Genomic DNA, 60,948 nt, shown 5'->3' with positions numbered 1-60,948 from the left:
CATCAATTTGCCAATGTGTGTAGGTAGAGTAGTGTGAATATAAACACTAACTCTTTTTTTAATAGTGTGAGGGTATGTGTTTATGTGTTCGTGTTTGTAAGAGCTCAGGTATGTTTGTGTGAATAGTAGATTATGGGTTTCTTAAATGTTTCTTAGAGTATGTGAAGAGTATAGTTTGGGTTTTATTATATGAAATGAGAAAGTAGGGGGATGTTTTCCTTCACGTCCGCGCGTTGTTTGGTCATTAGTTAGTTAGTTGGATTATAGTGGTTTTCGTTCTTTTGAACATGTACCACTTTTTTATTCACGCACTGCGTGATTTTTAATTACTCCTGGGGGAAGGAAAAGGAGCCTCATCCCCCAGGCTTTTATGTACTCAAAGAGTACTTTTTAATTTAGCCACTCAGGTGTAGGACTTAACTAGTCCTGAACAACCTGACTGAAAGGCTAATAGACATGAGTGGGAATAGTCACACCACACACTCGTGTTTCTTAGTTGGATTGAAATGCCCCAGGTGTCAAACCAAGCAGTATGTGACTCCCGCCACGATTGGTCGGCAGCAATGAGGTCACATTAGGACACCCGGTCTTGTGGCATTGACGAAGTGGCCCGCTTTTTTGATATCATCAATTGCCTTTCCCAGTCCGATATTCCGGTAGACAGAGCCTTCCTTTTTTCCACTCTGTTTAGGTGGTGCAGGTTCATCAGCTTCATCGCCGCTGGATGATGATGCTTCCAGGGCCGCTGCCAGCGTGGAAGTTTCAAATTCTTCAGTGTCGTCTGCCAACATTGCCTGGATTTGGCTGAGTATGTTAGTAGAAATAGCTGTGGAAGCTTGATTTAAAAGTTCAGCCAGATGTTGTTTAAGAGACAAGGAGACGGTTAGGAGTATTTTTTTTTTTTTTTTTTTTTTTTTTTTTTATTTTGTTTTCTTTTTTTTTTTTTATTCATCAATTCCTTATTTATTTTGATTCCCTATCTTATTGGTTTGGAATGAAAACTTGTTTTTATGGTTGTTTGTATGTTATTATGGAGTCCTGTTTTAATTAATTCCTATTTTCCTATTTTAATTTTTTGTGGCCTTAATTGGTTTTTATTATTCGGGGTTGTTGTTGTTGTGGGGTTTAACGCCATTTTTCAGCACGATAGGCTATACATGGCGGCCAGTATTAATGGTGGAGGAAGAACCCGGAAAACCCCGGAAAGAACCACCGACCCACGAGAAGCTACTGGCAGGCTTTCTAACATGCCCACATTGGCTGAATCTTAGACTCGAACCGCCGCAGACAGAGGTGAGATGGCAGTGATCCGTAACGAAGAGCGCTTTAGACCACTCGGCCACTCGGGGCCCCATTATTCGGGGTATGAACGGCTGTGTCAGTTTGTGAACCTACGAGACCTAGCAGGCCGTCATAATTCCCAAACAGTGATTTTGTAATATTCGTCCTTAACTGGTTTTTATTATTCGGGCTATGAACGGCTGTGTCAGTCTGTGAACCCACGAGACCGAGCCGGCCGTCATAATTCCCAAACAGTGATTTGTTATATTTTTAACTGGTCTTTGATTTACTTTCTTAGATTTTTTTGAGTAGATTGGATTCGTGTATAAAACTTATGATATTTTTGAATGTTAGATTAATATTGGGGTTTGTGTTCATCAAGAATTCTGGGTATGTTGTAGGGGATCCAATTTTATGCTGTTTAACTTTAAACTTAGCCCTTTCTTTTTCAAGTGTATGGCAGTTGTTAAAAATATGCTCTATGTCTTCTGGGACCCTGCAGTGGTAGCAGTTAGGGTTATGTGGTTGTGGTCCTATGTACTGTCCGAAGCTGTTAGCCAGCTTGGTTTTGCCCGTGAGTATTCTATTTATGAATTTTTGTTCACTGCCTTTTGTTTTGGGTGGTTTCCTATTTCTACATACTTCTTTAATGATGGTTTTTAGTTTCCTGCCTTGAGTGCTTGTGTTCCATAATTCCTGCCATTTATTATCAATGAGGGTTTTAGATATGCTATTGAGTTCGCATATGCTATAATCTAGGTTGATGTGAGTGGTTTCGTTTAGTTTTTGTTTAGCTGTTATATCTGCCATATCGTTACCTGGTATGTTAATATGGGATGGTATCCACATAAATTCTACTTGTAAGTTATTATTGTTCAGTATTTTTAACAATAAATTGGTTTGCCTAAGATAGTTTTCTCTTGATTTGGTGTTGTTATTAAGTATTGAGTTTATGACGCTTAGCGAGTCACTTATTATTACCGCTTGGGGTATTTTGTTCTCTTTGATCCATTTGAGTGCTTCAAGTATGGCCCAGAATTCAGCTGTGTATATAGAGCAGAGGTTAGGTAGTCTTCTTCCTACTTTAATGTTAAGTTCGGGGATTACGTAAGCTGCTGCTGTTCTGGGTGGTTCTGTAATTTTGGATCCATCAGTGTAAATCTTAATGTAGTTGCAATATTTTGAGTTGATTTCTTCTGTACAGATTGTGTTTAGTTTGAGTTCCTGTTCGTTTTTATTGCCATATTTCGTAATGAGGGTGTTAACTGTGGGGTTGATATTTATCCATGGTTCTTTGTCATAGTGATTTGCAATTTCTGCTTGGAGTTTGTCTATAGGAAGTTGTTCAACTAATTGATGGACTAATTTCCCTGCTGGTATGTTTTGTGATAATTTAGTTCTAAAAGGTATGTTGCATTTATTTATAGCTAGCCGGGTGGGGTGTGTGTCGGGGTGTGTTGTTAGCCTGGCTGCATATCTGAGGGTGAGTTCTTGTCTTCTAAGGTGGAGCGGCAGTTCTCCAGTTAAGATTTGAAGTTCCACTAGTGATGTGGATGGTAGTGCACCAGTGCAAATAATTAGGGCCTTTCTTTGTATGCTATCTAGTTTTTTGAGGTTATTTTGCGGTGCCGAGTTGTAAATTTGGCATCCGTAATCTAGTTTAGATCTAATTAACGATTTATATAAAGCTAGTAAGGTTTCTTGATTGGATCCCCAGGTGGTTCCTTTAAGGGTTGTAAGGAGGTTAAGGTCTTTATTACACCTTTTGACTAGTTCATTTATGTGGTGTCCCCAGTTTAGCTTGGAGTCATAATGCATTCCTAAAAATCGTGCTACATTTACGAATTTAATTTCTTGATTTTGGATGGTGAGTTTGGGAAACTGATTTTGTAATTTACGTTTGGTGGTGAATAATACTGCTATGGTTTTTTCATGGGATATTTTGAAACCCCATTTATCAGCCCATTTCCCTATTTTGTTTAAACTTGTTTGAATATCGCTGATTACTTTGTGGTTGGAAGGGTTTCCTGCTCTCCATAATCCACTATCATCAGCAAATTGTGAGAGTTCAATTAGTTTTGATCTTAAGTTGGTGTCCAAGTCATTAATCATGATGTTGAAAAGGGTTGGGCTGAGTACGCTCCCTTGTGGTGTACCGTTAAGTGTGTGTGGTTCAGAGTAGGTGTCGCCGACTCTGGTTGATATTTTACGGTCAGCGAGGAAGTTTTCAATGAATTTAAACATTCGACCTGTGATGGCGTAGTGGTTGAGTTTGGCTAATAAGCCTTTGGTCCATACAAGGTCGAATGCCTTTTCGATGTCAATAAATACTGCAATTAAATTCCTATCAGCTTTGCGTTTGGAGTTGAACGCCAATTTAATTGCGGTTTCTAATCGTATTAGTTGATCCGTGGTGGATCTTTTGTTTCTAAATCCGCATTGATTATCGGAGATTAAATTATTGCTCTCTAGGTGGTGTTTGAGTCGGTTGGTGACTATGGTTTCCATGATCTTACAAATGTTGTTTGTTAGGGAAATGGGTCTGTAGGAGCTAATATCGTTAGGGTCTTTTCCTTGCTTGGGTATTGGAATTACTATTGCGTGTTTCCATTTATCGGGTAGTTTGCCTGAGGTCCATATTTGGTTTAGTAATTTAATAATTGTTTAATGACTTAAGAAATGTTTACTTTTGGATGATGGATGGAGAATATACTATTGAAAGGATAGAAAGAGAATGGAGGTTGAGAAAAAGTCTTGACTATGTCAATGAGCTACAATTAGCGAGGAAGATGATAGAGGAGATGATAGAGGAAGAAGTTAAGAGATTGAGAGGATTGATTCAACCAGAGTATGTAAGAGTGGGGACTATAAAAGAGTCTATGGACAAGGTAAAAGCAGTGAGATGCTATTTAGAAGAGCTAGAGAAATGGTCAGAGTGGAAGTTCGTGAAAAGGGGCATTGAACAACTAAAGAAAGCGGAAGAAAAGATGAAAAAGATAATAGAGGAAGAAGTGCAGAAAATTAAGGACAGGTGGGCAAAAGATAGAAAAGAACAAGAGAATAGAAAGAAAAAAGAAGAATATGAGAGACTGAACAATAACTGGATAAAAATCCAACAGAAGTTCCGAGCCATGGGTCACCCGGACTGGATACCGGAGAATGAAAAGAAGAAGAAAAAAGGAATTTGGGGAAAGATTAGGGGCTGGATGAGGAAATGGAGGAAATAGAAGAAAGCCAAAGGCCCTTTTCAGGGCCACCCATATTTCTCGAAAAGAGAATGACTTTCAATTGCCTAGCACATATTTTTTAAATTTAAAAAAAAAAAATCCCATGTTCAATTCCCCTTGTCCCTAGACAGACCCAAACTCTATTCCCCATGTTCAATTTCCCCTTGTCCCTAGACAGTCCCAAACTCTATTCCCATGTAGTGCTAATTCCCCTTGTTCCTAGAGTGTCCCACGATTTTTCTCCATGTTAAATTTACATAGTCCCCAGAGTGTCCCAGGGGTGTCTGTAATGGTAATTCCCATTGTCCCTAGAGTATCCCACTTCACTACTTATGACTGAATAGTGGATTAATGCATTCAAACGTTTACTCTATTAACTGGCGGCTCTAAGACGTTTTAGTCCAAGATTTGTGAGTTTAGTGACTCTTCAGTGCATTAGATTCCGATCTTTACTCTGATTAATAGGTATCTATGAGACTCTGAGGTGCCATAATAGATCCAAACCTTCACTCTGATTAACAAGGAGCTTGAAACTCTTTATTACCATATTAAGTTCGAACTTTGACGCTAACACTGAGCTACTCTACTTGTACTCGCGTCTCTCAAGTAGAAGATTAGATTCACAACGTTACTCCGATCAGCATGTAGCTATAAGACTATGCTGTGGAAAATAAGACTAAAAAATTTAATTGATTAACATGTGGCGAACAATTTTTTTACTCCGATTAACTTGAACCTACCAGACACTCCAAATTTTTTGTGTTCATTGCCATTTTGTATAAACTTGGAACATGAAGCTTCTCAATTTGTGATCGAACTCGTGTCAAAATCATGTGTGTAAGAACGCTATTTAATAAAGTACATGCAATTTGTACGGGACAACGCAAAATTATAAGTGATTAAATTAAATTTTTCCAGGCTTCATAGTTGACTTTTGTCAGGCATTCACATCAAAAGGTCTTCAAACAATCACAGAAGAAATAGTACAACGATGAGTGTGTGGGACTTTAAAAGCATTTATACTCCAATAAAAACAAGCGTTTCTTCATTTATTCCGTATAAACTTGCCTCCGCCACATCTCCACACCTTCAGTCATACAATTTATATGCTAATTTAATGTATAATATAATGTACTTTGCAAAATGTTAACTATGGGAGGTAATTCAACATGTGACTGATATTTCATCATATATTACAATAAAAAATAACAACAACAAAAAACCAAAAAACAATAAAAATAAATAATGACTACCAACATCTTCCGGCTACTACATATACTGAACCTGAAAAGAATATTTGTTTCAAACAGATTTTCTGACCCACATCACCTGCCTCTTAAATATTTTAAGCAGTAGCTTTGTTTGTGTTTGCTTTCTTTAAAACCAAACATTGAATTGAAAGTAGCAGTGCTGTGCTTTAAATCTTTGTGGCAAGTTAACACTTCTTGTTAGTTATCACAGGATTCCAGCCACTGTCAACAAATAAGCTCTAAAATCCAGTAGTTTTTTTTTTTTGCATATCACCTCTAATCCTGTTACCAACTTTAATTCCATTTCATCAATACCTACATTCTCTGATCATTCAAATACATGCTTGAGTGGAAACAATGAACAGTCTCCATCATAGCAGTGGCGGGCAGGGTTATGACTTCACATCATTTCTTCAATCAGAATGTCCTTTGCCTTTAATCATCAAGTCATGAATAAAATTTCTCAACTTTACTGATATGACTCAGCAGTGTTTCAACAGAATGGATATAAAAAAGGATCAAAGTCTCTCCGACTTCATTTATTTAAACTCTGATAGAGATTCGTGCAGCATACTGAAAATGAAACTATCGCAAGCCCTGTATACTCATCCTTACCAATCGCAATGAAATACACAGTATACATTGACTTGAAGGTAATGTGGAGTGTGTGTGTGTGTGACTCGGACTTTAAACGTAGCTTTGACAATTTTTTCAGTCATATCGCTACGATGTCTGCAGTGTGGCAGTTTATAGTGTGTCTAACACTGGGGCATCATGCCGCAGACATGTAGCGTGATGTCCCGCCCAGTCATATTATCCTGACACCAAGCCGACCAGTCCTAACACTAACCTCTTAATCCTGAGCACCTAGCGAGGCAGCTGTTAGTACCATTTTTTAAAAATAAGTCTTTGGTATGACTCGGCTGGGGTTAGATCCCGCGACCTCCCGCATTTGAGGCAGACGCTCTAACCACTTGGCCACCGGAGCAGTGATGGTAAAGTGGATGGCATACAGCTGTAGATTGTTAGAGTATACTGACACAGTTATTCGGAATTTATCACCTCAGTGAAATGATTTGCAATCTTGTGAGTTATAATCCATTCTTGAGCAAAATGTCAACAATAATTCAGTCTCACTATCGCAGGTATAAGGGACCAACCATTTAACTATTCTAGATAGGTTGGGTGTGCCAAATAACAGTACCAAATATAGCCTTTTTAAGCAAGCAGATTTTAAGTCTAAACAAGTTAATTTGTTTGCCATTTGCTTCGAGCCTATCTCAGAAATATTTTCTTATTTCATCACTTCATAATAAAGGAAGGCACACTTCATATACTAATGACCACATACAAAGCTGATCAAAGGAGTAATTGGACAATGGTTGACATCAGGAACTGAAGAAAAACATTTCTTTATGTTCAATATTTTCATAGGTGAATAAACACACTAGTCAATTTAATATGATTTTATTTATTTTTTCATACTTCAAGTACAGTAATTTCCAAGTTGTGTCTAAAAAATAGTAAATAAAATATAACCCTTTAGGGCACATGGAACTAAACGTTACTGGTGTCTGAAAGTTTTTTCTATCAGCACTGTTGACCATCTCTTTAGAAGATCTCCAAACTGCAAATCCTAATATGTAACAATCCCAGAATCTCAGGCCTTTCAACCAATCAGAATATTCTTTCAATGTAATATGGTGGATTACTAGGATAAAATTTCATACCTGCTATTCGTGTTTAGCTGCTTCTTTTTCTCTTTAAAGGTTTTGTATGAGGATGTCTTACTGGCAAAAGGTTAACATTCTGGATTTACAATAGAGCACCATGAAGTTACAAAGTGTTAGCAAAATGCAAGTTATAATAAATAACGCCATAGTATGACAACAGATGGCGCTGAAGAATTTGACTGAAAACAATGACACTGGATATGGTATACTGCAGATTCTAATCATCCAGCATGGATTTATGGATCTGATATGATCTACTAGTGCCAGAGTACAGTAGTATTGATGTGTCTTCTTAACAGTATAAAATTTTATAAATAATTATAATATTCTCATTCAAATGAGATAATGTCACTGCTTGGTCTTTTGAGTGAGTTTTGACATTAATACTTCCTCTAGAGGTGAAGAAATGATTGTTCCCCTTAACCATTCGACATCAGTCCAGATTTCTGCATCTCGTGGGTTGTTTTACTTATTCTTTTTTATTTACCTCACTCTTTTTAAATCTACCATCAAATATCAACAGGTTTTATAGTTCTCTATATAGATAACTGAAATAGATAATTGAAATTTCTGAACAGAAACTGTTTCTTTCAGCCAGTGACCATGACCATTTGTTCCCAAAATCAATAAGATTATTTCATATGCTAGTGTAGATCATCTACAAAGTTTGGTTCACATTTGTGACGTAGAACAGTGAACTTGACATTTGATTTTTTTCTTAAAAGCTCAACAGGCTTCTTCTTTACCCAATGTGCAAGCAATGATGCAGAAAATTTGGTCAAGATGTGTAATGTAGAAATAATGCTATTGTGCAAAAACCAATTGTCTTTTGTCACTGCATGCTTGACCTTTGACACTAAAACTGACAGGTCTCTTATTTACTTCAAGTGCAACCATGCATTAAGTTTTATAACCATGGATAATGAAGAATTCCCCTTATTGTATGGAAACCATTTTGACCCCAAGATCAATAAGATTTTTCCTTACCAAAGTGTAAACAATTCCCAAAGTTTAGAAAATGTAGACATTGGAAAACTCAAGTTATCTTCTTTCACTCAGTAATCTTGAACTATGAGCATCCCCCCTCCCCAGAAGTGATAGGGTTGTTCCTTACACAAAGTGCAAGACATCGATAAAGTTTGGTAGCTGTTGATGGTGAACAACTCAAGTTTCTGTTATAAAATAGTGAACATAATGTGATATGTTTCTTATGGCAGATATTTAAAACAATGTCAATGCATTTGTTGTTTTTTTTATAACCTTTTTATGCTCTGTGCTCGAAAAATGTAAATGACATATTACATGTCATAAGGACAATGACCTGTAATAAAAATGTATATTTATTTACTTTGCCAATCTAAATCTTACTTAAATTTGGGCTCAAGTTTCAACGATCCTCTCGGATTTTTTTTGAATGTTCATAACAGAAGAAAACATCTATGATCCCTACACTGAGCACCTAGAAACTGGAAACTAGAAACTGGAAACTAGAAACAATCAACTGGAATGAACATTATTGAATCTTGACAATGGGAAAAGCATAATGACTCAATAATAACTGAATTATTATTGAATGCAGAATTTGAAATGACATTGATCATAAATGGCATGTATATCAAATAATTTCTACAAGATCTGCAAGTTCCAGTTTCTCCAAAACCTTGGGTAGTAAATGTCAGTATAAACACAAACACTGTCCTTAATCGATGCATATTCTTATGCATGCTACCTCATTTGTTGAATGTTAATATGTTCGCTGCCAGAAGATAATATATCAGTTTTATACCATTTCTCCACTGTTGCATCATACATTACATTTCTTCATGGTGACCTCTACATGGATAAATGGTAGTGACAGTGAACAATACACCGATTCACTGAAATGATAGTGTCCAACCATACATTCTGGCTTATAAGACGATTCCAGCTGCAAATTGCACATATCCAGATTTGCTGTTGCATAATGCACCAGCAGATATGTATCATTGCAGTAAACAAACAACACAGACCCTGATTAGCAGGTGCATTATGCTACAGAAAATCAGACTGTTATTTGCTGTTTGACTCAACTTATAAGGGAGTATATATGGTATACTCTGATGCATTGTAATGTGAAAAGTTGCCAAATATATAAAACTGGAAAATTGATGATGCTTTTATAAGAGTCCTTTTTACCCACTTTATCATAGCTTCACTGATAATACCCAATGTGCAACAATATCTGTATCATGAAAAGTGAAAACACTTCATACAGATCTCCCATTCTCTTTATTCTACAAACAGCTTCTTTCTGCTGCACACATTTTGTTTCTTTGCTTTGACTAAAATATATAATCTCACATATTTTGCCTCATATTCAAAGACATTTTTATAGATCAAAATTTATAACAGAATTTCAACTGATGTCAACGACATTTTGCACAACTAATAAAAAGTAACTTAGTCCAGTTTTCCAGTTTATTACTGTAAGTTCAGATATGCTTACCAAAATAAAGAATCCTTAAAATACCCTAACAATGTTGCTCTTGTACATTTCTTACAAGTTCTTATTTACACAAATCTTCTGTTCATTTCATCACTAAAGATATCTGCTTACACTTGTCTTTCATATTGTAATGAAAATATCATTTATCACCATAGATTGATTTTTATCTTATGTAATCTCTACATGAAAATCTTCTAAAGTAAATTCACACATAAAGCAATTAAATTGTTTCGGTATAAATGTCCTACATATAAGCAGATGCTCCTTGTTCAAAAATGATGTATTAATTTATTATTGATTAAACTTCATACACAGGCAACTATCGGGATTTCCATATGGATATGTGTACCATGGACTTGTATTGAAAATAAATTAGTTTATATCCATTTTATGCACAACATTTGAGCAGTTTCGACAAGTATGTCTGCAGTTAAAACAAATGTAAGAAAGAATCAAAACGAGAATTATTGCAAGTGGACCCAGAAGTCCGAGCATGGATTTAGTATTCCAGACCAAACCAGCAGCACATAATATTAGAAGGAAAGACAATAAACAAATTACAAATATGCGAATGCAAGCATAACGTCTACAACATTGATCCAACTTTTCATTGACACTCTCAAGTGATACTAATAGTTGGCGATCAGGTGAATCACGATTACGTTGTACTTTGGATCCTTCGTCATCTTCAAGTTTGTTTGTCTGGTTATACCAGGCTACCTGGATACCATTGACAAAGGCAACGCTACTGGAGAAATAGATCATGACAACGAATTGAATAGGTACTACCAAAATATTGTTGGAGAAGAAATCTGTGGTCTTCCCAATCATTGCTATTAGAACGGAAACAGTAGACTGTCCTTTAGTTGAACGCAGTTTCATGTTAAGAATAACCTAAAAAATAAAAACAAATATCTGGAATTAAGTTTAAAATCATTTTAATAAAAATTCATAAACACAAGCTATTTGTCCATATTGGTGGCTTTATGCAGATCATACTATATATATTTTTGTCATGGCAATAATCTTGATCACTTATTAATCTTGTTAAAGCTACTTCTTTAGCACAATATCCCATGTTGACATAAGACAACACTATCCCATGTTGACATAAGACAACAATATCCCATGTTGACATAAGACAATAATATCCCATGTTGACAAAAGACAATAATATCCCATGTTGACATAAGACAACAATATCCCATGTTGACATAAGACAACAATATCCCATGTTGACATAAGACAACAATATCCCATGTTGACATAAGACAATAATATCCCATGTTGACATAAGACAACAATATCCCATGTTGACATAAGACAACAATATTGTTCAAGAGTCCCCTGATGGGACTGATGCTCTAGTGTCTGAATTTACAGGTTTCCAAGATACGACAGTTCTTTTTTTCCAGCTAATGACTGTTGAGATCATCTTTGATAATCTTAACATATAAAAAGAAGGCCACCATGGAAATCATATTGGATGCAAGATTGATATTATTTTCACTTCAGACCAGCAGGACAACACAGTCATTTGGTGAAAACACTGTGCTGATTTGACCATCCATTAAGAAGCAGTATTATATATTTAAAAAAATCGGATGGCCACTGTGGTGGTGGGTTATTGGATGCAAGATCAGCACTGTTTTTTTTATTTAGGACCAATTGGATATCACAAGTCTTTTGTTGAAAACCCCATCAGGGTCTATTTAAGGATACATGACTTCACAATTTGATTTAATCCGTAAACAATCATGCCCAAAAATATTAACCAAATGTGCAAACATTGTGCCACATATATTTAAGTCCTATCTTCATTCCTTTTATTCCATCATTCAATTCTTTTAAGAAGTGGTGAAAACGTGATATTGATGACAGCCAACATAGTGACCTTATTGGATAACAGATTGGCATAATTTTCATTTGGGACCAACTAGACACTATAGGAAGTCTTCTGGTGAAAACTCTATGCTGATAAGACATTCCTTTTTAGAGTAGCAATTTCAAGATATTTCAAGATGACTGCCATGTTGGCCATATTGGACGGCAGATCAACACCGTTTTCATTTAGGACAAACTAGACATCATAAAACACCATGTCAATAGGATTATCTATACGGGAAGAGTAGTGATATGATTGGTATGCTGAATGCTATTGTTTCCATATTATAAGTTGGAGCAGCACATTTTCATTTAGGACCAACAAAGCCTTGGTGTGAATGTGTGGGTATAGTTTCATGGCAATCCTCCAAGTAGCTTAGGAGGAGTAGCAATAAAAAGCTTGTGTTAGTAGACAGATGATGGACAACAGACCATCCCCATAAGCTATTCCTGTATATGAACAGTAGGAAAAAAATCATTTCATAGCAAAATTACCTGAATGGTTCTTAACCTTGACACGGTGTTTTACAAAACACTTCATATGAGGTTTTGCTCTCTTTAAAGCATTCATGAAAATCTATTAACATTTTACAAATATAATAAACGTTTGTACGCTCTGGCTCCAAACCCTGCACCCCAAAACCAAGAATTTCATCAAACAGTTGTTGTTGTTGCTGTTGTTGTTGTAGGGTTTAATGCCCTTTTTCAGCACAAGATAGGCTATACATGGCGGCCAGTACAAATGGTGGAAGAAGAATCCAGGAACACCCAGATAGAACCATTGACCCACGAGAAGCTACTGGCATGCTTTCTGACATACACACACTGGCTGAACCTGAGACTCAAACCCATGCAGACAGAGGTGAGATGGCAATGATCCATAATGGTGAGCAATTTAGACTACTCGGCCACCCGGGGCCCCTTCATCCAACAGACACCTCACCTACTTGTTTGAGCCCAAATAACCACCCGTAATGATCCGAATGATATAATATTTCTATATCTGCCCCTGTCCATATCACGCAATAAAATGTTTTGAAATTTATGATTAACTTTCGTCCCTGAAGAACAAATTGATTTTAGGCTTTCTTTTTATTCATACATTTATTTTCATTTTGTATATGTGATTTATCTTTAGCTAAGGCTCCTGTAACCTTCTGTCAATAAAATTTGTTATAACTAAAAAGCACACTTAATTTAAAAAATTTAATATCAAGGGGACTTTTGTAATACTTCTAAACCCTTTGGACCAATTTTTTTGGTGGGATTCATTCAATGAAATATTAATTCATTAAAGTGATGTCATACACCAATACTTTGGTTTCATATAAATTTAATAAAACTTATATTTTATTTTATTGCTCATTAAAATTCAGTTTGACTATTGTTTATGAGATACATGTATGCACAAAATTATTTTTAAAAAACATAGAAAGTATTATATGATTTTATCCATAATATATTTACAAATCCTTTCAGTTTGGTGTCTAAAGTTTGCTCTATAAAAAAATTCATAAAACCCTGACCACCTCCTAATATCTTAAATACTCGCTTATAAGAGGACTTCAACTGCAAACTGTACAGACCCAGATCTGCCAGTGCATAATGCACCGGCAGACCTGGGTATTTAAAGTTTATTAGATGTAATAAGTAGAACAAACAACATAGATCCTGATTGGCAGACACATTATGCTACAGCAGATCAGGATCTTTGTCGTTTGCAGTATTACTCTACTTATAAGCAGCTGTGAGTATATACGGTATATCAAGATGGAACTTCTGTACCTGAGGAAATGTCTCAATGCACCACAAAGTTATGGCAAACCACTGCAGGTGATCATACCACTTCAAGACCAGCTGCATGATGATAATGGCTGCCCAGAGAAGAAGGCATGCTGCCAGGTACACCTGTCTGCTTGTGCGATCATAGTGATCACCATAGATCCAAAACTGGACAAGGATGGTAAACTCTAGGATTGGCATGTAGATTGAATTAATTCTGTTGTACAGTGGAACTTTAGCATACAAATGCACGAAGAATATGTTTGTAAGAGATGCTGTGAAGTTTGCAGTTGCCCATAGAACGCTTAGCCCCCTCACAGACTTCCGGCGGAAATTCTTCCAAACCTGAGGAAGCAGTACCAGAAACCAAAGTGTTGTGCTTGCTAGGCCGCAGATGTTGGCAAACATACATGTCCATTCCGGCCAATCAGGTCTGCAGTTTTGTTCTAGTAGATTTTCTGTTTCATTGGATGCCATAGTTTATGATTACATCTGTATCAAAAGAAGAGTGAATAAGAAAGTTACATCATAATAGATGGCACTTCTGTATAATTGAAGTATAAAATAAATCATTGGCATTATTATACTGGTGGATAAAAAAAATTTCTCCGTAAAACGTTTTCAAATAATTAGTATCGATTGTTGTGTTAAATAAAAGTTGCAAGGATGCGCTGTTTTAATAAAGTCTTGGCGAATGAAGTGTAAAATTTCACATCAGTATTGATACCTAAAAATACTTATATGATGTGGATTGCACAAACTGAAGTACTGAATCAACAGAAACTGTGAAGCACTAGCATTATTCAGCTGGCTATCTATCTATCTATATCTATCTATAAATATGCTGACACGGACACACTTGACTATTAAGCAATGGGTGGTGCATGGTCAAAGATAAAGTAATTACAGAAGTGATAGGACAGATAGTTGAGTAATGAAAGGAAAGGCAGAAATAAGTAAAAGAGTGTCAGTGTACGTTTTTGACCTTCATACTCAGACCAATTGGGCAACCTTAGTGGCAATGAGATAAGGAACCTCAACCGGCATAGCCCTGAGTATCACTTGCTCTTACTCATAGCTGACTAGTTCATTAGAATGTGATTCTGGAAAGCTGTTTGTGATATACCAAGTCAGGAGCTTCTGTAATTATTGATAGTAATTTGTTCCAAGTCTCTACTGTACATGGGAAGAAGCTGAACTTGAAACAATTTGTCGATGCTTACTTTAATTGGAACTTTTTCCTGTGGTTTGCCCTAGTTTGGCTATATGCCAGGGTCAGGTATTTGTCCACTAGGTTGTTCACAATCTTGTACAACATGATCAGCTGGGCCTTGGTTCACCTGGATTTGAGTGATTCCCTCTGGAGATGGTTCAACATTGCACTGACACTGCTAGTGTTACGATATTTATTTGTGGTGAATCTAGCAGCTCTACTCTGAACCATCTCTATCTTATTTATTAGATCTTTATTATGTGGGTTCCACACAGTCGAGCAGTACTCAAGACCTGGTCGAACCAGAGTGAAATTTGCTGCACTTTTGACTTCTTCATTGTTGATTTGGAGGTTGCAGTGCAGGAAATCAAGGTTACTGTTCACTTTTTTCACTATCTTGTCTATGTGCCTGTTCCAAGAGAGGTCTCTGGACAATTCAACCTGGAGATAATTTGTTGCCAGCTCATTGGCAAACTTGTGACCCTTAAGAGTATATTCGGACAATATTGGTGATTTCTTCCTGTAAATTCTTAGGATGCTGCATTTTTTTGGGTGGAACAACATTCCCCAAGTTCTTTCTCTGCAGGCCAGTTGGTTCAGGTCTTGAAGGATCTCACAGTCCTTGGAGGCATTTATTTCCTGGTAGACTATACAGTCATCTGCAAAAAGTCTTGTGTTGGATTTGACACTTGCAGGTAGATCACTGAAGAACACCAGGAAGAGGATGGAACCTAAAACACTCCTTTGAGGTACCCCATTAACAACCGGTGCTGGGTCTGATGTTGCTCCATCTACTTAAACTCTGCAATCTGTCTGCCAGGAAATCTCTGATCCATTTCTGGGTATTACCCATGATGCCATAGTGTTCCAACTTACAGAGGAATCTTTCATGGGGGTCACGACTGGAGGCCTTACTGAAGTCAAGGATAGCAAGGCCATACTACTTCTCTCTAAGAATTTGGAGAGCTCACCTACTACGGTTATGAGCTGTTTCACAGCTTCGTCTGGCACGGAAACCATACTGGCAGTATGTTAGGATGTTGAAGTGATCTAGATGTTGCATCATGTTGCTGACTATGATGTGTTCAAGCATTTTGCAGCAGATACATGTAAGGGAGACAGGACTATTAATGGCTACATCCGAGAACTAAAAAGATCGAGATCGATCGATCTCGAGATTCCCCTGCATTAATCCCAGATAGATTTCATCGGAGAAGAAAGCGTTTGGGGTAAATATTTGCATTAATACCAGATATATTTCACCATGAAATTTGTTTTTGTGGGGGCAGGGATGGGGATGAATATCTGGACCACAAAGTGCGCATGGTATAATATTTACCACTACACCGGTACAGGAGCGAAACGCATTCGTAGACACAAATTATAGTCTACATTGTTTGCATAAAAAATTGAGCACATTTTTGTTGCAGATTTTGCTACAGAACAAATATTTGAGAATGTCATTGCTTCTTTGTACATTTTAGTACCTTTTCTGTATTTGCTACTACCTATTAAATCTTCTTAGTGCTCCTTAGCGGTGTTTAGGACCAAAATGTTAACAGAGGTACAGGGGACGTAACTTCGTATGGGAGACGCAAGAGCGAAAGCAGTTTCTATTTGTTACGAGTAATTGCTCTTAAAATAAGTGACAGAAGAGAGTCAAAAGCACCAAGAGTAAAATTCAACAAATAACTTAATTCCCTTGAATACAAAGTGAAAATGTCAAAAAGGAAAACTTACGGTATTGCGAATCAAATCACCAGTCCTAGATTTACAGACACTTGTCCTAATCAGAGGCGGCGTTAGGAGTACGCGGGGCCTAGGGCCGACCATGACCGCGTGGGGCCAGAGTATCGGTATCTCGATTGGTATGCTACTGCAAACGCTGATTATGTGAAAATGGCTGCATCTGTGCTGCCACCTGTTAATTGCGTTACGAAGTTGACTAAGTTGACTTCGCAACTTTGCGTGCATTACGTGTGGCCTGTATTAGCGTTTCCAATTTACCGGAAAATATAGCTTGAAAAACTCATAAGGACGACCTTAGACCTGAAGCGCGGGTCCCCCTCAAGAGCGGGGCCTGGGGCGGTCGCCCCACTTGCCACCCCCAAACGCCGTTCATGGTCCTAATAATTAAGGTTCTGAATAAACGTTAGTGAAAATCCATATTAAATCCAAAGCTGAAATCGTTGATGTGCCTGTGATGGCTCGTAAAGTGTTTATGTGCCACGAATCTTTTATTAGATCGCAATAATATAATCCAGGCTGAACTCCTTATTTTAAATTTCAGCATAAATTCAAGTCTCTTTTTCCAAGATTATTATCAGAGCACTTTTGTATCTCCAGAGAACAAATAATTTGAATAATACCAAATCAAATACTATACACAACAATGGTTTGAGATCTGTTTGATCCTCTATAGTCCTTTACTTGATCTCAGGTCACAAATAGCATTTTCTTTATATAAAAAAATTAAAATAAAAACCTGATACCTAATAGAAAATAACATGCGAAAAACTTCTTAAGTTTTACATAATAAAATGTTAGTTATAATTAGAAAGGCTGTTACTAAAGTTATAATATCTCACCTGGACTTTTCAGGTACGCCAGGTAAATTGTTGGAGAACTCCAATACTTTAGACTTAGGCCCAAATCAATATGATTGCTTCTATTAATAGTGATCCTGATATTAAACCCATGCACATAACGAATATTTTGGATATGTATTAGTGGTTTACAGAATTTTAAAAAAAATAATTCAGGTCAGGTGAGTAGTAAGGTGGGGCACCCTAGGGACAATGGGACTTAGCATTAAAAACACCCCTGGGTCACTCTAGGGACAATGGAAATTTAACATAATCGTGGGTCACTCTAGGGACAATGGAAATTTAACATGGAGAAAAATCGTGGGTCACTCTAGGGACAATGGGAATTTAACATAGAGTTTGGGTTTGTTTAGGGACAAGGGGATTTTTTTTTTTTTTTTAAATTTTTTTTTAAAAAAGGGGTAGGCAATTGAAAGGCTATCTCTTTTCGAGAAATATGGCTGGCCCTGAAAAGGGCCTTTGGTTTTTTCTTCTTGTGCTTCTAATTTCTTCTTTTTCTCAACCAACTTCTTATTTTCTCTCCTACACTCTTTCTCTTCTTTTCTTTCTTTTTTTTCTCCTCCTATTCTTTCTTCTTCTCTTCCTCCTCTTCTTTCTTTCTCTTCTCATTTTCTTCTTCTTTTTCAATTTTTTCATTCCATTTGCGTATTCTTATCCTTTCCTCTTCATCCTCCTTCTCCTCCTTTATCTCTTTCATGACACCACTTATCATATCCTTTACCTTTCTTAAGTTATTAATTTCCATCTTTACACGATGGGGACTATAGGAATAGTGGTCTTCAACGAGTCTTATTAACATCTGCTCCATCATTCCTAAATTGTCCAAAACGTCTTGCAATGTTTGCATTTTGTCCATTTGGTTAGAAGCCATCTTCTTTGTAGAATGGTTTGAACGACGAATACTGTGGGTTCTTGTAGTGAAAGCGCGTACGTGAAGGAAAACATCCCCCTAAAACGTAAAATTGATCTTACCTAGATCATGACCCAACAACGCGCGGACGTGAAGGAAAACATCCCCTACTTTCTCATTTCATATAATAAAACCAAAACTATACTCTCCACATACACTAAGAGACAATAAATAAACCCATAATCTACTATTCACACAAACATACCTGAGCTCTTACAAACACTAACACACAAACACATACACTCTCACTATCAATAAAGAGTTAGTGTTTATATTCACACTACTCTACCTACTCATATTGGCAAATTAATAGTTATTTCTTTTCTAGAGTATTGGGTAGCCCTGAAAAGGGCTGTTGGTTTTTTTTTGAACTCCAGATGCACCTATCTAATGGTTGCACCTTCCTGGCCTGGCGCCACACACGCATCTTCTTCCCCAGTCTTCTTTCACCTTTCTTCTTGGGAGTGCAGAGGCAGGATATGTGGCTTCAGAATCCCAAATTTCGGTTTCTGGGATTCTGAAATTTCTTCTTCTCTCCTTTTCGTCCTCCTCCTCTTCTTTGTTTCTTCTCTCCTCCTCTTCTTTTCTTCTTCTTTCCTCCTCCTCCTCTTTCATTCTTGCTTCTTCGACAATGGCCTCCGCGGCCAGTTCATTTAGTATGCGCCTGGCATATTCCAGGTGCATCTGGAGTTCTAACAGTTTCACAGTTCTGGTGTTCATTCTTCTGGTGGTGTTGATCAATCAACAAGGGTAGCTAGACTGCCGAGTGAGTTTCAATTTATACTGAAAGCGCGGACGTGATGGAAAACATCCCCCTAAAAACATAAAATTGATCTTACCTAGATCATGACCAAAGAAACAACGCACGGACCTAAAAGAAACACTCACTCACTTTTTTATGCTACCCATCACTATTTTAAAATTTTTTATAAATCACTTCAATAGACTATTTACGTACGCAAAGCAATCCAATCTAACCCCAAATATACACCTCAAACACCAAAAAAGACATTATTTTAATCTACTATTGACACAAACTTACGTTAACTTTTACAAACACAAACACACAAACACATACACTCTCACTATCAATAAAGAGTTAGTGTTTATATTCACACTACTCTACCTACACACATTGGCAAATGGATCGTTATTTCTTTTCTAGAGTATTGGGTAGCCCTGAAATGGGCTGTTTTTTTTGTTTGCTATGGCATTCTTTTTTAGTTTCTAAGAATGCGATGTCCTCTGAGGATAGACTTTCTGGCGATAGGTCTGTTTCTTCGGAAAGAGAAGAAGAACTCTTTGGTGTCGATACGACAATCGACAAAGCCTCTGTCAGGTTCAGGTTGCTGCTGCTGCTGTTGTTGTTGCTGCTGTTGCTGCTGCTGTCTCTGAAGTCTGTACTTCTCTGTCCATTCTTCTTTCTCCCTGTTCACTTCTTCTCTGAAGAGCTCTTCTATCAGGTCTTCAGTGACTTTTAGCATTCTCACCTTAGAAGACAAGAACTCACCCTCAGATATGCAGCCAGGCTAACAACACACCCCGACACACACCCCACCCGGCTAGCTATAAATAAATGCAACATACCTTTTAGAACTAAATTATCACAAAACATACCAGCAGGGAAATTAGTCCATCAATTAGTTGAACAACTTCCTATAGACAAACTCTAAGCAGAAATTGCAAATCACTATGACAAAGAACCATGGATAAATATCAACCCCACAGTTAACACCCTCATTACGAAATATGGCAATAAAAACGAACAGGAACTCAAACTAAACACAATCTGTACAGAAGAAATCAACTCAAAATATTGCAACTACATTAAGATTTACACTGATGGATCCAAAATTACAGAACCACCCAGAACAGCAGCAGCTTACGTAATCCCCGAACTTAACATTAAAGTAGGAAGAAGACTACCTAACTTCTGCTCTATATACACAGCTGAATTCTGGGCCATACTTGAAGCACTCAAATGGATCAAAGAGAACAAAATACCCCAAGCGGTAATAATAAGTGACTCGCTAAGCGTCATAAACTCAATACTTAATAACAACACCAAATCAAGAGAAAACTATCTTAGGCAAACCAATTTATTGTTAAAAATACTGAACAATAATAACTTACAAGTAGAATTTATGTGGATACCATCCCATATTAACATACCAGGTAACGATATGGCAGATATAACAGCTAAACAAAAACTAAACGAAACCACTCACATCAACCTAGATTATAGCATATGCGAACTCAATAGCATATCTAAAACCCTCATTGATAATAAATGGCAGGAATTATGGAACACAAGCACTCAAGGCAGGAAACTAAAAACCATCATTAAAGAAGTATGTAGAAATAGGAAACCACCCAAAACAAAAGGCAGTGAACAAAAATTCATAAATAGAATACTCACGGGCAAAACCAGGCTGGCTAACAGTTTCGGACAGTACATAGGACCACAACCACATAACCCTAACTGCTACCACTGCAGGGTCCCAGAAGACATAGAGCATATTTTTAACAACTGCCATACACTTGAAAAAGAAAGGGCTAAGTTTAAAGTTAAACAGCATAAAATTGGATCCCCTACAACATACCCAGAATTCTTGATGAACACAAACCCCAATATTAATCTAACATTCAAAAATATCATAAGTTTTATACACGAATCCAATCTACTCAAAAAAATCTAAGAAAGTAAATCAAAGACCAGTTAAAAATATAACAAATCACTGTTTGGGAATTATGACGGCCGGCTCGGTCTCGTGGGTTCACAGACTGACACAGCCGTTCATAGCCCGAATAATAAAAACCAGTTAAGGACGAATATTACAAAATCACTGTTTGGGAATTATGACGGCCTGCTAGGTCTCGTAGGTTCACAAACTGACACAGCCGTTCATACCCCGAATAATAAAAACCAATTAAGGCCACAAAAAATTAAAATAGGAAAATAGGAATTAATTAAAACAGGACTCCATAATAACATACAAACAACCATAAAAACAAGTTTTCATTCCAAACCAATAAGATAGGGAATCAAAATAAATAAGGAATTGATGAATAAAAAAAAAAAAAAAAACAAAAAAAAAAAAACAAAAAAAAAAAAAAAATACTCCTAACCGTCTCCTTGTCTCTTAAACAACATCTGGCTGAACTTTTAAATCAAGCTTCCACAGCTATTTCTACTAACATACTCAGCCAAATCCAGGCAATGTTGGCAGACGACACTGAAGAATTTGAAACTTCCACGCTGGCAGCGGCCCTGGAAGTATCATCATCCAGCGGCGATGAAGCTGATGAACCTGCACCACCTAAACAGAGTGGAAAAAAGGAAGGCTCTGTCTACGGAATATCGGACTGGGAAAGGCAATTGATGATATCAAAAAAGCGGGCCACTTCGTCAATGCCACAAGACCGGGTGTCCTAATGTGACCTCATCGCTGCCGACCAATCGTGGCGGGAGTCACATACTGCTTGGTTTGACACCTGGGGCATTTCAATCCAACTAAGAAACACGAGTGTGTGGTGTGACTATTCCCACTCATGTCTATTAGCCTTTCAGTCAGGTTGTTAAGGACTAGTTAGTCCTACACCTGAGTGGCTAAATTAAAAAGTACTCTTTGAGTACATAAAAGCCTGGGGGATGAGGCTCCTTTTCCTTCCCCCAGGAGTAATTAAAAATCACGCAGTGCGTGAATAAAAAAGTGGTACATGTTCAAAAGAACGAAAACCACTATAATCCAACTAACTAACTAACTAACCGGTTCTTAAAGTCAAAGCGCGGACGTGAAGGAAAACATCCCCCACACGGTTTTCGAGCCGCAACGTTCATGAGAGGGATAGTAAGAAATGAAAGAGCATCAATCAAACATTCTTATAGCTAAACAAAAGACAAAGGCACGTTTTTCAAAACACAACATTTTTTATTCAAAAATCACTTAACACTAAACAACAACTCTAACATTTTTAACAATAATCCAACACTATAACATCATGCAATTTTTTCAAATCACAAACATTTTTTTTCTCAATTGACAATCTACTTTAAACAGGGCTGACAACGTTGTGAATGAAATTGTCATTGATTGACACTACGTTTCCTAGCTTGAGACAAAAGATAAGCATAATGGTCACAAAACCATCGATCTACTTTCACATCGTTTCTAGCAGAAGAACGAGGATCAAAATGAGTCACTAAATGTTCTAAGGAATAGCCCAGGCTGCGATGATGCAGAAAATACACACAGTACTGTCCACACACCAAGGAATCTGTGCCTTGTAATTTCACATTATTGAATCGGGTAGTCTGAGCATTTCTTCTCATAAAGTCAATGATATCGTCTTCCAAAGGGGGCAATCCATACGAATCGAAATATTCCACACATCCTTCTTGAGGAAAGTAGTCGGCTACCCAGTGGGTTCCTGGGAGACGACTGTCGTCCGTGTTGATCACATAAGCTTGATGGTCTTTAGGTTTGCGATGAGGGAGTTCATCTTTAGCACAGACGACAGGATTCCAAGAAGCCGTATACGAACTGTGGTTCAAAAGGTAATAAAGTTCCCAGGTATCCATTGATTTGTGTGTGTTGTTTTTCTTCTTCACAGGTAATAATAAGTCGTCAATTCGATCCTGACTTTTTGCTTGAAAATGTCTGACGAATAAACGGTTATTCGTTCTGTTTCCTCACTCTGATTCAGGAGAGCTTCGATACGATGGATCTCTTGAGTGGTTAATGGTGGACAAGAATGTTCACGCAAGTCTTTATATCACTGGTGCAACACGTCTTTGTCCGAGATGAGACTCCAAGCTTCGTCCAGATACTCGTCCAATTTTTCTTCTTGACTCAGCATCAGGCATTTATCGTGTTGAATTTGACTGGGATGATTGTTTTGACATCCACAGCAATTTTTCTTGATCAATTCCGTCATTTTTTCGACCAAGTGTTTGGCAAAACAGGAGACTAAATGGGCTTCTTGTTCTGGCCATCTTGACTTCATCATGATCACTTCTTCTTCTTTTTCCACGGTCTACTCACATTTCATCTCCGAAGTTTCTTCACTAGGTAAAGAGGGATAACAGTCTTCCATGGCTTCTAGTAATCTAGGATGACTTCTCTCAAACTGTTGATTTCTATCGTATTATCGAATTCTGCATACAGGATGACGTTCACCGTTACATCAGGGTCTCGGTTTGCAAACTGAATTTCCACACGAATTTGGCCGGATTTTATAGGGTGGAAATGTCCCTCGTCGCTGCCTTGGTCTGGAGTGAAATCGAAAGCCCACAAAGCGTAGCCTCCTGCGTAATCTTCGTACGTAATGCCGTGACTGGTATTGGTTCCTAACTGTCCGGTGGCTTCGTACAGGGACAAGTACGACCTCAAGTAATTCTTTTTCTCAAAGTCAGGTTCAAAGGGTCGGGTACACAAGGTCTTGCCATCGCGACTGACTTCGATCTTGGACACGCCAAAGTGTTGAAAGTAGAAAGGATTTTTAGCCAAAGCTCCGTTGAAGGCTTCATTTTCGACAATACCAACGATCAAACGTTTGGGTAGCTGTCCTTGGAACAGATGATCTTCGATCATGGATCGCTGTCCCTTGGGAATGGTGAAGGTTTTCACTTCCACGCGTCGGATCGGATACTTAGCGGTCGTTCTGCTCAACGTCTGACTGATGTCGTTACCCACTTTAGGTAACACTTCTATGCGTCGTACGTAGAGCCTGGCTTCCTCGATGACAGTTTTGCAAGCAGTATTACCTATCAAATGGAAAGCGGCACTGCTACGATTCAGTCTCAGGCGGACATTCACCCCGTTCAGCAAATATTTCTCTTGCAACCACATGTCCAAATGCAAACGATCCATTAGTTCTAAACTTTGTCCGTTTTTGATTTTGTCTCTTCGTTCTACAAATCCGTCATTGTTTGGTGTTTTGGTTGCATCAGTTTCGAATGTTTCAAACTGGCCTGCTTCGTCAGCTTCCCATACCACACAGGCATTGAGATGAGTGTTCTTGGCGTCTATTCCGTACGTCAAGAGATTTTCCAGGTACGCTCGATAAGGGTAAGTATCCATGCTGCTGCTGACCAGTTTGTTGTTCAAGTACAAGTCCACTCCGCTAAACAAGGAATGCATGAAATTGTTGACGGGAGCTATTACCTCATCGCCATCTAGGGTCGAATTGTCCTCATCGACAACTTTGACTTTCAAGTACAAGTAACTGCTATTCAGATCGATGTAATCTTCGGGCTGTCCTTTGATTTCAAACTCGATGGGAGCTGAGGCTGTCAGTGAGGAGACGGGGTGAAATTCCACCCATTGGGATTCTTGCATCGTCATCATGGTGGGGGGCATGGCAAACAGATCCAGTTCCGTCTTGGAACAAGCGCAAGACTCTCGGTGCATCATTTTTTTGTCTCTTTTCTCAATAATCGAAAACGTCTAAGTCTCGAACAGTTCTTCTTTTCTTGGCCTTTCTAGCTGGAAGTCTGGTGAAAGGGTGTTTTCTTCGTCGTCTCTTTCTGCCTTGTCCTTGCTGAATGCCTGATTCGGTAGCGTGCAGGGCATTTATAGGTGTGTCTCGTCGGCCTAAAATGTCTTTGCCCGTTTTCAGCAAGACATTTTTGCCTGCCCTCATGAATGCTTCTTTAGGGTTTTGTTTGTCGATGATGACATTTTGGAGAAATTCTTTGCCTTGCGTCAGTGCCGCATCTTTCAAGGCGTGCAATCCGCGTGTCACCATCGGTTTCAACACTGGGGCCACCGAACGAAAGGCCGATTTTAACATATCTCCTAAACCGTGTCCTCGCTGTCGAGCAACCCCTCGGTACACTGGATACATGACTTACTTACGAGTCGTGAGAGAACCGTTTTCGAAAATGGAGTTTCACCGTGACTTTTCCTTTGGTGAATGGAATATTTTGTCCCAAATCTCCTTTTATAGCAATGTTGACCGTGTCCAAATACGACTTGCTGACCGGCAAATAGTGAGGATGGACAAATTCGCGGTGGACGTGGTAAGTGTTTCCACCTTCCTCGTCAGCGTTCGTGGCAGAATCTACTTTGAAAGGAATGACACGCAGTAACGGTACGGAGGTGTGTCCCACCACGTTGTACTCCACCACATCGGAATACACAAACATCAAATTCAGTCCTTGATTCAGTTCTACCGGGGCACGAAATAACTTGCTAAAAGACTCGTTGTCGTAAACGATGGGTAATTCGTTTTTCTTCATCATGGACTTTCTCATGTCCATGTCTCCGCCCAACATGTCAAACAATTCAGGACAAAATAAAATGGACAGGATTTTACTCCCGTCAAATTTCATCAAGAAGCGACGAGCTGTTTTGTGGTATTCCATGGTGACACTTTTTTTGGCATCCTCCAAAGCTTTCAGAAACACGACATTAAACCTGGAGGTTATGGTGCTGACCAAATGTTGACCACTAAAATAATAGCCTGGGGGAATGAACAAGTGATAGGTGGTGTACTTTTGATTTTGTAAACGGGTTTTCTTGTCATATTTGCCATGGTTATCCAACCACTGTTGCACTCGCTCGTCATAAACTTCCACATCAAATGTATTTTGATTGGGAAGGACATTGAGGACTTGGGTCGGGTGAATCATTTCTACTAAAGCCACTTCCCAATGGGCTTCGTGATCTAAGGGGATGGCCTGAGGTAATTTGGCCGTGTAACAGCACAACGTGTTGTTGGGAACACCTCCATGGAACTGTCACTGGGTAAGGTTAAGTAAAATTGGTTTTGGTGACTCATAATTCCAGAGTTCTGTGGCTGTCCGAGGAGTTACTGGACGTCAGAGGCGTGTCTCCGCCCAAAATGGGGTTCTGGTTGTGGTTGGAGTGGTGACTGGCACTGGCACTGGACACAAGGTTCCCGTGGTTCCCGTTCGAGGTGAATTTCAGGGAGGGATTGGGAAGCAGGTAACCGATGCAACTGCTCAATAAAATGGTCCACAATTGTTTGTCTCCTTGTTGCAAACTCAAATTGGCAATGGCTGCCCCGATGACACAATACACCACGAAGATTTGGCAGAAAAAGACGATTTGCGTTTTAGGCACACGTTCTCCACACCACACCCACAAGGGTTGTTTTTGTAAATCTTGCACAGAAGAACTAGGTGAAGGAGGAGTGGTCGACGTAGCTGCGTCTGCTGTGTGAAAAGGCATGATGGTCACTTCTTTTTATAGTCGATGACTTGCGAAGCGTCGATCCAAGAATCAAAACTGGGTGGATATCCTTTCCAACGTACTTTGACTTCTTTGACACGTCGTTTGCCCACTTTACGGGTTCTGCGTTCGAGAATGCTTTCGATGTCGTACACGTCGTCTTCCTTTTTGGTGACACGTTGTAACTCGGGCAAATAAAACGTTCCTTTGAGCACTTCTCCGTTCATGTCTTCCAATTTATAGACGGCAGGATGACGACCATGCGCTCGTCCAGTGACGCGAAACAGTTCGGTCGTCCAGTTAGGTAAGTAACCTTTGTCAAAAGTGCGTTTGGTTTTGCCAATGCGCACCCAATCTCCTACGGCCAACATTCCACTTTTCTTGGGGACAGCCCTCGTCGGGGACGTACCGAACATACTCTCAAACAGCAGCACTTCGTTCTCGGGAGTCACGTCTTGCGGGGCACGTCCGATGCTTCGATGGTAAGATTGGTTGTACGCTTGCAACAGGTGCGGTAAGATGTCGATGTACTTCAGAGTGTGGTGATGCGTAAAATATTTCCACATGCGTTCTTTCAAAGTGCGTTGAAAACGTTCCACGATGCTGGCTTTGGTTTCGGGATTCTCGGTGGTAAAAAAATGAATGTCACGTTTCTTTAATTCTTTTAGGAAAGCTTGGTTCAGAAATTCGGTGCCTTTGTCCGTTTGCCATCGAAGAGGGTGACGACCGCTTTGTTTCAACACCCGTTGCAGGGCTCGCACTAACTCGCTGCTCGATTTGGAAGTCAAGGGCACGACCCAGGCAAATTTGGAAAAGACGTCGATGACACAAAACAAATATTTGTAGCCACGATTGTAGCTGGCCAAATGAGAGACATCGGCTAAATCGGCTTGCCATTGCTGATCGATGCCTTCCACTCGGGTGCGACTTCTGGCAAACTTGCGTCGAATGGGTTTGTGTAAAGTGTAGGTAGCTTGTTTTTGTAACCATCGTTGCACTTGAGGTAAACGGAGACTTTTCAGTCGAGTTTTGGCAGCACGATACAATTTTTGAACTCCTGCGTAACCTGCAGGATGCGAGGGATCGTAGTAAATGCTGGCTAAGACTTTTTCCATTTTTTATTTTTTGTGTTAATAAGGCACCCACTCTTGGAGGATGCTACTCTTTTTCTCTTGGGGTATTTTCTTGGATTGCAATGCTTTGCGTGTGCGACCGGCAATAGGTGTTGAAGAGGAGGATGTCTGAGCGGGGGATATCGGTTCTTGTTTCACTTCTGTCTTCACTTTCTTTTTCTCTTGTGATGAAGAAGGGGTGGCCATCATCTTTTTAATCCATCCAATTCTGGAGGTAGGTGGTGGTGTTGTTAACTTGCGTACTTTTTCGGGTGGAGTTTGAAACCCTTCTTCTTCTTTTTCTGTCTTGGTCACTGGTAGTGGTGGTACTGGTACTGATACTGGTGATGGTGCTGAACTTTTCATCAAGGTCTTAAAATCTTTCAGAGTGGGTAGAGCTGTTTCGTCTAAAGCTTTCTGGTGAAAGAGTTGCAGTCGTTGCAAGAGTTGACCGTACTTTTGCGATTTTTCTGTTTCGGACAAATCTTGGTGATCCATCAAGGACTGCAATTCGTGTTGTAACTGGGACATCTCGCTCAAATGGGGATTGGGAGGTAAATGCGGGGTGCGTTGTTCTTGCCACCGATGGTATTCCATCCATCGTTTGTAAGGCACTAAAGCTAGTTTTCGTCCTTCCATGGGGTTGTCAGCGGTCGATTCTGAGATCTTGGGACTTCCGAGGGTCTTTTTATCTTGCTCCCACCAGTCCTCCCAACATGGTTCCCAAGACTCCTTTCAGTATGGGGCCTAACAAGAGAGGCAAAATACCTCCACGTTGCACCAACATCTTTTTTTGACGAATGGGAATTTTCTTTTGAACCATTTGGCGAAGAACTTGACGATGTTTGCCTAAGCATTGTTTCTGGTGTTTGGACAAAGGGATCGTGCCTTTCAAAACGTTCAAACAACATTCGCACACGGTATCGATGACCTCTTTGGAGGCCGTTTGAATGAGTTTTTTTCGTAGGGGTGGAGAAGCTTTGGACAGGACAGATAACATGTCCCCATGTTTAGCTAAACGTGGTGGCAGTCCTTTCCTTTTCTTTCCTTGGGGTTTTCTGGAGGGTGACATCTTTGAGTCTTCAGGAGCACCAAAAAAAACACTGATACCCTACTCGGTCACAGGCCTTTTTTATACTGGAACGCGTCGCCACTGATTGTCTTTACGTCGTATCAGTTTGAGGACAGGCATGACACGTCGTGCAGGGGTACGTAACGGACTAAATCGAGCCTGTTCTTGCTTGGACAAATCCAGTCAACTTTGTAACATGCCCGATTTTTCTTGGACTTTGATTTTGGGAGAAGGTACTTTGTGAGCAGCATCCACTGCCACTAAATTGGAGGGTCCTGCCACTGGGGAAGTTCTTTTGGGGGTCATCAACGGAGAAGTTCTTGGTGTAATCAACGTCTCCAAGTACTCTTCAGTTCTTGGTGTCATTAACGGAGAAGTGGATGAACGTGAGGCTGCCGGAGACGCAGTCACCGCTGTGGCAGGTCGTGGTTTGCGAGTGTAAGGTTGCGTCCTGGCCGAAGTGCCTCTCTTGCGACCACTTTTCTTCTGTGGACTTTTCTTTTTCTGGGGACTTTTTTTCTGTTTCTTTTTCTGGGGGCTTCTTTTCTTTTTCCGGGGTGGTGGTGTCTGGTCAGAGGAGGGTCCCGCCACTGGAGAAGTTCTTCTTGGGGACCTGGTCTTTTTCTTTTTCTTCTTGGGGCTCCGTTGGACTTTTGTCTTGGGGATAACTTTGGGGGCATTAGGATCCCACCTTAAGAGAGAGCGAATGATGACCCCTCCTAGAGTACCGCTCCCTGCAGGTTTCAAAATGATTTGTTTTTTGGTTTGAGTGTCGATACGGGGATCGGCCAGTTGGACCAAAGCGACTTTGTTTCGATCGAAAAAGCGTTTGGTTTGATGAGGAATCTGAATGATTCCTTGGAGTAGTTGACGTGCCGTCACCGTGAACCATCGTAAGACTTCTTTGAGACTAGCTTCTAAGACACGAGCTCGTGTTTGTGGATTTGTTTCTCGACTGATGCCATACAAGGCACGAGTCAATTTGACGGGAAGATGCGACTGAAGGGACGTCATGTTCGCACTGTGAGTGAGACAGACGAAAAAAGGTCTGAGGTTTTTATAGATTTTTTTATGTGGAGTGAAATGAAGTCGAGGACGGAGACGTGTACAGGACAGGCCCTCCGTCTTGGCACCAGTGGTGAAACAGGTGGGTACGAAATCGCAAATCATCGGGGGTCGTAGGTTTCAAATCGACGAGTAAATAGGCGTGTGGAGTTTGAGTGGCATCGTCGTACGCCTGAGTCAGCCAAGGCGTTCCTAACTGTTTGGCTAAGACTTGCACTTGCGATTTATCTCGAGGGCTTTTAAACAAGACCACGTAATGCGCATTGAGACTGATGGTGCGATGGCCTTTACTTTGTTGAAACAAATTTTGGGTGATGTAAACGACACCGGCATTACGGTGATGCCCTTTACGCGTGAACCACAGTTTAATTTCTTCTTCGTCTTCTCCTAACATGTCGTCAAAAATGACCAAATGGGTTTGACGGGAGTCAGAGACGATGCCGTCGTCTTCTTTAGGAATGCCTTCCACAAACACGATGGAATCGCCTTGACTTTCTCGCAAGAGGCTGTACGCCGATTGCCACTCTTTGTAACACCACACGATCCGCTGAGCGGGTCGATCGATCAAATGATGTTTATGTTCGATCAAACGTTTGACGAATTCGGTTTTGCCTGAACCGCTAGGTCCATCAATGAGCATGTTAAAGGGATGGCGAAGATACAAAGCCTCCCAACTGGCACGATCTAAGTGTTCGTCGATGACTTTGACAGTAGAGGAAGAGGGAGCAGAGACAGCAGAGGTAGCCATTGTGTGAGAAATGTCACTTGTGACACGAAAACAAACAAGACAAGAGTTTATATACTTTTTCAGAACACGTTTATTGAAGGTTTCAAATATGAACAACACGAAAAACAAAAATACATAAAACCCAAATAGTTATGTACAGGAATAAAAAACACATCAAAACGATCAAAGTGGAATATAAACAAGTCTCTGTACAACATGTTTTGGGTAACCAAGATGTCCTAGGGACAGTGTGTAATGTTCTTACAGTCTCTACATGAGGTATTGTCACACAAGTGTCCTCCCGGAATGACCTTTCAGGAATGTCCATGACAGTCCTGTCCTGAAGCGAGTGGTTGTTCTCGGTGACGGGTTCTTCTGGCACTGTCACTAACACAGGTTGAAAAGTAACTTTTTTCCTTGAACAACTCTTGTGCATACTTGGCCACTTCTTGGGTCCAAGCCTCAAAACCCCCCTTTTTCCAGTCACGAACATCTGTCCAATGGGGGTGTAAGTCACAAGCGACACACACATCGTCATACACGTCTTGGGTAGCTAAAAGTTGACGAATCTTTTTCTCCTGTTGAGGTCGAGAAGTATCCAGTGAAAACGCAAGGCTTTGAGCAAAAGGAGTTTTTCGTGACCATTTAAGGTCATTGAGGTGGTAAGTACTGATCGTAAAGAGTCCACAAAGAATCGGCTGGTAAACGAAATCCCAGAAAACAAGTCTCTAAGACACACACCACTTGTCGACCCAAATTGAATGGATACAGTTCTTGTAATAATCGATGGTAATGATCCACGGTTTGAATATGGTCGTTGAGTTCCTTCCACGGAATCTGTTCAATGACATGTGACATAAGCCGTGGCATGGCAGCCTGTTTTTATATTCTCTTTTTTTCGGATGCAATACACGTACTTTCTAGCCAGAGATCTTCGTTCTCCAGTAGGGAATCTAAATCTTGCATACTGTAACCGAAACGTCAGAGCTCGTTTAGAAGTTTCCTCTTCCGCTAAGTAGATTCCACGTAACAAATGTTGGTAATCCTTTAACTTGTCTTCCTCAATGCGTTGCACTAGGTGAATCTCGAAGTAACCATAATTATGAACATGTCGATCATTAGCGACCTCAAAGTTTTGAACAATGTCTGACCATTGAAACAATTTCTGACGAATCAGTTCTCTTATACCATTCAGGTACCAGTGGTTAAAGATCTGGTGACGTAACGGATGCAATTGTTCTTTACCTTTGATTTGTATTTTGACCAGCTCTCGGTAAATCCTTTCTCTGAATTCCACAGGCAAAGCACGAATGTTCTCTTGTAAAGTATTCATGAATAAGTCAGTCCGTACAATTCACAATCTTCTCATAGAGAGCAAAAGTAATCCACATAGTGAGTAATTTCTGACCACTGCCATTCAGGGTAACGTCCAAGAATGTCACTGAACTCTTTTGATGTAAACGGTCTAAAGCGATATAATAGGATGAATGCACCCTTGACCCAAAGAAATCTAACACACTGGTTGACTTTTTTCACTTTCCTCTTATGAATTTCTCGACACAAAAGTTCTACAGTGACCCATTGAGATTTCACTCTGGCAAACCCCTGCCAAACTTCTTTGTAAATCTTCTCTTGCAGTTCTTTAGGTAATGATTCAATATCGTTTTTGAAATGAAGTTTAAATACTGGTCTCGGTGATGTCCAACATTTGACTCCTAACCAATCTGGTTTCTTCTTCGTCAACGACATGGTAAGTTACTTCAATGTCTCGGTCCTACTAAGAGTAAGTAATGACAATTCGGTGACCATCGAGCATGTTCTAGGTAGGCCGAATCTTGCGGTTCCCAGTGGTGAAGTGACACACCGCAACTGAAGCACTTGACTTTATCTCCTTCGCCCAAGTAGAAAAATCCAGCTCTGGCTAATTCTTCGGGGGTCGGTCCTCCCAGATACTTAGGCCATTTTCCTTTGAACGATTGAAGACCATTTTCAAAGTCGCAGTATTCCGACAAACGCACAGGGAACGAATATTCGTCTTTCACAGGTTCGTTTCGATGAGGGCTGAGTGACATGGGCAGGAGTTTGCTCAGGGCTGGATGACATCCGTAGGGGTGTAGACGTGAAGGTGAACATTCCCCTTTAAAACGAAACCCAGTAAAGTGTCCAAGAGGACGAGCGGCATCACTTTCGCATCCCACAGATTTGACACGCACAGCATCACTTTCCATGATAGGGGTAGTGACACTAAAGTTCCCATGATGCTTTACGGCATCGCTCAGGTCACAACGTACAGCATCGTACCCATCGCAAGGTTCACAATCGCATTCCACTTCCGAAGCCTCACACTTGAATTGTGCCTTTCTAAACAACTTGTTGTGTGTTTCTCTGAAAGTATTCATCTTGTTCGCTCGGTCTTGGTAGTCCCAATGAACTATCGATCTTGCCTAGGGTTCCTTTTTATATACAGACCAATACCGACGTGTCCATACGGTAAGGTGAAATGATTGGGAAGTCGCACTCGCTTCTGGTACACGATTTGATAGACTTTTTCCAAGAGCCGACTGACGATGTGGTGAGTGGGTAAACGTACAATCTTGTTCGGTTGATAGGTGGTCACTTTAAAGTGTTTATCCTCTCCCGATTGCAAGGCTTCTTTCAATACCCCAAAGTTGACCACTCGACTGGTACGATGATTCAGAGTCAGTCCTTTCACTTTGCACGTCGTGTGCACTTCTCCTTGTTTGTCCCGGTATTCGTAGCCGTAATTTTTGGGGCCGCCACTGACGAAACTTAGAATCTTGTCGTCGGGATGCTCGTCTGTCCAGGCTCCTAAACGGTCTCCTTCGATGTCAGGGTGATGTTGAATCGGGTGATGGATGTAAATGCAACTGTCCGTGTCAAAGTACAGGACGCGTTCTTCTAACAGTTCTAAAGCTTCGTACAATTTTAAGCGAGCATGGGCTGTCACGTAAGCCGCAATGATGACATTTCCAAAAGGGTCGTCTTGTACAAATTCCAGATCTTCTTCGTAATTGACCAAGATCAAATCCTCTCGAACGACGTCCACGTGTTTCATGTATTTGGTTTTGTCGTGAATCATGTGGAAGTAGCGGGAAGGTTCTGTCAAATATTCTGTCTTGGGTAAACACGGTCGTTGTGCCATTTTACCCCACAAGCAATTTAACATCACTTTGGCAAACGATGGCCTGCCTTCGTTTTTCTCGATGTGGTCTAAAGAGATGCCTTCTTGTTCGTAGTATTTCTCTTTGAATTGTATTTGGTCTTCGGGAGTGTGACACCAGGAAGGATAGCCGCTAGCTTCTTGTTTCAGTTTCAAAAAGGCATCCACGTAGTAGGCGAAAATGCCTTTCTGACTGGGATCACCCTTGTGGTATTGCTGTGTCTTAGGAAAGTGGCAAATTTCGTACACTTCTAACAGTTGGTATCCCATGTCCAGAGCTTTGAACAATTCTACGCTGACCCAGGGTCCCGTCAAGGCACGTTCTTCCTGGGTGTGCTGACAAGGCTGATCTTGGTTGCACGTTTCGGCACAAGTACGGCACAAGGGAAACATCAGTTTGCCTTGACAATGGTGAGGTAAGACGGGATGGTATAGGTGCGTGGGAGGCAAAACTTTGCACTTGATTAAGCCTTCGTATTGTCGAATGTTTTTCAGGTCGATGTGTTCCGTCAGCAATTGCGGGTGCCCTACAGGAAAGCGACAATATTTGCACACGTAGGGATACAGCGAACACACGTCCAAGTATTTGATTTCTTCTCCTTTCTCTTCGTCGGCTTGGTACAGCAAACAGGTGGCATTGGTCCTTCCTCCGTACAAACTATCCCTCGGGTTCAGCGGGTCCATGAACTGGTAACTTTCCACGAGGCGTTTAAACTCGGGATCGATTTTCATACGGTGATCGTACTCGTGTTCCCACATTTCCACCACTTGGTATCCTTCCTGTTCTAACTTTAGGCGTCGCTGACAAGTGTCCTGGTACAAGTCTTCCATGGTTCGTTGTAAAAACTGATTTTTAGTGTCACGGTCAGGGTAACAGACGGGACATCCGTGAAATAAGCAACCGTTAAACTCGTACACGATCTTGGGGTTTTCTAAGTCCCAGCCATCGACCGAATACGTTCCGATGGTCTTTTCACCCCCTCCGTTGCGAGCATGCTGAATCCACTTGTCTTCCTTGTCGCACAAGTAATGTAACCAACGTAGGGCTTTGACCGAGTATTGACGTTTGACAAAGTGGGTCGTTTGAGGGCTGATGACAGCCACGGTGGTTTCAGGCATGAATCGTTGTCGATACACTAAGGAACACGCTTTGGCAATGGTGCAAGCTTCTTTCAAAGGATCGACCTCTCCGTGTTCCATGAACAGTTCTCGAAATTTTCCACAGCAACGCCGTAAAACGTCCACGTCGGAACGACAATACTTTAACATTTCTTCCTGAAAGTCGAAAGGGTCCGAGGCGTGAGCCTGGTACCAAGCGTAGAAAGCTTCTCGTTGTTCGGTACGCATGTTGTCGGGGTCGTAATAGTGAGCCTCAGGTAAATGGGGTAGAACGGCGTGTTGATTGGCTTCCGTATTGAAAAAGTGTGGAAAGTACCCTTTAGCCATTTCTGTCATTCCAAACGTTTTAGGCATTCGACTCAAAGGCATGGCCAAATAGCTCATCGAATCTTTAAACTGCACTTGTCCCACTTGCATGAAAATGATTTTGGCTCCGTTCAAAGTGACTTTAGGACGTTCGGTGCCTTGTTCCGTATAGTACCTCAAAAGAAACTGTCCATCGTATCCGGAAAAATTGTGAGCCATCACCGTGGCATGACGATGACAATCTCCGTAACGTTCGATGTCCTCTTGGCTCCACGTCTTGTCGATGGGGTCTAAAACCCATTGGGCAAAATCGGCTAACGTGTTCGGTCCCCGAAAGATTTTTTCACGCCCTCCAGCAATCTTGCTGCAGTGAGGGCAATGACTGAAAATAGGTTCTTGAATGCACTTCTCGCACGCTCGATGAGCCACGCAAAAATTAGGAATGTGAATGCCGGTCTCTTGCATGCATTCGAAATCGAAAAAGATGAAATTGCCTTTCTTCTTGTGACCGTCCTCTTTCTCTGGTGGGGGTTGGTATTTTTGCACGTAGCATTGGTGTTCCAAGTCCACGATGTGGTGACAAATGTGACATTTTTTCTTTCCTCGACATACGTGTGCCTTGGCATTATTGGTAAGTATGCCTTGTCCACACGTAGGGCACAATCTCAGGAGTTGACAAGCACATTTCTTCTGTGAACCTTGTGTTTTCAAATGTTGTTGGTAACAGGTAGGGCTAACAAACGTGCGCAGACAAGTTGAACAAGGCACTGGTTCTTCGCTCAGACAGGGTGGAGAGGCCAAGCATCCTGGGCATTTCATTCCACAATGCTTGTGTTGCTCTCGATTGTTATAACCATAATCACATTTCTCACAATAATAAGCATATCCCAGGAATCCGGTGATGGTGGTAATGGTATCGAAATGGTCATCGTGATGATAAACATGAATGTATTTTCCATCCTTAAAATCTTGGCCTCGAAACAACAGAGGCCCACGCATTTCTTGAGGGTGCACTTTCAAGGTGTAGCGTGGAGCTAGGACATCTTGCAATTCTTGCATCTCAGGAATGCCACAGGGTGCGTCTTTGGACAGTCCGGCTTGTTGCAACAGGAGTTCTGCTTCGTTTCGTTGTTTGGTTCGGTTCGATTTTCGAATGTTCTCCCAGGTTCTTTTCCATTCTACCGTGTCGTTCTTGTTGGCATAGGTTCGTCCCACCACGATGGCACGGGCTAAACACATCTGGTCTTGAGGGTTGTTAATTCGGACGAGACTTGTTTTGGTGTTGCGAAGGTCGTGCACCAATAACATCTTTTTGCGTCCAGTCCCTTGAGGAGGAGAGACGTGGGCCATTTTCAGTGTGGCTTTACCATCGGTGATGTCAAACTGGTCATTGGATTGTTGTACGTGTTGAATCTTGTCCATGACTTTGGAAGGGGTTAGTTCTGCGGGTCTGCTAAACTCGATCCAAACAAGGGATTTCAAACCGTCGTGATCTATGGATAGTGTCAAGCGATCGTCTTCTTTGGGTTGACATTGTCGCTTGAGTGCGGTGAGCAAAGAATCCCACATCTCGGTGATGAACCCTTCTGCTTTCTCCAACGGTACGTCGGACTTGAAATCTTTAAACTTCACCGTGTAGGTGTAAGCCGTGGTTCTAAATTTTCTAGAGGAGCTCTTTTCCGTCTCTCGAATGGAATAGTATTTTTCAGGGTTGACTAAGGGTGGTGAACTTGGTTTAGAGGTTTCAAATTCTGGTTCACTCATGTCCTCTTCAAAATCACTGGCATGAATTTGTGCCAAAATTTCAGCCCTGGTACGAGGCGATAGATCACGTTTCTGCCTCTTACTTTCTTCTTCTTTCTTCTCGAATGAATAGGATCGTTTCATCTTGAGTGCAAAACGTCAAATGACTCAAGTTTAAACACCATAGACTAATTTATAGTCATGACAAACCAGCGTATATAAAAAGGGTGTGTGTCTTGTCCTTTCACTATTCATTTCACTCTCAAACCGAGCACAACGATGGAAGAGACTAACCAAATCGAACGTTTCGTCAGAGCTTTGCGAGGGGTCATTAGAAAATTCTCTTCAGACCAGCCGACGGACTACTCTCCTTCCTTTCGAGATAAAAGTCAAGATACTTGCTATATCTGTCAGAAGAAAGGGCATTGGTCTTCAGAGTGTCCAGACCGTCAAAAAAGAAAAAAAAAGGGGCTAAAAAAGAAAAAAGTCAAGATACCTGTTATTATTGTAAAGAAAAAGGACATTGGTCTCCAGATTGCCCAAAAAAGAAACAAGAGGAATCAGAAGAAAAGAGGAATTCTTCAGAAGAAGAGAGGGATTCTTCGGAAGAAGAGAGGGATTCTTCAGAGGAAGAAGAGGAAGAAAGAAGACAATTCTATTTAAAAGAGGCAAAGAAACAGGAGAAGAAAAGAAGAAGGGAAGAAAATGAGGAAAAAACGGTGAAGAAATTGAAAAAACAGAGAGACTAAACAAGGAGAAAGAAGAAGTCAATGAACTTTTAATTAAAGTGTTGTGTTGTGTTGTGAATTGTGAATTGGATTGTAACAATGGATAAAAGAATAAATTAATGATACAAGGTAAGTGTCTTTGAGTTGTGATTTTAAAATAAGAAGCTACACTCAGGCACTCATACACAGACACGTACTATAAGGGTAAAATGGGTGGGGTTTTTTTTTTTTTGAGTTATTGGCAAATTGAAATTGTATTTCTTTTCGAGAAATGCGGGTGGCCCTGAAAAGGGCCTTTTTTTCTTTATGGTGTAGGGGTGAGTTTAAGCAATCAAATTTAACTGCCTTAAGCCTTTGCCACGGCCAAGGCCTACTTCTGGACTGCGTAATGTTGATGATGATGATTGGGTTGAAATCACTAAGGGTGGTACGGTAGGCTTAGTCACAGGGTTGACGTGTTTAGCTCGGGAAGGTCGTATTCTCTTCGGTCGTGATAAAGAAGTCTGATACATTTGTTTCAGACTTCTTAACTCCGCTAAAATGTCCAACAGTACCGTGACCGTTTGATTTTCACCCTCTTGTTTCTTTGCTGCTACTTCTTCTTGCTGTTGTTGCTGTTGTTTTTTTCTTACCTCTTCTTCTTGCTGCTGTTGCTGTAGGAGAAAAGCTTGTTCCGCTTCCTTTTGTCGTTGTATAAATTTCTCCAATTCTTCTTTCTGTCTCTGTCTAAAATTCTCCACTTGCGGTAATGAAGAAGGTAACGAAGGTTCCGGAACAAATTCTTGCGAGGTAAGAAAATCCACAAAATCCCAATTCACCTCTTCTGAAAGTAAGTCCGGGTTCCCTTGGGCAGTCTCCCCTGTTGGTGCACCCCAATGGATCGTTTTCTGAATTTCCGTCATGTTGAATCACTGTTGCATAGATTGACTGCACACAAGCGCTAACGAATCTATATAGACCAACTGACGTCACAGACTGCTCTCTTCGGATTGGATGCGGGCTGACTGAATTTTGTAACGCGTGTTTGGATTGGTGAATGAACTCAATCCGTTTCAATCCTACCTCTACCTATAAATAAGCGCAGTTCACTGCATTGATTCACCTGTTCTCGTCGCTTCAAGATGTGGACCGATGTGCAATCTTCTACGCTTGTGTTTTCCATGATGTTCCGGACGGACATGCTCATGTATGTCCGGTCCAAGTGGACCGTTGTCCACAGGACAAACACCAGTCTGTGGATACGTAGGATCTACGTGGAGAGGCAAGGATGCCTGAAAAGAGTCCTGATTTACGGGCCAACAGTGAGACGCAGCCTACGGACAAGAAGAAGACCAATGCGATGCCCTTTATGTTAATGAATACATTAACATAAACCCAAAGGCCCTTTTCAGGGCCAGCCATATTTCTCGAAAAGAGATAGCCTTTCAATTGCCTACCCCTTTTTTAAAAAAAAAAAATTCCCTTGTCCCTAAACAAACCCAAACTCTATGTTAAATTCCCATTGTCCCTAGAGTGACCCACGATTTTTCTCCATGTTAAATTTCCATTGTCCCTAGAGTGACCCACGATTTTTCTCCATGTTAAATTTCCATTGTCCCTAGAGTGACCCAGGTGTGTTTTTAATGCTAAGTCCCATTGTCCCTAGGGTGCCCCACCTTACTACTCAGGTGGAAAATAAACTTGATTTTGGACAAGGTTAAGAACAACATACAATGTTACATGGCAATAGCATATGATGAAATAATAATAATGATGATGATGATGATAATAATACTAATAATAATAATAATAATAATAATAATAATAAACAGTGCAAATTAAATATACATAACACATTTATTGGTCTCAGTTAGTGTCTCACCAATCATACACTGATGACACCCAGATGATACAAATCTAGCCAACCGACTGAATTTGATATTACATCCAGGGCGAAGAGAGGTGTATTTCCGATGTGAAGTCATGGATGATATGCAACAAACAACAGATGAATGATGACAAAACTAAAGCTATTCTGATCACCACACCATGCCTTTCTCATTCCCATTCTTTACCTCAAACAATATGTATCAGCAACACCAACACCAAATTCACACAATGAGTGCGAAACAAAGTTACCACTCTCAACAGTACTCTCTCATTACACCAAGATGAAATCGACATATGCAATGCTGCATACTTTAAACTGATACTTATTAGCTCCATTCTCAATTATTTTTTCAGCTGATGCCACAATAACAGTTTCGTGTTCCTCGTTACTGTCTAGACTGGACAATTGTAATTCTCTACTATCTGGTTCCTCTCAGTATCTTCTACATAAACTTCAAAAAGTAAAAAACTCGGCTGCTCGGATCATCTTTTGAGTACCAAGAAGCGAGGAATCCTCCCCCCCCCCCCCGCTATGTACCACCACTGGTTACCTGTTCGATCGAGAAACAAGCAGAATATCTGCTCTGTGTACTACATTTTATTGACTGCCTGAAGTCCAAAATTCTCACTATTCCCTCTATCAAAACAAATTCCTACGGATAACGTTCTTTTGCGTACATGGGCCCAGCTAACTGCAACAAAATGTTTGTAATTTGTAATTTCATGGTTTTGTTTTTGTAATCTGGTCTGTTCATATATGTCCTTACGTGTTAACTAAATTTGTAAAGTGCTTAGAGCTTCTAAAGATTAAGCACTGTGCAAAGCCATTGTTATTATTATTATTATTATTATTATTATTATTATTATTATTATTTCCACTTGGTCGGGAAATAACCTCAGAAGTAGTCGTAGGAATACACATCAATTTAATGTGTCTGGTAAATCATCTCTGGGGAACACGTCCAATATTTTACATATGTTACAACAGCAATGGCCGACAATGTTCCGAAGGTGACGTTATGACCTGCCGCCGTCATATTTGTTCCATGTGAACGAAAGTAGTTTAGAATATAGTTCTTAATAGCGACGATTTTATCCTAGCTTTCTTTTATGACTTTACAGAAAAGGCCGAGGGTGTTTCGACTGCCACGCATCATTGCACCGGTCGCTACTAGAACAGTTCTGATTTCGCTTGACTGGTTCTGGCTGATTTTTGTTATATGTGGATAAAACGTATAAAAAGACCATTTTTCTTTTTTCTTTCTTTTGTCTGTTAAAATATGCTAATTTTCAAAAGCGGTTCATTTCATGTATAAAAAGTAAGTGTGACAGATGGCCTTAAAAATGGCAATTTTGTCCTACCACCGGTAGAATCACTTGTATGTTAATGCCAAGTGGGCACTAATGTTTGACATTACGTGATGCTTACAGTGCAAACAAGAGCCCTTTCCCATGACGATAATTCTGAGAAACATTGTGTACTAAATAGTTTGATGCAGTTCAAAATAGTTGCCTTCCAGGCAGTTTTTTAATAGATATTCTACCTGTCTTGAAACCATATGTCTGCTGTAACGCTGCTATGGGTGACTAGCTTTTCGTCTCAGCCGTCTATTGGTATCCACTGTCTACATACTGCGAAATAACTATGGGAGGTGTACATGCCTTACATCATTTTCAAGAACAACACAAGCGCCAAACACCAAATTCACAAACGTAGCCATGTCTTTCATTATTAAACAATCATGTATGAAAATGTCACACCATAGCCTAAAGTGAAGACATTTGACATGGGTCAATTTACAAAACTATCCACTTTTACCAGAATTATGCTATACTTGCATTTGGAACTGACTTCACTATCTCTGCCAGACACAAGTATGTGCGGCATGTATACCAGAAAATCATGCATTTTATTCGCCGGAAATGTCTCTGCGAAAGAAAGAATCCAAATATATTCGGATGATCTCGATTATTTCTATGATTGATTGGACTATTGCATAAATAACCGTAGTGATCCGAATGGCAGCGATTGACAAACATTAGATGTATGACTGACCTCAAAGTTGCGAATGCAATGCTATACATGTAGCCTACTCTGTTCAATTGTGATGGGCATCGTATTCTATATATTTCTTCACGTAGGTTTGGGAAAACAGTCCAACAAAGTACTCTTCTACACAAAGAATATAAACAGCCCCCAAACATACATCCTCTAAAAAAGTGATCACTGTCTCTCTCCGCGATGACACGTGAAAAGGTATAATAATAATAATAATAATAATAATAATAATATCCTTTATATATTGCAAATTATAAAAGAGTTGACAAACTGTTATCGCATAGATATATCACAGCCACCACATATAAATGGTATGCGTTCATAAAATCATTGAGTAGATATAGCCAGATATGACTAGGGTGTCTTTAAATCATGGAATAGCTCAGGTGACTTTAAATACTGAGTAGATATCGTTTTGTTGCAAGAGTGATTTTAAACAGTGAGTGGATATCATGGTATACCTAGGGTGACTTTAAACGCTGAGTAGATATCACGGTATTGTTAGGGTGGCTTTAAACACTGACAAATACTTGTATAGGTAAAATTTCTTGAAAGCTGAAATATTAGATGGTTGTTTAATATCATGCTGCAAACTGTTCCATCTAACTGTACCGAAGTAAGCAAATTATTTCTTAAAATTCTATGTCCAAACATTTTATATGTACAAGTCATTTGTTTTCACTCGATTTTGTACTCCTTGTGCTAATGTTCTTTACAAACTTGAACATATTAAGATAATCTGGCACAAATTTATTATAGACTTTGAAAGTTAGGAAACCTTTTCTAAACTTTAATGCAATCTTAAAGTCACCCTAATCATATCATGATATCTAGTCGGTGTTTAAAGTCACCCTATTCATACAATGATATCTACTCAGTGTTTGAAGTCACGCTAGCGTTACCATGATATCTACTCAATGCTTGAAGTCACTCTAGCCATACCATGGTATTTACTCAGTGTTTAAAGGCACCATAACCATACCATGATATCCACTCAGTATTTAAAGCCACTATGTCCACACCATGATATCTACTCAGTGTTTGAAGTCACTCTAGCGTTACCATGATATCTACTCAGTGTTTGAAGTTACTCTAGCCATACCATGGTATTTACTCAGTGTTTAAAGTCACCATAATCATGCCATGATATCCACTCAGTATTTAAAGCCACTATATCCACACCATGATATCTACTCAGTGTTTAAAGCCACTGTATCCACACCATGATATCTACTCAGTGTTTAAAGCCACTGTATCCACACCATGATATCTGCTCAGTGTTTAAAGTCACCTTAGCCATAACATGATATCCACTCAGTGTCTAAACTCACCCTAGCCATACCATTATATCTATTCTGCTTAAAGTCACCTGAGCTATTACATGATATATACCCTGTGTTTAAAGTCACACTAGCCATAACATGGTATCTACTCGGTATTTAAAGTCATCCTAACCATACCATGATATCTGCTCACTGTTTAAAGCCACCTTAGCCATATCGTATCTACTCACTGTTTAAAGTCATCCTAACCATACCATGATATCTGCTCACTGTTTAAAGCCACCTTAGCCATATCGTATCTACTCACTGTTTAAAGCCACCTTAGCCATATCGTATCTACTCACTGTTTAAAGTCACCTTAGCCATATCGTATCTACTCACTGTTTAAAGTCACCTTAGCCATACCGTATCTACTCAGTGTTTAAAGTCACCCTAGCCATACCATGATATCTACTCAGTGTTTAAAGTCACCCTAGCCATACCATATATACTCGGTGTTTAAAGCCACCTTAGCCATACCACGATATCCACTCAGTGTTTAAAGTCACCCTTGTCACCATGATTCTGACACTCATTCTTGAGAAGGAAAGTCTTACGATTTTACCCAGATTGATTAACGTCTCGGATGAAGGCGCGAACGACTTTCCTTAACCTCGGAGAAGTGAAGGACGGAATAAAGATTTCATATTTCACAAGAAATATTTAAAACGGAATACAACAAGGGAAAATACCCCGGTTTTCATCGAGACGGAAAGCATCTATTTCAACCAAGTAGGAGGAATGCCGTTGACGTGGAACGAAGGATGTGATGTGATGTGATGTGATTTGGATTTTTAACGTAGCTTTAACAATTTTTCAGTCACATCGCTACGATGTCTGCAATGTGGCAGTTTATAGTGATGTCTAGCACTGGGAGGATGAATCTTATATACGAGCATGAGACGTTTTTAGATGTTTGATGAACACGATCTTATGCCAGCACCAAAATCTGAAATATTGTTAAAGAACGCAACGACTGAAAGTTCATGCAAATTTGGTAAACCAGTTACATTATTTTGATAATAAATAAATAAATAAATAAATAAATAAATAAATAAAATAATTAAATAATTTTTTTTAAAAAATCCTCATAAAAGGCCAGGAAAGCGAAAACACACGATGAAACACTGTCTTGGCGGTAAAAGTTTAAAAGACTTGCATAAAGCTAATAAAAATGTATGGATAGAGTTTGAGATTTTCCACAAGCTTGTTCCAAAGATATTATTATTATTATTATTATTATTTTGAACAAAAATCGTCAAGTTATTCAGTCTTGCATCTGTCCATTTAACTGCCCATGGCTGGATTAGCATTGATTCAAGCCAGTTCGGTTGTAAAGTTGTAATTGCATTGATTCATTTGTTTGTTTAAAGATGTATTTGCCCATTCTATAATGCGAATTAATTGTGAGCTTTAAGTTTTAATCAGTAAATTAGCTGCTATGATTTCTTTAATAATTATCTTTTCAAATTTTTATAACAAAACTTAAACCTGATGCGTTTTTTATTTTTACCAGGATGGTTAGTTTATGTATTTTAAGTTCCTCAGATACAAAGGAAAGATAAGAAAAACAAGAACAGGCCACAAATGTAGCGTTGTACGAGCATACCAAAAACCTGAAGATAAATGCACTGCACTAGATCCATGGGCAGATTGGGGGGGGGGGGGAAGGGGGGGGGGGCAGCTGCCCCTCCTCCATAAGCGCGATACGACTGGAACATTTTCAAGACTAAGTTTTCTTTACAGCTAGATGGTTAAAGATGGCATTTTAAGTAAATAGATATGGTATCATGTATATTTGATTTAATTATATCTGATTTAATATATATATATATATATATATATATATATATATATATATATATATATATATATATATATATATATATATATATATATATATATTTCAATTTAATTGTTTGTCAGTTTTAAAAAATTTATTTTTCATTACATGATATTGTAATGTAAATTTATTCACTAGAGAAATTACTTTTTTTAGAAAATAGTTTGAACTTGACTGTTAGTTTATAAACACCAGGTGTTGATCTAAATCCTGAACTTGTTTCAGAATTTGTAGAAACATTTGTAAACAAGTTCTATTTTAATTTTAAAATGATTGGTTGTTTCCAAGGTCATGATGGGACTTTGTCTTTAAGATATAAACATTTTTTTATTTTTTTATTTCTTAGAGTAAAAATGATTGGTTTTCGTCAGGGTCACACTGGGTAAACGTGATCTGTATCAAGTAATTGCTTCTATAAACTTCCAGAAGATAATCACGTGACCCTTGTTTACGTTTTAGAAAGTCCATATAACCCATGGTTTAGAGAATTAATCTCAGTAGAAGCTGGGCTGTTAAACTGTTAGCTGTGTGTTGTGATGTTTGGAGTTATTTCAAATTACCTGGTTTGGAGTTATTTCAAATTACTTGGATTCAAAAGGATTCATTCTGTTATTTTTCTGGAAAATACGTGTGCTCATGTAATATTGTGGAACAAGGGCAGTTTTTATAAAAATGCATTCAGCTATCAGAAACCGGAGTGATAATTTTTGTTTCTACAAGGAACTGTAGACTTCAACACTACATATTGTAGCATAAGTCATCGTCTTCCATCTTGGATTCTTCGTCGGGATTCGAACGTGAAATCAGTAGAACATTGTGTTTCTAGGATTACTAAACTTTTATTCTTGGATTATTTTTCGATTTGATTCTGTAAAACCGCAAATTCATACTATTTCAATTTTACAGATTTTTTTCCAGGGAAATAAATTATTGTATATTTTTCAAAGCTTGTTGTTTTCACTCTTTCTTGTGTTACTGTTTATTCGAGCCTAAATAAGTGACATAAAAGTGGCTAAAATGTTTTACTCTGTACGGAGGAAATTATTGAGATTCGACAGCTGATGCCCATTAAGATTATCCGTAACTGTCAAAGTTAACATAATGTACAAAGCGAATATTCTTGCTGTAAACATTTTTTCAGGATTTAGAAATAGCATGAATCATTTTTTGCGTAAGGTCTAATATCTTTGTTCTTTGTTCATTTCTGAATAGATTGTATAAATGAACTCGCGTGTCCTTGTATCTTTCCTTGTGTATTAGCCAGAAATAACCCTAAAAGTCAGCCAATCACAGGAATGGCTGATGTATATTAGTATGCACATATATCATGTTAGTGATACGTCAAATATATCGCCCATGGGGATTATATCGCAAAACTATAATCTAAGAAAAATACACAATACACTTGATACGCATGTGCTTGTGTGCTTTTGCGTGTTCTACATCAAGTGCCTTCCCCATAAATTAATATGGTGCCACTGAAGTAAAAGTTTCAACATGAGTGACGCACGTGCTGCTTATTTGTATACACCATAGAAAGCTGATTCTATACAATTTAAAAGTGAATTTACAACTCGCATGATATCTATATCAGAAGACATATAACAATGCCTTAGCGGAAGGCCTCTGTCGAGTCGATTTGCACCGATGACGGGGTCAATGTATTTTATAATCTAGCAACAGAAAGCAAAAGGAGTACTGAAATGCTTGGATACGGGCATGTGCTTGTAGGACTTTAATTTTGTTTCCTCTTGTGTGACATCCAGAATAAAACCAAGTACAGATTGGTGGTTTATACGTTGGAGCATTAAAACTTTACATATAGCTGATGGGTGTACAACTCTTCACATGTCAGTTACTGAAACACATCCCTCATACTGACGGTTTAGCGGATGTCCTTGGTGATGAACCTGGTGGCCCTTCTCTGTACTTCTCTCGTTATAACGTCAATGTCGCGCTGTGTATAAGTTCACAGTCTGTTTAGGTGTATTCCAAAATATGCCATACAAAGGTCTTGGGAGCTTGAACTTGGACATCTGTTGGAAACATACTGATGTTACGATTCAGGAAGGCAATGGTGGAATTTGCCTATTTTGCTAATGATATCTACATATGAATTCCAAGACGGAATGTTATTGATGGTGACTACCAAATATTTGGTGTGATTAGCTTTACCTAGAGTAAGACCATGGATGGGTGAGTCGTACTTTGAATGATTCCTGCGGTTGGTGATGGTAAATAACTCTCATTTGGGTGGATTGAATTTCATCTGCTATGTGCTTTGCTAAAGTTGGAGGTTGACAAGACCCTTCTGGAGACACATACAATATTCGGTTGATTTAACATTCCGTTATTAGAGAACTCGTAAGCAAAGAGGCGAACGTGGAATAGAACATAATTCGGCAAGTCACTGATATGCACTTAGAAAAGCAAGGGTCTTTGTACAGTACTTCAAAAAACACCCGAGGTAACATAGCTGGATTGTAGTTGTGTTGTCAATAAGCATTTCGTTTTGCGTTCTGCATGATATAAAGTCCTAACTTAAGATCGAATGGTTTCCTTCACTCCACAATCGTGAAGATTCAGTAACAGCCGTTGGTGTAAGACCTTGTGGAAATCTTAGTTGAAATCTATAAGAATGGTGCCAAATTGCCTTCCAGAACCGACTCGTATGGAAACGTCTTGAACAGAAAGGATGAGCCGAGTTTCCGTTGATCTTCGTTTATGGAAGCCATGTTATCAAATAAGTTGCTTTGGTTTTCCAGATGTATATTAAATGGAGCTGTGAAATATATGTTCGCTGACTTTGCAGCAGGTTAAAATCAGTGAAATGGGATGGTAGTTTGATGGATTTCTTGTGAACTTTCCTGACCTGTGCCTTTTCCGGTCTTCAGGTACCTTATCTTGGTTGACGAATGCTTGGAGGATAGGAATGAGTGCGGAAGCGAGTTGAGTTGTTTTTTCAAGTTGTGGGCGGCCAGAAGTTTTGTCTGAACTTTACTTGGATTTATGAACTTGAGCAGCTTGGTAACGCTATTTATGTATCATGTAGTAGTCGGTACAACGGGAGTAGAATGGCATATTGCTTGTGTCTTCAGTGGTGAACTCTAAGGCGAACTGATTAATCAATATATATACCTTGATTGCACTGTCACTAAATGCAAAGCTATTAGCCTAAGAGTGAGACTCCAGTGCGGTCGTTCTTTTTATATTTGCTAAAGTTCCAAATTTGTTTACGCCTAGAATCTTCATCGCAGATGACGTTGTTTATCATGCTCTCAATACTTTCTTTTGAGTGTTGCATTATTGAGATTTGTAGTGATTCAAGGTAGCTTTTGATTTTGTAGTGCACGCTTCAGCCATATTCGTTTGCTTCTACTTAGTCTGTGGATGTCACTTGTGACCTGTGGCTTATCAGTTCTTTGGGATGCAGTTCTAGTAGGGACATGGGATTTCAGAGCGTCTGTACAATTTTGTTTGAAGTCGCATCATATTTGATGAAGAAGGATTCAGACTATGCATACGCTGCAGATCGAATGATGCCCAAGTTGGTTTCTTCCACAGATAGACTTTACGTTTTACTGGTTTTGGCGCTGAATAAAGATGTTTGAGTCTATAGTATAGTTTTCTTTTCAATGATACCCTATTTGATTCACAATGCTATACCAACGGGAATCGTTTTGTGAAGAAGATGTATAAGGTATCTGCATCTCGGGTAATAAAGTCCACATGTTGTGTTAGTCACAAATCTTTTTATAAAGATACGGAGTCATTTTTATCTTTTAAGGTGATTGTTAATGGTTTTGGTCGACCATAGTATGTCAGGTAGTTGAAATCATGGCTTATCATTTATATTTACATTAATGAATCCGTGAAACATGCGGTAGATTACGCATATACGTTCTGAAGTGTGGACCATTCTCTTGTCTACAGACTGCACATTAGATGAGATCCTGATTGATTGTATAGCGGGCTTTCTGGCCCTGGATTTCGAACTCTTTGTCAACATATAAAGGGTCGTTATAGCTGGTGCTAAAGAAGCTCATACCGTCGTTTTCCGCGATAATTATGCGTATATGCCATCTTCTTTAGTAATAAAAAGAACAAACCTGAATGACACATTCTATTCGCAAATTAATAACTTGGTATGACTACGCCACGCTGTTTTAAAAAATGTTTAAAATAAATAGTCTTTGCGCAAAACATTTATAATAGATATCAACTTTTATTGGTCTGCAAGTGGTGTTCCGGTTGCACCGCACGTGGTATAACGTTTTCGGCGTCTCGCCATTTACTAGGACAACCTCTACTACACTTTACATTGACCGCCATTGTTGTGCCGAAATATATGGAAAATCTTCGTCGTCCAAATTATTGTGTAGCATGGAATTATTCTAATTATGGATAACACCACTTATAGCAGTCAATTATTGGAAATACTCAAATTTAAGTTTGTACAATTGGTTAGCAAACTGGAATTTTGGTTTTCGATAGTTAAAAATAAAGAAAAGAAGAAATCAATAAACTTGCGCATAATATATAAAGACTTTTTTATTTCAGTTCAATCGTAATGCCTCAGTACCCATCTGCTCTATCTTTCCTATAAAGTGTGTTATCAGCGGGTGGAGTGGGGATGTAAGAGCACTGCACTATCAGACGGAATATTCTTGGTCTTTTCCGTCAAGTCGAGAAAGGAACTTCGGATGCAATTCGTCGACATTGTTGAAAACAATATTGTGAACTACATTAGTTCACATGTAACAATTTGTCGGCGATAAAAAACAAAGATACTCTCAAAACATTACTGACCTTTACTGTCGTAACATGTGTGGTGGGCTCCGCCAGAGGCGAATCACCAAACCCGCATCAAACTGATTTCTACAATCATTTCCAGGGTTATTTTATGACCTTATTTTATGGCCTAGTGATGTTCCAACCGCTTCGCTATTCCACATGCTTGGGACGATGAGCCAAGTCGTCTAGAATGACATCAGCTCTGCAGGATTATTGAGAGAACGCATTCACAATGTTATCTAAGTCTGCTTAGGTTGATCCTTAGGTCTTTCGTTCAAGGGCTCGTCTTCTACATTAAATAACAAGTGCATAAATTGTTAACTCTTGACAACAGTGTTACATTTTGTTATTAAAGCGAAACGTTGATTGTACATTGCAGTTTTGTACGGTAGGATAATGATACTAATACCCGAGTACACTCTCGGCAACCCTAAACTACCGAACACATAACCATATTCGCAAGAGAGAGAGAGAGAGAGAGAGATGTGTACTTTGAGAATAATTTTGTACCCACTTGATTTTCAAAGAGGCAAAGATTTCATCATGGCTAGCGCAGCGTTAAAATGAAGTATCTTTCCAGCTGGTTGGATAATAATGGCCCAATATTACTGATGTCACATTTCATTTACCGTCAATCTCAAGACAGTTCTCTCTAGGGCTAATTTCAACAACACAGTGACATTTATCAAGGTCCTATGCTATCTATCAGCACATATATACTAGAACTTTGGTACTTCTTTATACACGAGTTTTGATATCAATGTAGCGACCGTGACATTTTATTTAGGAAGTAAAGGTATATTTACACATAGATAAGAGGTGCATATATCAGCAAATGGCGGAGAAGTTATAAAAAAAAAGCAAAAAAAAAAAAAAAAAAGGCAACAAACAACTACTAACAAACCCACGTCTCAATCACACGATTTTCGTTTGATATGGGGCTTTCAATTCGGCTATGCACTTGAATCGTGCTTTATTTTACTTTAAATAAACTCCAGCAATTGAACAGCGATAGACTGATACATGCTCCGGCATTCACAATATCTGACAAAAACAATTTTGTTTGATGAGTTCTGTTATTGCTGTTGTTGCTGGTGAGTATATTGAGTGAAGAACAATTACGGTGAAGTGGGCTAAATGATGTGTAGAAGATGGGGGCAATCGATGTAGCTAACATAAAATTATAGATGGAACACGGCTTACTGGCATGGAGAGAATACAGCTTTCTTCAGTATGAAGCTGTACGCTAAATCTGCCTGAAGAGTCATTGATTTCCCGTAATATTATCTTGTGGAATCCAAACGTATTGACAGATGGACTCATGGTTTTGATTATTATGTGGTTCCAAGCTTGTGGGGCTCATTATAATGAGAAATGTGAGACAAATAAGATGTGAGACAAAACATTAATCTGTGGTAAGGTCAGGTATAGCAAATTTTGAAATGGTGCGAACAAAATCAATCAGTGAAAAGTATTAACAGAGTGTTGCTTATAAACTAGTGAGCCTGGGTGGGGAATCGTCTGTAGGGCCCCGGCAGAACGATATTAAGTCGATTGGGGTCACTGTCAGAACGACTTTTAGACGGTTGAATGATCAGCAGTTATCGTGTTACAAACAAACATACCAGCGTGGATTGATATTACAGCCATGCCCCCACCCCCTATGTATGAAGGCATGCTCCAATATTTTGTTTTTAATAAAAAGTTCTAGTCTTTATTCTATGCTGTTGTCGGTCATATTTTCATACAGACCAATGATCACTCGTGTAGACGAACACGTTTTACATCCGAACTCTACTGCTGTAAAACTCACTATTCACTAGTGCCCAACAATTAGTAACAAGGTTCCTATGACAAGTTTAATCGTGCTTATTCTTTTCATTGAAGATTTCAATCTTTGTTGTTTTTTTGTGGGTTTATATATATATATATATATAGTGGTTGAATAGATTAGCCTTATATTTTTGTCTACTTGTTAGTTTTTAGTGTTCATACACCCATATTCGCTTTGGTAAATAAGTAAATTTTTGTTTTTGTTTTGGCTAAGATGTAAACCCTCCATACATGCACGAGCTTCCTCGTTGCTATTATCTCTCTCCAATACTTGCAATCGAGTGTGATATAGAGGCAAACAAGCTTTTGCGGTGTATGCATTTTACGCATGCGTTATTCGATTGTCCGATAGGCAATTAATAGTGAAATTTAAAGAATAAATAAATATAGCATGCATATTTAATCCGTATTATTCTGTTGTTTTTCTTAATGTTTATATGTTATGTACATCTGTATTATGTACTTGACCTTGTTCAATATCAAGTTAATGGAGTATCTTACCAGATACATTTATTTTTTAAACAACATAGTACATCGCTAATATTTTTATAAGATTATAAATTAAATAAGCAGAATATTAACACTGGAGGTAAACGTGTTTATTTGAATCTGAATCTAGGACATCAGTTTTCCACTTGGAAATTCTTAAACTTGCTAACAACTTTGAATGTTTTATACAGGAAATTGACCTACATCCTGGCTTTAGTATTGTGTGTGACCTTTTATATAATGTTGTTTGCTTGAAAAATTATTTATTATTGGCTTAACATCTGAAGCAGAATCATTCGTAATGCTGTGTTCAGTTTTTAATTTGGGTAGATTTATATAAGTAGTATAGTGGGTTAGATTAGCCTCAATGGGAATTAGCATTACAGAGCCCCCTGGGCCTGTTTAGCCTCAATGGAAATTTAACATTAACCACCCTGGGCCTGTTTAGCCTCAATGGAAATTTAACATGGGCAAAAAACCCTGGGCCTGTTTAGCCTCAAGGGAATTTAACATTGGAATAAAAGACGTTTGGGCCTGTTGAGCCTCAAGGGGAAATGGAATAGGGTTGGGACCCTATTTTTTTAAAGAAAAAAAGGGTAGGCAATGGAAAGTCATTCTCTTTTCGAGACCTATGAGTGGCCCTGAAAAGGGCCTTTGGATTTCTTCTTCTTCTTCTTCTTCTTTTATTTCCTCCACTTCTTCATCCATCCCCTTATCTTTTCTAATAATCCTTTCTTCTTCTTCTTTATATCTGACTCCGGTAACCAGTCAGGATGGCCCAACTTTCTAAACTTCGTCTGTATCTTCATCCAATTGTTGTTAAGCCTCTCAAACTCTTCCTTTTTCTTTTTGTTTTCCACATCTTTTCTTTCTTCCCTCCATCTCTCTTTAATCTTCTCTACTTCTTCCTCCATCACTTTTCTCATCAGATCTTCCCCTTTCTTCACCTTGTCCAACCCCCATTTTACATTCCTCCACTCTGTCCAGTACAATATCTTTTCTAGGAAGCACCGGACTTGGATGACATGATCCAGTGCTTCCTTCAAACGTCCCACTCTAAAGTAAGGTGGGTTAATGAAGCCTCTTGACTTATTGACTTCTTCTTCTATCATCCCTGCTATGATATCTCTTGCTGTCTTTAGGCCTTGAACTTGACTGGTTACCAAGTCTTTCATATCTCCATGCCTCCATTCCTCTTCTATTCTTCCTACAACATATTCTACATCCATTATCCAAAAATAGATGTCTCTCAATAGATTAAATAAAATTGATACTTGAGTCATTTTGTCTCAGTTATTCTTTAGAATGGTTCCAACATCAAACTTTGTGGGTTCTTATAGTGAAAGCGCGGACGTGATGGAAAACATCCCCCTAAAACAAAAATTGATCTTACCTAGATCATGACCAAACAACGCGCGGACGTGAAGGAAAACATCCCCTACTTTTCTCATTTCATATGATCTACTATCCACATACGTTAACCAGCAATCAACAAACCCCAAATCTACTATTTACACACGCAAATCATTAAAACTAAATCCATAATCTACTATCCTCACAATCGTACGTGAGCGGTTACAAAACCCAAACTATACTCTCCACATACGCTAAGAAACAATAAACAAACCCATAATCTACTATTCACACAAACGTACGTGAGCGCTTACAAACACAAACACACAAACACAAACACAAACACATACCCTCACACTAGGAAAAAAAAAAGAGTCAGTGTTTATATTTACACTACTCTACATACACACATTGGCAAATGGATTGTTATTTCTTTTCTAAAGGTTTGGGTAGCCCTGAAAAGAGCTGTTTGTTTTTGAACTCCAGTGACATCTGGTTAATGATGGCACCTTCCAGGCCTGGCACCACACACACATCTTCTTCCCCAGTCTCCTTTTACCTTTTTTCTTGGGAGTGCAGAGGCGGGATAAGTGGCTTCAGCACCCCAATCCTCTGTCTCTGGTATCTTGTAAGCCATCCTCTCTCCTATTTTCTTTTCCTCCTCTTCTCTCTGTCTTCTCTCCTCCTCTTCCTTCTTTATTCTTTCCTCTTCTACTATGGCCTCCGCGGCCAGTTCATTTAACAGGCGCCTGACATATTCCAGATGTATCTGGGTTCAAGAAGTTTGCTTATTCTGGTATTCATTGTCTTGTTAACGAATGAACAGGGTAGCTGGAGTACCGAACGAATTTCAATTTATACTAAAAGCGCGGACGTGATGGAAAACATCCCCCAAAACAAAATTGATCTTACCTAGATCATAACCGAACAAACGCGCGGACCTAAAAGAAACACTCACTCACTGTTTTTATACTGCCCATCACTATTCTAAAAAAAAATTATTAAACGAATAATATACTATTCACATACGCAAAGCAATCCAATTAAACCCCAAATCTACTCTCCCCACACCTCAAACAGCAAATAACATGATCTTAATCTACTATCCACACAAACATACGTGAGCACTTACAAACACACACAATCATATACACAAACACATACCCTCACACTATAAAAAAAGAGTCAGTGTTTATATTCACACTACTCTACCTACACACATTGGCAAATCGATTATTTCTTTTCTAGAGTATTGGGTAGCCCTGAAAAGGGCTGTTTTTTCTTGTTTGCTATGGCAATCTTTTAGTTTCTAAGAATGCGACGTCCTCTGAGGATAGACTTTCTGACGATAGGTCTGCTTCTTCGGAAAGAGAAGAAGAACTCTTTGGTGTCGATACGACAATCGACAAAGCCTCTGTCAGGTTCAGGTTGCTGCTGCTGTTGCTGCTGCTGCTGCTGTTGTTGCTGTTGCTGCTGTCTCTGAAGTCTGTACTTCTCTGTCCATTCTTCTTTCTCCCTGTTCACTTCTTCTCTGAAGAGCTCTTCTATCAGGTCTTCAGTGACTTTTAACATTCTCACATTCTCTATCTCTTCAGCTTTCGGTATCAGACTGTGTCTGACCCTATGCAAATTCACGTAGGCTTCGTTTAGCTTAGCTAGTTTGGAGCACATCTTCGTAGGAGGATGAGTCGACAATGGATGGTTTGACTGGAAACTGCCCCCGTTCTTAAAGTCAAAACGCGGACGTGAAGGAAAACATCCCTCCACGGTTTTCGAGCCGGAACGTTCAATGAATGCCATGAGAGGGATAGTAAGAAGTCAAAGAACATGAATCAAGATTTCTATAGTCAAACAAACCACAAAGGCATTTTTTTTTCAAAACGCAACATTTTTTATTCAAAAATCACTTAACACTAACCAACAACTATAACATTTTTAACAATAATCCAACATTATAACATCAAACATTTTTTTTCAAATCACAAACTTTTTTCAATTCACACTCTACTTTAAACAGGGCTGACAACGTTGTGAAATAAATTGTGATTTCCATTGTTGGAAGTCATTAGGCCATTGATGGACACTACGTTTCCTAGCTTGAGACAAAAGATAAGCATAATGGTCACAAAACCATCGGTCTACTTTCACATCCTTTCTAGAAGAAGAACGAGGATCAAAATGAGTCACTAAATGTTCTAAGGAATAGCCCAGGCTGCGATGATGCAGAAAATACACACAATATTGTCCACACACCAAGGAATCTGTGCCTTGTAATTTCACATTATTGAATCGGGTGGTCTGAGCATTTCTTCTCATAAAGTCGATGATATCGTCTTCCAAAGGGGGCAATCCGTACGAATCAAAATATTCCACACATCCTTCTTGAGGAAAGTAGACGGCTACCCAGTGGGTTCCTGGGAGATGACTGTCGTCCGTGTTGATGACATAAGCTAGATGGTCTTGAGGTTTGCGATGAGGGAGTTCATCTTTAGCACAGACGACAGGATTCCAAGAAGCCGTGTACGAACTGTGGTTCAAAAGGTAATAAAGTTCCAGGTATCCATTTTTTGTGTGGTTTTTTTTCTTCACAGGTAATGATAAGTCTTCAATTCGATCCTGACCTTTTGCTTGAAAATGTCTGACAAGTAAAAGGCGTTTGGCTCCGACTTCTTATTCTGGTCAAAGAGAGATTCGATGCGACGGCGCTCCAGAGACGTTAATGGAGGAGAAGAATGTTTATCCAAGCCTTTATACCACTCGTTCAACACGAATTCTATCTCGATGACACCCCAAGCTTTGTCCAGATATTCGACTAATATTTCTTCTTGGCTCAACATCAGACATTTGTCGTGTTGAATTTGACTGGGATGATCGTCGTGACATCCATAGCACTCTTCCTTGATCAATTCTTTCATTACATCTGTCAGGAATGTAGCAAAACAGGAGACTAAATGGGCTTCTTGTTCTGGCCATCTTGACTTCATCATGATCACTTCTTCGTCTTGGGATTCTTCTTCTTCTTCTTTCACAGTCTCCTCACATTCCATGTCTAAAGTTTCTCCATTAGGTAAAGAGGGATAACAGTCTTCCATAGCTTCTAATAATTTAGAATGACTTCTCTCAAACTGTTGATTTCTATCGTATTATCGAATTCTGCATACAGGATGACGTTCACTGTGTTCCCTGCATCCAGTGGACTCGCAAACTGAATTTCCATACGAATTTGACCGGATTTTATAGGGTGGAAATGTCCCTCGTCGCTGCCTTGGTCTGAAGTGAAATCGAAAGCCCACAAAGCATAGCATCCTTCATAATCCTCGTACGTAATACCGTGACTGGTGTTGGTTCCTAACTGTCCGTTGGCTTCGTACAGCGACAAGTACGATCTCAAATAATTCCTGTCACCAAAGTTAGGCTCAAAGGGTCGGGTACACAAGGTCTTTCCATCGCGACTGACTTCAATCTTGGACACATTGTAATGATGAAAGTTGAAAGGATTTTCATGGTAGGCTCCGTTGAAGGCTGAATTCTTGACGATACCAACAATCAAACGCTTGGATAACTGTCCTTGGAACAGATGATCTTCGATCATGGATCGCTCTCCAGCAGGAATGGTGAAGGTTTTCACTTCCGCGCGACGTATCAGATACTTGGCGGTCGTTCTGCTCAACGTCTGACTGACGTCGTTTCCCACTTTAGGTAACACTTCCACACGACGCACGTAGAGTCTGGCTTCTTGGATGATGGTTTTGGAAGTGGAACCATCAGCAGCCATGAAATGGAAAGCGGCACTGCTGCGATTCAGTCTCAAGCGGACATCCACTCCGTTCAGCAAATACTTTTCTTGTAACCACATGTCTAGATGCAAGCGATCCATCAGTTCTAAACTACGACTTAGATGAATTTTCGTTCGTCGTTCTACAAATCCCGTTGTATTTTGAGCATCCCCGGCAAGTGTAAGGCTGTTGAACTTAGTCGCTTTGTCAGGTTTCCATACCACGCAAGCATCAAGATGAGTATTCTTGGCTTCTTTTCCGTACGTCAAGAGATTTTCCAGGTACGCTCGGTAAGGGTAAGTATCCATGCTGCTGCTGACCAGTTTGTTATTCAAGTACAAGTCCACTTCGCTAAACAAGGAATGCATGAAATTGTTGATGGGAGCTACTGCATCATCACTGTCTAGGTTAGCGTTGGGTGGTTAGAACACTTTCACTTTCAAGTATAGGTAACTCCTATTCAGATCGATGTAATCTTCGGGCTGTCCTTTGATTTCAAACTCGATGGGAGCGGAATCGGTCAATGAGGAGACGGGATGAAATTCCACCCACTGGGATTCTTGCATCGTCATCATGGTGGGGGGCATTGCAAGATTCTCGGTGCATCATTTTGTTCTGTGTCTCAATAATCGAAAACGTCTAAGTCTCGAACGGTTCTTCTTTTCTTTGCCTTTCTCGCTCTAGAAGTGTGAAGTTTGGTGAAAGGGTGTTTTCTTCGTCGTCTCTTTCTGCCTTGCTGAATGCCTGACTCGGTAGCGTGCAGGGCATTTATAGGTGTTTCTCGGCGGCCCAAAAGGTCTTTGCCCGTTTGCAGCAAGACATTTTTGCCTGCCCTCATGAAGGCTTCTTTAGGGTTTTGTTTGTCGATGATGACATTTTGGAGAAATTCTTTGCCTTGCGTCAGTGCCGCATCTTTCAAGGCGTGCAATCCGCGTGTCACCATCGGTTTCAACACCGGGGCCACCGAACGAAAGGCCGATTTTAACATATCTCCTAAACCGTGTCCTCGCTGTCGAGCAACCCTTCGGTACACTGGATACATGACTTACGAGTCGTGAGAGAACCGTTTTCGAAAATGGAGTTTCACCGTGACTTTTTCTTTGGTGAATGGAATATTTTGTCCCGGATCTCCTTTTATAGCAATGTTGACCGTGTCCAAATACGACTTGCTGACAGGCAAATAGTGAGGATGTGCAAATTCGCGGTGGACGTGATAAGTGTTTCCACCTTCCTCGTCAGCGACCGTGGCAGAATTCACTTTGAAAGGAATGACACGCAGTAACGGTACGGAGGTGTGTCCCACCACGTTGTACTCCACCACATCGGAGTACACAAACATCAAATTCAGTCCTTGGTTCAGTTCTACCGGGGCACGAAATAACTTGCTAAAAGACTCGTTGTCGTAAATGATTCGTAATTCCTTTTTCTTGATCATGGCCATTCTCATGTCCATGTCTCCGCCCAACATGTCAAACAATTCAGGACAAAATAAAATGGACAGGATTTTACTCCCGTCAAATTTCATCAAGAAGCGACGAGCTGCTTTGTGGTATTCCATGGTGACACTTTTTTTGACACTTTCCAAAGCTTTAAGAAACACGACATTAAACCTGGAGGCTATGGTGCTGACCAAATGTTGACCACTAAAATAATAGCCTGGAGGAATGACCAAGTGATAGGTGGTGTACTTTTGATTTTTTGTGCTAGGGGTTTTCTTGTCATATTTGCCATCGGTATCCAAGTACTGTTGCAATGGTTCGTCATGAACTTCCACATCAAAAACATTTTGATTGCGAAGGACATTGAGGACTTGGGTTGGGTGAATGATTTCTACTAAAGCCACTTCCCAATGGGCTTCGTGATCTAATGGGATGGCCTGAGGTAATTTGGCCGTGTAACAGCACAACGTGTTGTTGGGAAACACCTCCAAGAACTGTCACTGGGTAAGGTTAAGTAAAATTGGTTTTGGTGACTCATAATTCCAGAGTTCTGTGGCTGTCCGAGGGGTTACTGGACGTCAGAGGCGTGTCTCCGCCTAAAATGGGGTCGTTGTTGTTGTTATTGGACTGGTGACTGGCACTGGCACTGGACACAAGGTTCCCGTGGTTCCCGTTCGAAGAGAATTTCAGGGAGGGATTGGGAAGCAGGTAACCGATGCAACTGCTCAATAAAATGGTCCACAATTGTTTGTCTCCTTGTTGCAAACTCAAATTGGCAATGGCCCGATGACACAATACACCACGAAGATTTGGCAGAAAAAGACGATTTGCGTTTTAGGCACACGTTCTCCACACCACACCCACAAGGGTTGTTTTTGCAAATGTTGTAGAGAAGAACTGGGTGAAGGATTGGTAGCCGTAGTAGCTGCGTCTGTGTGAAAGGGCATGATGGTCACTTCTTTTTATAGTCGATGACTTGCGAAGCGTCGATCCAAGAATCAAAACTGGGTGGATATCCTTTCCAACGTACTTTGACTTTGACACGTCGTTTTCCTACTTTACGGGTTCTGCGTTCGAGAATGCTTTCGATGTCGTACACGTCGTCTTCTTTTTTGGTGACACGTTGTAACTCGGGTAAATAAAACGTTCCTTTGAGCACTTCTCCGTTCATGTCTTCCAATTTATAGACGGCAGGATGACGGCCATGCACTCGTCCAGTGACACGAAACAATTCGGTCATCCAGTTAGGTAAGTAACCTTTGTCGAAAGTGCGTTTGGTTTTGCCAATGCGCACCCAATCTCCTACGGCCAACATTCCACTTTTCTTGGGGACAGCCCTCGTCGGGGACGTACCAAACAGGCGCTTAAACACCAACACTTCGTTCTCGGGAGTCACTTCTTGCGGGGCACGTCCGATGCTTCGATGGTAAGATTGGTTGTACGCTTGCACCAGGTGCGGTAAGATGTCGATGTACTTCAGAGTGTGGTGATGCGTAAAATATTTCCACATGCGTTCTTTCAAAGTGCGTTGAAAACGTTCCATGATGCTGGCTTTGGTTTCGGGATTCTCGGTGGTAAAAAAATGAATGTCACGTTTCTTTAATTCTTTTTGGAAAGCTTGGTTCAGAAATTCGGTACCTTTTTCCGTTTGCCATCGAAGAGGGTGACGACCACTTTGTTTCAACACTCGTTGCAGGGCTCGCACTAACTCGCTGCTCGATTTGGAAGTCAAGGGCACGACCCAGGCAAATTTGGAAAAGACGTCGATGACACAAAACAAATATTTGTAGCCACGATTGTAGCTGGCCAAATGAGAGACATCGGCTAAATCGGCTTGCCATTGATGATCGATGCCTTCCACTCGGGTGCGACTTCTGGCAAACTTGCGTCAAATGGGTTTGTGTAAAGTGTAGGTAGCTTGTTCTTGTAACCATCGTTGCACTTGAGGTAAACGGAGACTTTTCAGTCGAGTTTTGGCAGCACGATACAATTTTTGAACTCCTGCGTAACCTGCAGGATGAGAGGGATCATAGTAAATGCTGGCTAAGACTTTTTCCATTTGTTGGTTGGTGTGTTAATAAGGCACCCACTCTTGGAGGATGCTACTCTTTTTCTCTTGGGGTACTTTCTTGGATTGCAATGCTTTGCGTGTGCGACGGGCAATAGGTGTTGAAGAGGAGGATGTCTGAGCGGGGGATATCGGTTCTTGTTTCACTTCTGTCTTCACTTCTGTCTTCACTTTCTTTTTCTCTTGTGATGAAGAAGGGGTGGTCATCATCTTTTTAATCCATCCATTTCTGGAGGTAGGTGGTGTTGTTAACTTGCGTACTTTTTCTGGTGGAGTTTGAAACCCTTCTTCTTCTTCTCCTTTTTCTGTCTTGGTCACTGGTAGTGGTCGTACAGGTACTGGTGATGGTGCTGGACCTTTCATCAAGGTCTTAAAATCTTTCAGAGTGGGTAGAGCTGTTTCGTCTAAAGCTTTCTGGTGAAAGAGTTGCAGTCGTTGCAAGAGTTGACCGTACTTTTGCGATTTTTCTGTTTCGGACAAA

The 60,948-nt window shown here is 39.8% G+C and overlaps 1 protein-coding gene across 4 annotated transcripts; it reads right to left on the bottom strand.

Annotated features, from left to right (window-relative positions):
• Positions 1-7,209: 7,209 nt before the first annotated feature.
• Positions 7,210-50,190, bottom strand: LOC149788401 (uncharacterized). 4 transcript variants are annotated; one of them, XM_089974361.1, is made up of 3 exons: positions 50,024-50,190; positions 13,646-14,134; positions 7,210-10,870 (listed from the first exon to the last, which is right to left on the bottom strand). In XM_089974361.1, the coding sequence occupies exons 2-3, from the start codon at positions 14,117-14,119 to the stop codon at positions 10,349-10,351; spliced, it is 996 nt and encodes a 331-aa protein (XP_089830487.1). In that variant the 5' UTR covers positions 14,120-14,134; positions 50,024-50,190; the 3' UTR covers positions 7,210-10,348. The 4 variants fall into 4 exon arrangements, with proteins under 4 accessions (XP_089830487.1, XP_089830485.1, XP_089830488.1 ...); XM_089974359.1 differs by lacking the exon at positions 50,024-50,190 and adding an exon at positions 16,596-16,761; XM_089974362.1 differs by lacking the exon at positions 50,024-50,190 and adding an exon at positions 16,343-16,447.
• Between the last annotated feature and the right edge of the window lie 10,758 nt (positions 50,191-60,948).

This window comes from Sinohyriopsis cumingii, chromosome 11 (assembly GCF_028554795.1).
Source record: "Sinohyriopsis cumingii isolate HCF-2022 chromosome 11, ASM2855479v2, whole genome shotgun sequence".
Taxonomy (NCBI): Eukaryota; Metazoa; Mollusca; class Bivalvia; order Unionida; family Unionidae; genus Sinohyriopsis; species Sinohyriopsis cumingii.
This window is presented reverse-complemented; position numbering and strand designations above follow the sequence as displayed.

Bases quoted from the DNA above. Each gene is read 5' to 3' on its own strand.
- LOC149788401 (XM_089974361.1), bottom strand. From the start codon at position 14,119: ATGGCATCCAATGAAACAGAAAATCTACTAGAACAAAACTGCAGACCT. The intron at 10,871-13,645 runs GTACAGAAGTTC...TTTATTTTTTAG, and splicing joins GCATTGAGACATTTCCTCAG to GTTATTCTTAACATGAAACT.